Raw genomic sequence first — 70853 nt, forward strand, 5'->3', positions numbered from 1 at the left:
CAGTCAGTTAAGTATTTAACTTCATGTGAAGTCCTGATCTCACTGTTCATGAATTTGAACCCCAGATCAGGCTCTCTGCTGTCAGTGCAGAGCCCACTTTGGAACCTCTGTCTCCCTCTCTCCCTGCGCCTCCCTCCCTCTCTCTCTCTCACTCTCTCTCTCTCTCAAAAATAAATGAACTTTTTTTTTATCAAAAGAACAACTGGTCTTTGACAAAGGCACAAAAGTAATGCCGTGGAGAAAGGATAGCATTTACAACAAATCATGCTGGAGTAATTGGATACATACGTGAAAAATAAAGACTACAAAGAAAGACGAAAAGGGTGTGGGGGAGAGACTTGGAGTCACTCCTTGCACCATTATAAAAATTAACTCAAAATGGATCATAATCCTTAACATAAGAGCCAAAACTACACAACTCCTAGAAAACACAGGAGTACATTTTCATGACTTTGTGTTGATCATTATACCTAGCAGCTTTGTTTATAATAGCCAAAAGTGGGGAGCTTGGGTGGCTCAGTTGGTTGAACTTCTGACTCTTAGTTTCGATTCAGGTCATAATCCCAAAGTTGTGGGATCAAGTCCCGCATTGCAGTCTGCGCTGAACATGGAACCTGCTTGGGATTCTCTCTCCCTTTCTCTCTGCTCCTCCTTCACTTGTTCTCTCTCTCTCTCTCCCTCCCTCCCCTCCCTCTCTCCACAAAATAAATAAATAAACTTATTTTTTTAATGTTTTATTTATTTCTGAGAGAGAGAGAAAGACAGAGTGAGCAGGGGAGGGTCAGAGAGAGAGAGACACAGAATCTGAGGCAGGCTCCAGCCTCTGAACTAGCTGTCAGCACAGAGCCCAACGCAGGGCTCGAACCCACGAACAGTGAGATCATGACCTGAGCCGAAGCCAGACACTTCGCTGACTGAGCCACCCAGGTGCCCCTAAATAAACTTAGAAAAACAAAAATATATAATAACTTGGGGCTCTTATATATATATTATATATATATATATATATATATAATAACTAAAGGCTGGGGGGAAAAAGCAATTGCCCATCAAAAGATGAACAGATGAACAAATTATGGTACATCCATACAATGGAATACTACCTAGAATAAAAGGAAATGAACTACGGACACACACAACAGCATGGATGAATCTCAAAGGAACTATGTTGAGTGAAAGAAGCCAGATAAAAGGAATACATACTGGATGATTCCATTTCTATGAAAGTTTAGAAAAGGCAAACTCATCTACAGGAACAGAAAGCAGATCAGTGGTTACCTAGGGAGGAGGAGGGGTGAAGAGAGGGGCTATAAAGGGACATAGGAAACTTTGGAGGTGGTGGATATCTTCATTGCCTTGATCCTGGTGACACTCTTATGGTGCATATATTAAGTCAAAACTTAACACATTGTTCAGTGTAGTTTCTTATATGCCAATGAGAACTCAATAAAACCATTTTTTAAAAATATCCAAAAGCATGTTGGGGGTCAGCAGAGAGGCCCTTGCCAGATGGCTAGAGCTCAAGAGCAGAACTCACTCCACCGCCACAGGCCACCCCCAGATGGCCAAAGTCTGTTGGCAGGAGCTCTGTGTGTGAAAACTACAGCTGGAATAGCTGGAATTCTTCATATAAATTCCAGGAAATCCAGGGACTTCTGGGCACCATATGAAAACATAAGAGGGAAAAAAATGGCTCATTTTCTGAGAAAAATGAAGCATATTTTATGGGGTCATGGAGCCTCTGAAACACTACCACCAACTCTTTTTCTTGGTGCTTGTTGGGGCTGGGAGTGGATATGAAGAGGAAAGCCCAGTCCTTCCTGCCCTTGCTAGCCAGGGTCTCACACAGAGGCAGTCCGGCACCCATCGAGGCTGGCCGAAGGGGATGGAGAAGATGGAACTCCAACAGGCATCCCGAGGGGAAAGAGGAAGGCTGGTGCAGGAGCCCCGAACTCAGAGGCAGGAGAAGTTGAGGTGTTCGAGTGAGTCAAAGCAAGGGCATCAGTGTGACCCTGAGAGGGGCTGTGTCACCTGCGGCTTTCCCTGGTGTCCAGACTGAGGTGCAGGCTGTTCCCAGCAAGGACAAACTCTTCTCTGCAGGTAAAAGTACACACATACATGGATGCAAGGGCTCTGACTGTGGGCAAAGCAGCAAACCTACTACCCTGGCTTCCGAAGGAAGAGCTCTTTATTAGCTCGGTTTATCACTTTGTAACAAGGCCTCTTCCATTTAATTGACACAGTGTTTTCCTACGTGGCAGGCACTCACCTGGAAATCCCGGCCCTCATGGAGCTTACATTGTGGTGGGAAAAACAGACCATATGCAAGATAAATAAGTAAATACATAAAGTGCCAGACACCTGTAAGTACAGTGAACAGAAATTAAGCCGAGAAAGGAGACAAGGGGAATGAAAGGGGATATGGGTGGAACTAGAAGAGGAAGGGGTGGAGTCACAAGACATTCTAGTGGGACCCTGCCTTTTCTCTATGTAGTGGATGTTTCCCCTGAGAGCAGACCACAGAGAACCCAGGTGAACTTTGCTGTTCCCCTGGCAGCTGTCACCAAAACCCACTTGTGTTCCTCAGCAGCTCTGACAGGAGGAAGACATCATGGCGGCCCTACCACAGATTGCTCCTAGGGGCTATTCAGCCCTGGGTCCAGGGATGAGCCCACAACCCCACAAACTTTAGTACTTTTTTCATTCCCCTTCCAAGAGTACTCTCATTAATCCTACCTCCTAAACTAAGGAAGTTCCTGCCTCTCAGCCTGTCATCATTTTCTGTTGTCACCATGTACATACTTCCATTTATTCAGCCCTATTTGTCTTCTTATGGTCATACTGTACCAATTCTCACTTCTGGGACTTTCTCCTATGCTGCTCCTTGCCTAGAATGCCCTTCTATTCAAACAATTTTCATACTCAGAGGTGAAGCTCTAACCAACCTTATTTCCAGAACGTCTCCCTGCCTGTCAGCCCTATGAATCCCCTCCTCTGGATCTCCAGCAGCATACCACATTGAGGCAATGCTGTTCCTGTGCCTCACTGTGATCTCCCTAATGCTAGCCTGGTCCCTGCAGCCACCTTGGGTATTCCTTCTGTGTCCTTACTTCTTCTCTATCCTTGAGATGCAAGATCGTGCTGAGTGCACAAAAGGTATGCCGCAGATATAACTCATTTCTCCCTCAAAAACAAGACTTTGCTTTGTCCAAATTTCCTCCTCTCCATATGAGAAATGGAAATGGTTTGGAAAATTCCAGCATGGGAGTGTTCGGCCTTATTTGAGTTGTGCAAGTGGGAAAAAATGTGCTTTTCCCCAAATTAACAAATTCCCCAGTCTTTCCTCTGAAAGCAGCTTACAAACCTCTGAGGCTAGTGTGTAAGCCTGCCAATGTCTTCACCTCTCTGAAGATGAATTGTCCTCCTGTCTGTATGTCTCATCCACATGTGCATTTGTGGGAATCAGAGTAGAATTTAACCAATCCTGAAAATGAAGCATGTGACAACTGGAAGAGGGCAAGCCTGTTGATGCCCATGTCCCCTGGCTTTCCAGTGCACTGAGGAAACTATTTCTTAACAGAGGTATGCCCCTACCTGTCTCTATTCTCCCTCTCTGCATGTATCCAAATGCACCCATCCATCCATTCAACAAACACTAACTGAAAGTCAAATGTGGTTGGCAGTTTCTAAAATGGCTCCCATGTTCCCATTTCCCGGTACTTGTATTCTTGTGTAATACCCTTCCCTTCAGTAGGCACTGGACCTAACAACTTGCTTCTACTGACTAGAATACAGTCAAAGTGATGGGAAATAAAATTCAACATTAGTTTACAAAAGACAGTAACTTCCATCTTGGTCACAGTCTGTTGTTCGTCTCATTTACTCACTATGATGAGGTCAGCTGCCATGTTGTGAGACACTCTGTGGAGAAGCCCGAGTGCCAGGAAATGGAGGGCAGACCTTGGCCAACAGCCTGGTGAGGAACGGAGGTCAGTCAGCAAATTGCAAGACACTGAATGCTGTCAACAATGCTGTGAGCTTGAAGCCGGTCCTCGCCACTGAATCTTCAGAGGATAGTGCAGCCATAGCAGCCTTGTGAGAGAGGCCGAGCGGGGATCCAGTCACCTGCATCCACATTCCAGACCCACAGTCACTGCAAGATAATAAATGCTGTTGTTGCAAGCTTCTGCATTTTGGAGTAATTTTTTTTATGAGGCAATAAATAATTCATACACCAACTATGTGCCCAGTACTCTTGTTGGCCCCGGGGCATAGGAGAGGACAAAACATCTTTCCCCTCATGTAGGTGACACTGTAGTGAGGGGAGGCAGATAATGAATAAAGTATGGTGACAGAAAAAGCTAAAGCAGTGAAGGGGAATGGTTTTCAGGTGACTAGTGAGGTGGGAGGTGACACGGGTTGTAGCCTTTTAAATGGGGCACTTGGAGAGGTCTGAGAAGGTGACCTTTGAGCAGAGACCTGCAGTGAGAGCATGAGCCCTGAGCGTCCAAGGGAAAAGTGTTCCAGACGGAAGAACAGTCTAGAATGAGTTTTTGTTTTGCTCGGCAAAATAAAATTTAGAGAAGGAGAAGCTTTCAGCTTCTCTTTTTAGCCTGTAGAAAAATATCTAAACATAGGCAGCCCACCCGAAATGCATTCCAACTTTCTTCCTGCTCCAGAGAGAGAGCTCAGAGTCCAGACAGAGGTAAGCTGTGTTTCTGTTTTGTTTGTTTCCTGTGTCCTTGATAGAGGCAGTTACTCAGCTTGGCAGGTGGGACTTTATGATTTTGAGGGGAGGAAGGAGACCATGCCATGCCTCTCTGTCCTGCCCTCCCCTCTGATGTGGCTTTCCTGCTTGGTGTGGAGTATAGGATGTGCGGGGCTGGGCAGCTTAGACCCCAGCCCAGAGGGATATCATCTGGAGAAGCCTTGAACTTCCCAATTCACTCTGGGCGCCCCGGGGCCATCAATTCACCTTGGGCCTGACCCTCAAGGTCTCAGAAATCCAGCCAGAGCCACTCTGGCTGCCGAGCATTGGTGGGAGCGGGGGCCACTGAAGACTACTCTCCTGCATCTGCACAGGCCATAGGCTTATCTGAGGAATTTATGGGGAGAGCAGTTTATAAAATGTTTTTGAGCTGCCCTATGAAGAAAGTAGGCCTGACAAAGGTCTGTTTGTGGGAAAGTGGAGGTTTGGGAAGACTCAGCGATTCTCCTTCCCCCACCACCTGCACAGTGGGAGGCTGGGCATGGAGGCCTTGACACCAGAGCTGCCTGATGGACAACACTGATTTATCAGAGGGGATGCCAAGAGCAGCTCTCCTTCCAAAATCTGACCAGATCCAGATCTGATTCTCTGGCCTGACTCAGGATTGAATGACTGCCTCTGACTTCTGCAAACACTGGCTTTACTCGATCCCTCACACACCCAAGAAATAGGGTGTGAACTTTCCACCAGGCCCATGTTATCCAGGACAGCCTGACTCTACACAGGCCTTACCTGGGCAGCCAAGAGTGCTCTGCTTCTCCAGACACAGAGGAAGGATGGCATAAAGACATTTCCAACCAATAAAAATGGGGAGCTTTTGTTACCAGCAAGCCCTCATTCAGGGAACACTTCTAGACCAAGAAGAAAATGATCCCACATGGATGCATGGAGATGAGGAAAGGAATGCAGAGCAATGAAAAGGATAAAGCTGTGGGCAAAACTAAATGAATATCAATGACATATAAGAAAATAATAATAATGTCTTGTGAGGTTTAAAATATACATGGAATTAAAATTCAGAACAACAAGAGCATAAAGGTGGGAGGGAGTCATGGAGTTAACATGTTCTGAAATCTTTGCACTGTCCTGGAAGTGGTAGAGGTGGTAATTTATGTTAAACTTTAATAAGTCAGGGGGGGCATATTGTAACCTGTAGGATGACCACTGAAAACAATAATAAAAGATTATACAACTAATAAGCTAAATGGACTGGAATAATAACAAGTACTTATAAGGCAATAAAGGAAAAGGGGGAAATAAAAAAAGTGAAACAAATAAAAGACAAACAGTGACATGGTAGATTTAAACCCAAATATGTTTGTAATTTCATTAAATATAAATAGACTCAATGCTCCAATTAAAATCAAAGCTTGTCAACCTGGATTTTTTTCAAGGATGGTTGACTGATTTAGGGGCCATGCACCCTCTTGCCTGGCTCCTCTTCATCTTAACGCTCTTAATATTTGGGAGACTGACTTGATAGCCAGAGCTGCAGTGGTCATCTTGGAACCATGGGGCAGAGTCTAGAAGCTGTGGCCAAAGGATGAAGGAGCAGAAGGATTAAAAGGAGTCTGGACACAGATGACGCTGGGGGCTACCATACCAGCCCTAGGTGACCCACCTCCAGATTTCATGCTTTGTGAAAGAAAAGTTAATCCCTAACTTCTCCCATTCAGTATACTGTCTTTGCATTTTGTCGATGGTTTCCTTTGCTGTGCAAACCTCCTTACTTGGATGTAGTCTTCAAAGCTTATTTTTGCTTGTTTCCCTTGCCTAAGGACACATGCCTAGAAAAAATGTTGCTAAGGCCGATGTCCAAGAAATTACTACCTATGTTTTCTTCCAGAAGTTATATAGTTTCAGGTCTCATATTTAGGTGTTTAATTCATTTTTAGTTTATTTTTGTGTATGGTGTAAGATAGTGGTCTAGTATCATTCTTTTGCATGTGGCTGTCCAACAAATAGTGTTGAAAAAACTGTCTTTTTCCCCATTGTATATTCTTGCTTCCTTTGCATTAGATTAACTGACCATATATGCATGAGTTTATTTCTGGGGTCTCTATTCTGTTCAGTTGATCTATGTATCTATTTCGCTGCTAGGAAAAGGAACACTCATGCACTGTTTGTTGGTGGGAATGTACATTGGCACAGTCACTGTGGAAAACAGTAGGGAGGTTCCTCAAAAAAATTAAAAGTGCCATGGGATCCAATAATTCCACCACTGGGTATTTCCCTAAAAAAAAAATGAAAACACTAATTTGAAAAGATATATGCACCCCTATGTTTACTGCAGCATTGTTAATAATAGCCAAGTTATAGAAGCAACCCAAGTATCCATCCATAGATGAATGGATAAAGAATATGTGAGTACACACACACACACGCACGCACAATGGAATATTAACAGCCATAAGAAAGAATAAGATCTTGCCATTTGTGACAACATGAATGGACCTAGAAGGTATTATGCTAAGTGAAATAAACCAGAAAGAGAAATACAAATACCATGTGATTCCACTTATCTATGGAATCTAAACAAATAAGCAAAAAACAGAAACAGAATCATAAAACAGACTGGTGGTTGCCAAAGGGGAATGGGTTGGGGGGACAGGTGAAACAAGTAAAGGAGATTAAGAGGTACAAACCTCCAGTTATAAAATAAAGAAGTCACGGGATGAAAAGTACAGCATAGGGGATATAATCAATAATATGGTAATAATGTGTGGTGACAGATGGTGACTACACTTACCACAGCGAGCACAGAACCGTCGAATCACTGTGCATGTCATATACCTGAAATCAGTGTAACATTGTATTCCAACTATACTTAGATAAAAATAAAATAAAATAAATTCCTGACTTGTAAGTTCAAGCCACTCTGTGTGGGGTCTAATACTCATGCCTAAGCACAACCTCTGATACACAAGGTTTAGGACATTACATCTGCCAAACTCACTCAGGGTCACATACTAACCTTGAACCAATTAAGCCCACTGGGTTGTGTACCATGTAAAACCTCTAATGAGCACAGTGTGACTCACTCTAAGAGCAGAGGCCACTTACACCAATTAGACCTCAGGAGAGTTTAATGGATTGAGACCAGTCACGCAAATACCCCTAAGTGCCCATCTCACAACCGAAAGGATATTGCTATAATACTTTCTAAGCAACTTAAATGAGGTGGGAGGGGGATTTCTTGAAGGCAGCCAACAATTATAAAACCATGTGTGTCTTTCCACAGCAAGACCAAGTGTCCATGAGTTTATTCCATTCATTCAACAATAGTTACAGCACTTAATAGGCACCAAACATTGCTCTAGCCATCAGGGAGACAGCAAGGAACAAAACACAGAACTCCCGGCCTAGCACAGTTTATGTCCTATTGAGCGAGACAAAAAATAAGCAAATACATAAGTGAGATAAATTGCATGTAGAATAGTAAAAAGTTGATGGAGGAAAAAAGTGGAAAGAAGAGAACAGAGAATGGAGTAGATTGCAATTTAAATAATGATTATTCAGTACGATCAGGGGAGGTCACACTGGAAGATGATATTTGGTAAGAGAGCTCAAAGGAGTGAGTATGGGATAAATGACAAGGCAAATGTGTTTCAATCAGCTCTTGCCAAGGTAAGAAGAAAAAGTTGGGAAGGATATAACTTGTCCTCGTGAGTGGCTTTGGCTAAGGATGTTGCTTGCTGCAGAACTGCCTCTTAGCGAGGGGGGAAGCTGGCTTGTGGGAGGTCCCGCTGCCGAGTGGTGCTAGGTGAGAATTTAGAGACTGCTCGACGGAGAGGGTAATTATTGTACATGTCCTGGATGCCATTAGATGTAAGGTCCCATTCATGCTCTGTGTGAAGTGGGCTCTGTTATGATGCTCATTTTACACACAAGGAGAGGGAAGCTTGTCTTTCTGCCCAAGGTGGTAAAGCCAGTGAGCATGGAGGGAGGCTTCCTGAGCTGCTGCCATCAGCACCTCACAGGTCTGCTCTTCCATCTTCCGGAAATGCCCATCAGGCTGATGTGCAGGAAGAGCAGGGGCTGAAGATAGTGTGGAAGGAAAGGAAAGAGACAGTGTGGAAGACCTGCCTCCCACTTCCACCTTGGAGGGCCTGGCTGAATCCGTCCCTTATCTTCTGACTGTGGCATTGACAGAGGTTTCATGGGTTCTTGGGGGCAGTGGCAGCATTGGTGTAAGGGGCAGCTGGCCAGGTCTCAGCCTTAGGGCTTCACAGCTACAGAGACCAGGGGCTCTACCCTTACCTCTGCCATACTGGGAGGTATTATCCCTCCACCTCACTCCCCCATCCTTACCACTACCCTGGACCTTCCTCCTTTGGTCAGCTATTCCTCATGGAGATGAAGTGGATTTCTTGGCAGCACTTTTACAGGACCCTGACCCAAAGAGAAGGCTCTGGAACGTAAAAGGCGACATTAGCTCTCTTAGGGAGAATTTATGGGAGGTCTCTGTCCCTCCATCTTCCTACACTTTCCTCCCTGCAGCCAAAGTACCACTGTTTCCTCTGACCTCAGAGGAAACTCTCCTCGTGCCTCTCCAGACTCACTCCTTTGTTCCAGTGCTAAGTTTCATGTCTCCTCCAGCACCAGCTGCTTTGGATATGGGATGGGTTTGGGGAAGGGTTTGCCAAACAGGATCTGAAAAAGCAGGCCAGGTGGCCAAGACCCACTGGGCTTCCGACAGAATTTAGGCAAGGACTTGCCTAAATGTGGGATGGGATGCGTTGTCTCTGTCTCCAACTCTGGAGCTCTCAGATTTTCCATTAGGATGTTAGACTCTACACTCTGACTTGCCCTTACTTCATACCTCCTAAGATCAGTCTACTTTCTTTCAGCCTGTCCTCACTTATGTGGGTGCCTTAAACAAAATATACAGTTCCTTTTCTGCAGGGAATTTTAGTCTCTTCATATAGGTTGATGCCATTATGAACCTCTAATTGAGGAACACTGTTTATGGAGTCTCTCTAGCACGTTCGAATATTTGACCTCAGGTTTTGGGGAACACCTCACAAGGCCAGCACACAGCATACCCTGAGAGCCTCTGCACAAAATAAGCCAGACATTATGTCTTCCAAGTGACTCCAGTGTTCTGCCCAGTCAAACCACAGAACTGTTCAATGATGGTGAAAGGCCAAGCGCTCTGCCCTCAGGAGGCAGTCAAGGTGGACCTGGGAACAGCAGTGTTCTCCCAGCAACCCTCTCCTATGAATGCACCAAGAAGAAACGGCGAGAGTGGAAGCAAGTGGGGCGCCTGGGTGGCTCAGTCGGTTAAGCGTCTGACTTTGGCTCAGGCCATGATCTCACACTCGGTGACTTCGAGCACTGCATCAGGCTCTGTGCTGACAGCTTGGAGTCTGGAGCCTGCTTTGGATTCTGTGTCTCCCTCTCTCTCTGCCCCTCCCCCATGCACATTCGGTCTTCTTTCTCTCTCAAAAATAAACATTAAAAAAAATTTTTTTTAAGTCGAAGCAAGGACAACTTTGGGCCAGCCTTCTCCTTGATACTGGGTTTGGTGAAGGCAAGGTGGCAACTATTTTTTTAAGTTTATTTATTCTTTTATTTATTTTGAGAGAGAGAGAAAGAGAGAGAAAGCGAGCTGGGGAGGGACAGAGACAGAGAGAGAGACAAAATCCCAAGCAGGCTCCGCACTGACAGCTCAAAGCCCAACGCAGGGCTCAAAGTCACGAACTGTGAGATCATGACCTGAGCCGAGATCAAGAGTCAGACACTTAACCAGCTGAGCCACCCAGGCACCCCCAGGCAAGGTGGCATCTACAGGGAGTACCACATGCCTCCTGAAACCACAGCTCAGCCTCTGGGCCTCTAAGTCCCCTCGAGTTTAAAAAGCCTCAAGTCTTCCCTTGCAAGGTCTTGGTGACAGCCCGGCGGTACCAAGGTAGCAGAGTCCCATGTGTCATCCAAACCGTGACAGAAGCACCCCTATCCCAGGCTTATCCTTAGCGGATGTTTGGGAACCCAGCTCCAAGCAGGGAAAGCAGGCCCTGGAGTCGTAGAACCAGCTGAACAACCCCAAGCTTGCCAGCTTCCTGCCCCAAGTGCCCACACCAGTCCTGACAAGGTCTGGAATGAGCCACCTCAGTGAGAAAAATCAAGAGGAGTCTGAGTCCAACCAAATGAGGAGGAGAGAGCAGCACTGTCACCCTGTTTCTGCCCCAAACCTGCCTACTGGGCAGGTAAGAGATGAAAGGAAAAAGCCTAACGTTACCTCAGCAAAAGAAGTTAGGGGAGGAGAGCAAGCAGGAGAGGGATCGCAACACAATTTTGGAAAATGGAATGCAGTCAGATGAGGTTTTAGCTTTCTCCCCACAGCTGAGTGTCTGGGAGGGGGAAGAAGAAACCTCAGCAGAGCCTCAGACAATCATAGCAAATGAAGCCACTGGGCATGCAAGACAGGGGAAAGGGTAAGGCTGAAACCAGGTGGGCTGGCTGACAGCTTTATGAAGAGGGGATCCCCTCTCTTGCCACATGAGAAGATCAGTCCTCATTCTCTACCACTGTCCTTCCACCCCTGCTGCCAAAGTGGAGAGACTGAAGGAGGGAGGAGTCTGGCATAGCCCACTTCTTCCAACCCCTGCTTTCAGTTCTGCTCTCCAAACAATGGCTGCCAGGCTTTCAGCCTCCAGGCAGGAGATATGGAGGGTCCTTCACTGTGAAACTGACTGGCCCAAGGGAAAAGATCTGCATATTCTACTACTATCTGGGGGTCCCCATGAACAGAGCCAGAACCTTATCCCAATCCTTTCTCTGTGAGACCCTCCAAAAACCCAGCTCTGCATACACATAGGGCTTCCATCAGCTGTTAAATGCCTCCTTCTTAAATAGGACCAGACAGCCAAGAATCAAAGTCATTTGGGGAAGCCTTAACTACGAAAAACAGAGACCAAAACAAACAAACAGAAAAAATGAACTCCAAGGAAACAGAGATAATGTGGAGATTGGAATACGAAAACAATTTTCATTGTAATTACCACTCCCAGAGGGATACAATAAGATAATTAATTCATGAAACAAGAAGATGATGTTATAAAAGGGAACACTGGATTAAAACCAGCTCTTGAAAATTAAAAATGATAAAATATAGAAGGGTTGAAATTTCCCAGAAAAATAAAAGATAACAGGGGGAAAAAGTTGCTTAAAATTTACAGAATCATTTTGGGAGCTCTAACATCCAAATAACTGGAGTTTTGAAAAACAGAACAGTTAAATTGGAGAAGAGTAACAACAGAAGCATATGGGAAACTTCTCAGCACTTAGGAACACCAAGTGCCAGATCAATGGGCCCACAAAGCATCCAAAACAAAGGACAAAATCATATCAAGGCACAACACTGGGAAATTTCAGAACATCAGACATGCCGAGAAAAATCTTCAAAACTTTCAAGAGAGAGAAAACAGTTTAAATCCAGAGATCAGCAATCAGAATCACATCATTGTTCTCCATGGCAACAATGGAAGCAAGAAGGCAATGAGGCAACCCTTTCAAATACAGAGGGAAATTATCAAATTATTTGTAACCTAGGGTTTTATACCCAGCCAAGTATCAATCCTGCAGAAGAATAGAATGAAGACATATTAAGACCTGAAAGATTTTTCTCCTCCCACAGATCCATTCTTAGGAAGCTACCAGAAGACAAAGACAAGGAATCCGGGAAACAGGGAAGCAAAATGGGGGAAGGGCCCTCGATGGAGCCAAAGAGAGGTCTCAAGATGAAAGCTGTTTGGTGCGACCAGACGGCAACCCATCCCAACTCCCCGGAAGGGATGCCACTAGATCAAACTAGACCTGAGAGAGCACCAGTGGGCCTACTACATGCATGGAATGGAATTTTTGGATTCTGTCTGTTTGTCTGGGCACAAGTTAATGCTAAATATACAGCACACCTAGAAAATGAAAAATGAGGTAGATATTTAACTGCAGTAAACACAAAAGTTAAATAAGAAACATGGCATAGTATAGGATTCAGCTATTAATACTACATACATAGTCATAATAATATAAACACTGAATAGTAGTTTAACCAAAACATGGCATGTAGACATATCAAGAGAATGAGGGAAGAATGTGTGTGTGTGTGTTATGTAAGAAGGCTCTATCCTAACCTTTTGCAGTAGGAAATAGGTAGATAATACCTAGAACAGAAACACCATGAAATAAAGAAGTCCATTTTTAAAAATATAGGTTTAAATGATTGAACATGTAAGACTTCAAAGTGTTTGTCACTTGGGAATGGAACTTCATGAGGAAAAAGTGGAACAGGGCACTGATTTTTACATTATAGTACTATCTGACTTTTAAATTTTTTCCTGAGGTATAGTTGCAATAACAGACTATTTTTATTTAAAGTACACAATTTGGGGACCCCTGAGTGGCTCAGACGGTTAAGTGTCTGACTTGGTTCCCACTCAGGTCATGATCTCATGGTTTGTGAGTTTGAGCCTGCATCAGGCTCTGCACCGACAGAGCGCCGTCTGCTTGAGATTCTCTCTTGCTGCCCCTCTCACGTCTCTCTCTCTCAAAATAAATGAATAAACTTAAAAAAATATATAGTACATAATTTGATGTTTTATACCAGGAAGTGTCCCTTTGTATCCCTCCCTCTCAGGATTATTACTGGAGAAGGTCATATGGTTGGCTGGAGGTCAGTGGCTCAGCATTTCCCGGTTCTGTTTTAGTGGACCAGAGAATCTGTGCTTCTAGCACAGGTTCCCCATATGCCAGCCTGGAGAAGACACCTCACAATCTACCTTGGTCTTCAGCTTGAGAGGCACCTCCTCCAAGATGCCTGCCATGACATCCTCCCTGTGTGTACTTCCTTCTATAAAGATGGAACTCTCCACTCTCTAGTGTACTACCCTCTTTCTCACTCTATACTCAGTGACCTGGTGAGTTTGCAAGGTTGGACACCTCCATTCAAGGGACTGGCTCAGAGCAGGTGCTCAGGAAATATTTGTTGAATGAAGAAATGAGATACAAAAAAATGCATCGATTGTGAAGAGGTGAGTAAATGCAAAGTATTTTCCCATTGTCCATAATTTAAGGTTGTTTGTGTTAAAGATGGTATCTCTTTAAAGATCACATGAAAGCCCAGGAGAGGCTGAAATAGGAGGAAAGCTCAGAAACACAACTGGAGCCATGAATCCATTTGAGACCCAAGAAACATCTGCCCCGCGTATGAAACCCTGTCCTAAACATCCCCACCTTGACCCTCCTCAGGGATCCAAGACTCCTCTGCAGAGCCCTGGGAGTAGCTAACTCAAGCAGCTGGGGATGAAGATCACTAGGGGGCACTCTTTCATCATATTGGCCCTGCCCCAGTGGCACAGAAGCCTATCCTGGGGTCTTCTACAAGGACCCTGCAGACCCAGGGGCCTCTTCACATGCTCTGCAGCCTCTTGCCAATAACAGAGAGGGTCCTTCCAAGTAGCAGTGGCACGTCCACCAAATCAGTACCCACTCAGTACAAGGTAGCTTTGCAGAAAAGGCGAGGATTTGGGGGCACATTGATATTTCAGACTGACCTTCCTTTCTTTACTGCCTTGAATGTGTCACTTCTTAGATCCAGCCCCAGCCTGGCAGCTGCCCAGGTAAGAATAAACTGAAGGGTACATTCCTGTAATTTATCTGTTTACTCACCAATATCCATTAGACACATTTTCCTTGAAGGACTGGGTACTATGGAGGTTCTGGGTGATTAAAGCCCCCAATGCAGAGGGAAGAAATGGGAGAGGTGTTTATAGCTCCCTCCCCAGAGTGGGACCTTATGACCTGCACAAATCATCCCAGCCTTAGGCCTGCATGAACCTCAGAAGTCAAGTGGCACAGAGGAAGGCTAGGGGCCCAAGTGGTATGTGCAGTCTGGAAAGCCAGGGCTCCCTCATTTCTTAGGACAACACTCTCTTACTTCCACCACTGTGGGACTTAATTTCAAAGACGCTCTGACTCTGGAGGAACTAACCACCCAAAGACACAGACTGTATGAGGCAACCCCATGCCTGATGGAGATTCTGGACCTGGAGCAGAAGGGAAGCGAGTGGTAGGAGAGGATTTGGGGGAAAACCTGGATGGGGAAGGGCACGGAAAAGGGGGAATGCAGAACAAGGAGAAGGCCCTTCGCTCAGCTCTTGGAACTGGAGCATTGGAACTTCCATTCCAAAGTCCAGGTTCTTCCTGTGGATTTACTATCTGCTCCAGATTCTGGTGGGTGTCCTGTTTCCCCTAAGCTATCAAAGGAAGTATCCAGGGGAGTCTGGAAGGGAGAATTTCACAACTAGCAGAGTCTTCCTTTGATGTTGCCACCTGGGCCCTGGAGCCCCTCCTCTACCAATCAACCATTTGGGAAATGAAGTGACCATTCTCTTCCCTCCATATTCCCATTTGGTACAGCAAGACGCAATGCCAGATTGAGGTCCTATCATGGGCATGGAGCCAGCCCCAAGTCCAGGTCTAGGCTAAGGAGGATCCCTTGCGAAGCCCTGTCCACACCTATGATGCAGCCACACCCCTAGAAGCTGAACTCTGCAGAGCAAAAGCATCAAAACTGGTTTACTCTGAGAACTGGGTCATCTCTGCATCTTTCCTGGGCAGGATTCCAGGCCCAGCCAGCCATGCTGTCACCTGGGAAGAATCATTACCTGCAGGGGGAGGGGGTAAGAGAGAAGGGGATGAGATGGGTGGAGAGGGACCAAGCTGGGAGGAAGAAAGCACGGGCTTGCTCACTAGACGAGCCTCTCCTCCTCTCCCGTATGAGAAGATGTATGTGCCAGCAGCTTGGCCAACCTAGTGCCCACCTGTGCACACCAGCCCCTGGTACATCTTTCACCCAACCACCTGCACTGCCAGTGAGCAAACCAGCTCAGGCAGGCTTCCCTGAGGCCCCTGGCTTAGCCCTGCCTGGGAGGCCTTGCCCTCCAACCTTCTTACAGAGAGGAGGAGAGAGGAGAAGGAGAAGAGGAAGAGGAAAAGAAAGAAGAAATGTGTGTAAATTTCGGCCCCCTCTAGGTTTAGGGATCCCTCCCCGCTCCTGTTGCTCTGGGTCACAGAGGTGAGTAGTCACAGGGGCCCATTTAGGTCTATAGCAGGTTAATCTACTCCAGGATGTACTTCTTGGCTCTAGCTGCCTTGAGCGGGCCCTTTCTGTAACCATCTCGAGAATGTTGGTCAAGCATTTTGTCAGGTGGCCCCTCAAACGTCCCTGAAAAGAGAGGACTCTACCATATGACCTTTCCCCTGATTTTGCAACCCCAGAGTGCACATACCCACGCGCCTACTCTCCTGCCTCCACCAAGAGTCTCCAAGAAGAATTCCGTCCACAGGGTAAGGCCACCTAGGGACCCCTTCTTCTCTCTTCCTTTTTACCAAGTATATCTAGTTGGGACAGTGACATACTGGCCTTAGCTTCTCTGTGAAATGGTCCTTGGATGGCCAAATATCCCTTAGCTTGGCACAAAGGACTTATTTTCTCATTTGTCTCAGAGCCAATCATTATTTGTAATGCAATATTTGGCTTCCAACTAAATCACACACACATACACATATCTTTGGGGAGGACTTAATTAAAAATTAACAATGTCCCTGGCTAGTAAATAGCTCTTTGAACTTAACAATGTTTTCTTGTCTCGGGTCTCTCCAGCAGATTTGGGGCTTGTAAACTCCATGGTGAGGGGTGGAGAGGACCCTACGAGGGGTAGGACTCAGTCTTCACTCTCCCAGGGGATAGGGGCCTGAGCCCCCAACACGCAGATGTTGGGAGGCCCAGTGTGGTCAGGGCTCAGGAATGGCACACAGAACTGTGGGAGTAGAGAAGAAAGGCAGCTGGGGAGAGGGTGAGGACAGGTGGGGAGGGTGTGTCTGAAGAAAAGGTGTAGGCCAGCATCGATGGACCAGCCTAGCGGGGGGGAGGGGGGGGAGTGGGGGAGTGAGTATCCTAGGGGCCGAGGAAAGAACTTCATCCAGATAAAGAATAGCAGAAGCAGGTGCCCTCTGGACACCACAGAGGGCCCCTGACTGGCAGGGGTCTACGGGGAAATGAAGAGGAGACTGGAACAGACAGAGCAGATGGAGAGAGGAGGGCTCCCAGAGTCCGTCTCAGACCTCTAGGGAGCCTGGGTTCTGGTGGCAACTGGAAGGTTCTGGGAAAAAAAAAACCCGAGCAGCCCAGTGGCCGCCTGGCTTCATCACTCGCGCTCTGTGTGACCCTGGGGCAAGCTAATTAACCTCCCTGAGCCTTGGTTTCCTCATTTATAACTCAGGGATGATAACAGAACTCCCCGGGAGGATGACTGGGAGGGCTTAGTAGGATGACCAGGCGAAAAGCGGGTGGTGGCATACCGCGCTCTCTGCGTAAATTTAGGGGTGCCAATTACTACCTTTTTCCGGAAGAGTTGGACAGAGCGCCTGGCGGCGGGTGATTCAGTTGGTTAGGTGGATCCAATTAACCAGAAGATTTTCAACCCAGATTCACACTTCCTGCGGAGACAGGCCCTAAAAGGGCTGGCGAAGGTGTTTGTAAACAATAACAGGGCAATTCAAAGGTTGCCGCTGGCGGCGAAAGCAGTGGGGGGTCAAGGAAGAGGCTCAAGGGGAAGCAGTCTTCTCTACACCGGGGGAGGGGTGGTGGTAGCATTCCAGCCAAGCCAAGCCGGTAAGGACATCTTTGCGGTCTTCCTTCCCTTGTACACACACACACACACACACACACGCACACACACACGCACACACACACACACACACACACGCTCGCACGCGCGCGCGCGCGCGCGCGCCAACCGCAGCCGTCTCCCGCCGCAGCACCCAGAACCCCTCAGCGACACGCGATTGCCCATCTCCCGGCGTCGTCCCGCCGACAGGGAAGGAGTGAGTGGAAGGCCCGACGCACTTGGGGGGGAGGTAATGGCCGAGGGGATTAATTCTTCCCCGGCAGCCCCGAAGGCAAAGAGTGGCGGTGGCGGTGGCGGTGGCGTGGGGAGGCGGGAGAGGTGCAGAGCGTCCTGGAGGGCCCTGGGCCGCCGGGAGCGGAGCTCTGGGGCCAGGCGCCGGGCCCGCAGCGCCGCCTCCTGGGAGGAAGGCGGGGGCCGGGAGGAGGGAGCCGGAGGAGGCGGAGGGCGGAGGAGGGCGGCGCACTGAGGTTATTTGTGGTTCGCTTTGATCCCGAGGGGGAACCTGAAACTCTCACATTCCAGGCATAGCAGCCGCCTCCGGCGCGGGCCGACCCTGGGGCTGCGCGCTGGGGCCCGAGCGGCCAGAGCGTCGGCGCCACCGCCTAGTGCACACCTCCGCCGCCGAGCTGAGCTGAGGCGAACCGAGCCGGGCCGGGTCGTCGGGTCTGACTGCGCCAAGCACCCGGGGGCCGCAGCGGTAAGGAAGGCCGCTCGGCGCTTCGGGGAGCGGTCGGGTCGGGAGAGCTGCGTCCAGCCGAAGCCAGAGCCCCGGCTCAGCCCGCTCTTTTCTGGGAGCGGGAGCCCGGCGCTGTAAGCGTCCTCGGGATGCAGTGCTCCCTTTCCAGGAAGCCGCGAAGGCGGCCAGGGGCAATTCCTCTCTGAGGGCCACCCGCAGTGCGCCTGGGTCGGGGGCTCTAGCAGGCGCGCCGGTCCCCTGGGGCTGGGGGAGGGAGCAGCCTCTGGGGAGAGCGGTGTCCAGTGTTTTGGGTCGTGGGTTGGAGAGAGCGGCGCAAAACTGGGCAGGAGACGCCTCTTCGGGTTCAAGTTGTAGGGCTCTGGGGCTGATATGGTTAGCTGGGGATTACAGGTGTCTTTGCCCCCAACTAGTCCAAGAATTCCTCTTTGTCTTCCTTGGAAAATCCTCTCTGGAGCCACTGACTGGCTCTCACTTAGAAAGAATGCAGCCGGCCGTCCAGCCCGGTGACGTCAGCGTTGGAGCATTTGGAAAACAAAGAGGGCTCGGGAGGCTGGGAGGGAGGCGGGCCCGCGACGCTTAAAGAACTCCGTGCGCCACCGGCTACCTTCCCCTGCTCGCTCTGGACGCACCGGCGGCCTCCAGGTGTTCGTGGTCGGCTTGGAGCCGGGTAGGGCGGGATCCCTGGCTGGGGTGCAGTCTGATTTAGGGACAGTCGTTTGGGTTCCTTAGGCGAGCGTGAGCCCCGGCAAGAGCCAGAGTTGGGGGCTTAACTTAGGAAGGGGGTGGGGGTTCAGAGAACAAGGCGCACTGGTGCAGTAAAAGGGCGTGGCTTGGGTCGTGGTCGCAGATTTTAGTAACGGCTCAGCCGAAAGAATATGCATCTGAGGGGGCTGACAGGGACAAATTCGGATAAGAGGCCCCGGAGGTGTTCCCTGCTCCCAGGCACACTGCTGTGGGGAGGAGGCCAGGAATCTGTCCAGAAAGCTCTGCATTCCCCGGGTGTTTTCAGCAGGGCTCAGCCCGGACTGATTACTTTAGGAAATGCCCCGCAGATGAAACTCTAGGGCGAATTGATTCCAGTTTGTTTTGCCCCTGGTAACTCTGGAGTCTTGCATCTCCAGCCTCCTGGGTGTAGGGAGAAGGGATGATGGGTGCCTAGAAGGATGGGTACAGAGATGCTTTCCAGACTCTACTCCTTCTCATTTCTGGGCAGCCAAGAGGAATGAGTGGATGGGAATGGCTGCTCTGCCAACCTACCAAGTCCAAACAGCAGCAGGGTACTGCGGCTAGTTCTGTGGCAGAGGAGGGGCCACATTCTTCCTGCTCCCCTCCTCCCATACAGAAGGACCTAAGGAGATGTAGGTTTTGTTTGGTTTTCCCTGAATCTAGTTTGGAGGTTTGTGTTGGAGGAGGCTGTGGGAAGGAAGCCAGGTAAGGTGGGCAGTCTTCCAGGACATGAGCCACTGAGAGCCCAAGCTCAGAAGACAATACCTTCCTCAGGGGATATGATCTCCCTGCACCTTTAGGCTTCCAGCCCCCAGCCCCAGGTCTCTGCAGCCAAGAGCCTCTCCCTTGCTCTTGTAGCAAGTGTGTGTGTTTGGGGGGGGGGGGGAAGGGTCATAAAATCAAAGACATGGTGCTACCCTTTCTTTTTCCTGGAGCACCCATGCAGTTGCTGTCAGCACACAGACTATGTGGCTGACCCACAAAACTGGATGGGTGGCACCTTTTTGCCTCTGTTTACAAAACCATGGTCGTATTGTAGCTCTCTTCTTTCTTCCCTTATTCACCAAACCAGATGCATTTTTTTCCTTCTTCCTGTTCACCTTGCAGAGTGACTGCCAAGGTCATCCCATGACGGGGAGGGCTCAGCATGGTAAAGGGTGGCAAGTTAACTGTGCTAAGGCTAGGGCTCAGGCATGCAGCATTCTAGAGGGAGCTAGGGGCAGTATGCCCAAGGGTAATACTAGGCTGGACTCATTCTTTAGCACCTGCCAATAAACTGGGCCCCTGTCCACCCCTAGACTGGCCTGCTCAGTGGTTATGGCTGAACTACCTCTGCTCTGGAGACTCTTTTCAGCCTTTTCAATGGGAAGCCGACTGTAGGAGGCTGGGGTTCCTGGGTGATTGATTACCTACTAGGTTACTGTCTTTTTCTTTAGACATAGTAAAGCCGCAGAGATGCCTCTGTACTAAGTCTCTGTGATTGTGATGGTATGGCAGTCCTTTGCTAAGGACTTAAAGTGCCCCAGGAGCTCAACAGCCATTGCCTCATGTGATTTCCAACTCCATGAGCAAGCATTGTTCATTAATTTTTCTGATGGAGAAACGAAGGCTCAGAGGTTAGGTAACTTACCTTAATCAGTAGGCAGCAGCATTGGCGTTGAACCCAGGCTTGCGTGACCCTCTATAGTCTTGCTCTTTACCATTATGCTTTGAACCAGAGTGTAATGGAAAGTCCCCCGTCCCCCCCCCCCCCCACTGATTGCTCTTCTTTCTCTTCTCCCAGGTGCCCTAGGGCCAGGTGCCACTGGCCACTGTTCAGGCAGGGGTGTGCAAGCCAAGGAAGGATGAGGACCCTGGAAGACTCCTCGGGGACAGTCCTGCACCGCCTCATCCAGGAGCAGCTGCGCTATGGCAACCTGACTGAGACACGCACACTGCTGGCCATCCAGCAGCAAGCCCTGCGGGGTGGGGCTGGGGCTGGGAGCACAGGGAGCCCCCAAGCCTCCGTGGAAATCTTGGCACCCGAGGACACTCAGGTGCTACAGCAGGCCACAAGGCAGGAGCCCCAGGGCCAGGAGCACCAGGGCGGTGAGACCCACCTGGCAGAGAACACCCTCTACCGGCTGTGCCCACAGCCCAGCAAGGGTGAGGAGCTGCCCACCTATGAAGAAGCTAAAGCCCATTCACAGTACTATGCAGCCCATCAGGCAGGGCCCCGGCCACATGCGGGGGAACGGGATCCCCGAGGGGCCTCAGGCGGCAATCGGAGTCAGGATGAGGCGCTGCGGGAGCTGAGGCATGGGCATGTACGCTCCCTGAGTGAACGGCTCCTGCAGCTGTCCCTGGAGAGGAACGGTGCCCGGGCTCCCAGCCACATGAGCTCCTCCCACAGCTTCCCGCAGCTGGCCCGCAATCAGCTAGGCCCCCCACTCAGGGGCCCCCCTGCCGAGGGCCCAGAGCCCCGCGGACCTCCGCCTCAGTACCCACACGTTGTGCTAGCTCATGAGACTGCCACTGCTGTCACCGACCCACGGTACCGCACCCGCGGGAGCCCACACTTCCAGCATGCTGAAGTCAGGTAAATGCCCACCCTGCTCTTTCAAGCTCTCAACTTTCTTCCAGTATAGTTCTCCCCAAGGTGGAGAGCCTCCAGACGACACCTTTTGTGAGGGCAGGCCAGCCCCATAGGAAAGCTGTTCATACCTGCCTCCTTTCCAAGAAGGAGGGGCTAATGCCTGGAGGAAAGTAGGACCTAGCCAAGGTCACATGAGAACTCAGTGGCATCTTTTGTGTTAATTCGGAGATGAATACCATTGTGTAATTAGCTGTAGCAGTCCAGTAACTAAGGTTCCCAGAGGGTACAAGTTACAGCAGGGGGTTAAAGGTTAGGTTTTCAAAAGAACGTGCTAAAGACAAGGGCTGGGAGTCATTGCCAAACTGTTTCCAAGCTAAGTGGCAAGGTGGGACCTCCTCCTCCTCTGCAGACTTTTCAGACCAAGTGGACCGTTTGCTTTCTGTGATTAATGGAGGGCATTCCTAGCTGGAGGCAGGAAGACCAGATGGCCTCCTTAAAGACCTCTCCCTGTCCTACACCAGGGCAGCTACCATTCATTTCCTTTCATGTTTTCCCATGTGCTTCAGGTGGCTGGAGCCTGTAGCGGGAGAGGACACGGGGTCCAGGCAAGCCCCTTTCCTGTGGAGCCTTGGAAAAGGCTGCTGGCAGATATAGAGCTTGATCATGAAGCCTTTAGAGGATGTGATTTGGCTTACTTCTTTAAGAAGGTCCCTCGGGCTGCATGTAGAGAATGGGTTCTAAGGGGGAAGAATGGAAGCAGGAGACCAGGAGGAGGCAGAAAGCCCAGCTTGCAGAAATACTGGTTCCTAGAAATGAGGTTCTGCCCCAGTCTTCTCACTTGGCCCTGCACCTTCTGAGAAGCTGACACAACTCCTTCATGTCACACACACTGCATCTCCCCTGCCCATGGTGGTCCAGGAAACCCCTTGATTTGCAGACTCCTTTCATCTGGAGGCTCAAGGTCGAAGTCTGGTTCTCTTCATTCTTGCTGAGTCTTCATTTAGTCACTCACTTTCCCACCACTTGGTCTTTTCCTGGGATAGATGCCTTTCCTTGCTCTCGAGAAATGAGTGACGCCATAGTGTTGGTATGGGGGAAGTAGCAGACAGAATCCTATGGGTTTTCTCCAACCTCCACCTCTCGCATCCCCACCTTATCTCCTTTCTCAGGGCTTGGTCAGGGAGAGTTTCGGAAGCTGAGTCGTGGGTTTCTTCTTTTGGAGCAGCCTTATTGAGCCCTGTCAGGAAAAGATAATATCGTGGAAAGGAAGTAGACTGCAGGAGAACAAAAAAGGGAGGGAGGGGGAGGGGGAAACCGGAGTGGGGGGGCAGAGAGTAAGTGTGAAGGGAAGGGAGACTCCATTCTTCCTCAGAGCTAAGTCATCCTCAAAGAATGCCAGTTGTGTCTGCCTGGCCCAGTGCAGGGGGGAGAAAGTTCATGAAGCAACCCTGAGAATGCCGCATTTAGCAGTGCAGGGAGAGTTTGGACATTCCATTGGAGACCCTCAGCTCAGCTCTCACTAGAGGCTCTACCTTAGTCAATAAAAGAAATAGATCTGCCCATCGTTTCCTTTCAGCTGATCAGGGAAGGATTATTCCTTAGGAACTAGGGGCAGGGACTTTTCTTTTAGCCTAGGGTCCTAAGAGGAGCAGGGGAGGGAGGACATGAGTGCTGATGTGATGAACCCAGAAGTGGAATTCAACTCTCATGGAGCTTCTGGGGCCTGGAAAATTCCTGGTGTCACTGAGGAAGTCTATTCTTTTATACCTGGAGTCTCAAGGCCCCAGCAAGGCTCTGACACCAGCCTCTACCCCCATGCCTCTTGCTCTTTGCTCCTTCCCTTAACGGGGTTCTGACCCCACCATTGCTAGGATCCAGTAGAACATTGTCCTTAAACTCAGGCTATTGCAGAAGTCCAGAGGTGGCCCCAACGCCCAAGAATATCTAGTGCATGGGTTACATTTACTCTTTAAAAAGACAAGAGGCTGTAGTTACCAGTAGGAGAGGTAGATGATGGGCCGCCATTGTGGCTTCATATGCTGCAGGCCCAGCACTGGCCAGGCTTTGTGTTGCCCTGGCGAGCCCCTTGAGGCTGGAGATCTTCGCCCTCATGATTTAGCAGAGGCATGCTGGCACCCTGGGGATTTGGGGTGCCTATTTGGTCAGACTTTGGACCAAAGACATCTATCTCACTACTCTGCCCTTAGCCACAGTATTCTAAAAATGTTTCTGTGACGGGTGATGGGACCTGTAATAGGAGGGAGAAAACGTGGGTGTGCTACACTGGCAGGTGCTAGTGTAAGAGGCTTATAACAGACACAGGGGTAGCTGCTGGGGCCCAGCCACCCAAGTGGCCAGAGGCCTGGAAGACTGTGTGCTCAAGTTATGACTGACACGGCCTCCAAACCCAGAAAGAATCTTCTGTGGATTAGAACGGTCAAGTGTGCCTTGTTTAAGATGCCTTATTTAAGTACTAGTTACAAGGACCAGGACTACTCAGGCTGACCCCCAGGGCCTCGGCCACAGTGAGGCTGGGCATGAAATATGCTTCCTGATGTTAACCCCCTCAGGCCCCATTCCCTTGGTCCTCGAGGGTCTTAGGTAGACACTCTGCTGAAAAGGCCTTCCACACTGGTCACTACCTAATGTTGTGGGGAGATTCCCCATTATGCCAGGAGGGAATCTCAGGGTTGCTCAGGGGTGGGAGTCATGGTGGTCTATATAGTCTCTGAACACAGTCTGTTGTTCCCCAGGATCCTGCAGGCGCAGGTGCCCCCTGTGTTCCTCCAGCAGCAACAGCAGTACCAGTACCTGCAGCAGGCCCAGGAGCACCCCCTGCCACCACACCCAGCGGCCCTCAGCCATGGCGCCCTAGGCTCCCTCGGTCCACCGGAGGTGGAGGGGCCGGCAGGCAGCCAGGCCTCCTCAGCCCCCTCGGGCAGCGCCCACCTGGCCCAGATGGAGGCCGTGCTGAGGGAGAATGCCAGGCTGCAGAGGGACAACGAGAGGCTGCAGAGGGAGCTGGAGAGCTCAGCAGAGAAGGCGGGCCGCATTGAGAAGGTAGGCCCTGCTGGGGCCTCAGAGGGGCAATGGGGAGCTGGCCCCCACTCCCTCGTGCTTCATATCCCCTCCCTCGCTGACTCTAGACAGCTGGGGAGCAGCCGCAAGGCTGGCAGAGCAGGCCCAGAGTGTGAGCAGTTGCTGGCCAGTGGTGATTAGAAAGAGCCCATTCACCAGCTCCCTGCACACCCTTCCCCTGCACACACCCCCTCCTGCGGACACCTCCCACAGAGAGCCCTTTGTGTCCCCCACACAACAGTAAGTCTGTTCTAGGCCAGCCCTGGCCGAAGAGAAAGCCCCTCCTTTTGGAAAAAACGAGCTACTTATTGGAATCACAGGCCAGCTCAGAGCACGTGCGGAACCTGCCAGCAGCCAAGTGGGAGGGGCAGCGGGGGTAGGCTGGCCCTCTGCAGTGGATGGTGATGGCTGGAGGAGGAACTACTCCAGGCAGAGGCAGCTCAGGCTGGGGTCTGGCGCCCAGTTCTTTAGTGAAGGTTTACCAGCCGTGCGTTCAGCTTTGACAGGTGGACTCAGGCCTCCTGTGACTGTCCGGTGGTGTCCAAGATAGCTCAAACCCTGGAACATGGCTGGAGTCTTTTTGTGCCCCCTCCTGGCCCCTGTGCTCAGATTCTCAGTAGAAACTGGACAGAAGTAAAATGCATTTTTCTGGACATTGGGTGCAGGAAAGCTGGGTTAAGCCCTCGGTCACTCAGCATCTGGACCTTAGCACAATGGGTGGGACCTTGCTTGCTGGTTCTAGTATTCTGATTCATATCTGGAGGCCACAAGCTTCTGACCATCCCATCATAGCCACCTGGATTTTTTGCTGTTGCTTTTAATTCTCTTCTCTCTCATCTTTCCAGATGGAGGGTAACAGCCTGGGCCTGTGGAGGGGACCTTGACTGCTACTCACCTGCAGGGATCTCTCTCCTCCTTCAGCTCTTTCTGCCTCTTTCTTGCAGCTGGAAAGTGAAATCCAGCGGCTCTCTGAGGCCCATGAGAGCCTGACGAGAGCCTCTAACAAGCGGGAGGCCCTGGAGAAGACCATGCGGAACAAAATGGACAGTGAAATGAGGAGGCTACAGGACTTCAACAGGGATCTCCGAGGTGAGGGAGGTCACCCAGTTAGAGGGGGTGGAGAGTGTCTGTGGAGGGTCTGATCCCTCTCTTCCAGGGAGAAATTCAGAATTTCTGCCCTCTGCAAAAATTAGTGTAAATTGGCTCAGAAGTGGCCACTTTGACAGAAGGATGCTTGTTTCTGTGCTATGCCTTGGAGCCTCGGTGGAGCCCTCACCTGTATGGCCCAGAGTGCTCCCTCCTCATTAAGCCCTCGGCACATCTGGGGGTTCCCTATCAGCCCATCGCCAGTTTGGAGGGTGCAGCCCCGCAGACAGGACCCTAAGGGACACCCGGGCAGGCAGCTTCACCTGATACTCAAACATCTTTCCTGAAAACATGTTTTCCTTCATTTGAAACAGAGAGATTGGAATCCGCAAACCGCCGCCTGGCAACCAAGACACAGGAGGCCCAGGCAGGCAGTCAGGACATGGTGGCCAAGCTGCTTGCTCAGAGTGAGTAGGGGTCACACGCAGGTGCCTGGACAGATGTGTGGGTGGTGAGACCATGGCAGTGACTGTGGACAGGGAGGATTGGCTCTCCCGCTTATCAAAGCAGTGCTTTGAGCACAGGATTACTGAATGCCTACTGTGCACCCAGGACTGGCTGGGAGGGGTGGCTTCCAAAGAATAAGATCTGGTTCCATATTTATTGGAGAGATCAGTGGATCCAAGAGGGACAGCTGGGGTGCAGTGATTTGCTGAGCTGTGGTGCTGTGTCAGTACAGTATCCTTCAGAATTGAAGGTGTGGTGAGCGGGGGGGGGGGGGGGGGGGGGGGGGGGGGGGGGGGGGGGGGGGGGGGGGGGGGGGGGGGGGGGAGTACAGACAGCCCTGGAGGCAAGTGAGAGGAGAGAGAAGGAATGTGAGTTCCCCAGGGAGTTCCAGGAAGAAAGGTTGGGGGTGCCTGGTTGGAATGTGAGAAGCTGGGGTACATGGTGCCAACTGGGCCACAGCAAGGTAGCCAAGTGGAGGTACCTGCAGATGACCAAAAATGGGTTCCTGGAACCTTAACCAAGAGATGCAGTCTAAAGAAGAGGTTTGGGAAGCTACTCTAACGGGTGTTGGAAGGCTTCTTGAAGAAAGTGGATGAGTTCACCATAGACTAGCCCTATGCAATCATTTATTTGTTGGTTAGGAGAACCATACTAAGCACCTATCATGTATCTGGCAGAGGGTGGGAGCAGGCCTTGAAGGCTCATTGGCAGGAAAGTCAAGGCAGAGAGGTTAAGCTTGAGAAAGGAGCAGGGTCTTCTAATCACAGATTCAAGGAACAAGGGTGTCCCTGGCCCTGGAGATTAGTGATTAAGAAGTCTCCACTGGCCTGAGAGAGAGGCTCTGTGGGAATGGCAGGAGGATGGCTCAAGTGAAGGTGCGTGGAGTGGGAGAGACAAAGGAAGCCCTGAGGGTAGCCCCAGAAAGAAGCTCCAGCAATCAGAAGTTCCTATTGTGCTATTGTGGTGTTTGGGCATTTGCAGAGAAATGGAATGGGGGTGGTTGGTGTCCTGGCAAGGATGGCTTTGATAAGCCTACTGTGTGTGAATGGCTGGGATAGTAGGGGGTGTCCAGAAGTGGGGACTTGAAGACTGAGCTCTGGCTGGCAGCACCTCCCTTCTCAAGGAAAGCTCAGAGCCCTCCTGGGGCTGCCCTGGACAGTGAATGGGGGAACAAGACAGACACTGACGGGATTGCGGCTGGGGGGTTGGGCAGGAGGTAGGCTAGGCTGTACTGAGCAGATTGAGGTGGCAATGGAGGTGTTGATGCTGGGGGAGGGCGAAAAGGGGGCAACCTTTGGTGTAATAGCCCTTAGGAGCCTGGGCAGAGGGGTCGCTGGTAGTAGGGGGCCTCCTGTAGGAGGGCAGGCCTTGGGGGCGTGGCGCCTCATAAAGGAAGTAGCAAGGCTGGTTTCTGGGAGCCAGTAGAGGAGGGGCGAGGGGGGAGGCCGGCCTGGAGGCGTTTCCGCTCCCCGGGGAGCAAGCGCCAGGCTGTTCTTGGCTCCTCGCTGGAGCCATTAATCTCGAAGCCGCGGGTGACCTGGATGCTTGGCATTCCAGAGCCTCTGGGCTGTTCCGCTCTGGACCCGCCCCCCGCTGCTCCCTCCCGGTGCGGCTGGACAGACTGGGACAAAGGGAAAGGGAGAAGGGCCGAACTCATGGGGCCCCCAAGCCTGTCGCTTTCTGCGGTGGGGGGTTGGGGGGGAGGTGTATCCCCCTTCCCCCTGTGCAGCTTGCTCTGCCTTCCTGTGTGCACTTGGCACCCTCCCGTTCTCCTGGCTCCTCTCTCTTCCCCAACAGTTTAATCCTGGTGGCTGAGCATGGCCAAGGCTGAGGCCTCCCAGCCCCTGTCTGGGCCTTCCAGGTTGTGCAAGGCAGCAGGAAGCTTCGAGAAACAGACTAGGTCCCTCCACTTCTCCCCAAGGGCTGAGGAAAGCCAAGCAGCTTTTCCTTGTTCCTTAATACCTATGGAGAAAACACAAAACTCCCAGGGAAAAGGTCTCTAGTTGACTTCACTTTTTTTTCTGGGGTCAGTCAACAACTAGGAGGAAAGTGTGATTATTTTCACCAATGCCACCTGCTTTTCATGCAGACAGCTCCGGCTGCTCTGGTCTGTCTCTCCCTGGGGATCTGGCCTTGAGTCCTGAGGCCTCCTCGCTTTCCAAGCTCTGTCCCTGTTGGACATTTTCTCCTTGCTGGACTCAGGTTCTGGGGTTATAAGATGGGGCGGCCATGGTCAGACTGGGATGAGTGGCTGCTGCCTGCAAGCTCCGTAAACTGTGCGCTCTGAGCACACGCAAGAGGGGGTCATTGTCTCTAGTCCCAAGTCCCCAGTCTACTCTCTCTGCCAGCCCCTGCACCACGCTCAGTAGATGCCAAGTCAACCCACTGTGGATGCCTCAACTTCAGTATTGTTGAGCTTCCTCATCTTTTCCCTCCACACCAAAGAGTGAGGCCAGTCTGGGCCCAGTCTTCAAAACTCCGGAGGAAGTCAGAGCTGACCTCAGTTGCTTGTGCCCTTCTCTTGCCCCAGGGCCCTGAGTAAATCAATTCTCCCTCTGCCTACCCAGGCCCCTAGGCTTCACTCTAATATTCCAGAACCTATATTATCCTATGTGATAGGAACTTAGCCACATGTGGCCCAAAGATTAGAGTTAATTAAAATTAAATAAAAACAAAAATTTCAGTTCCTTCCCCATATTAGTCACATTTTAAGTGCTCAATAGCCATGAGTGCCCAGTAGTGATTGTACAGGTTGGCACAGTATAGAACAGTTTTATTGCAACAGAAAATTCCACTGTACAGTGATGGTGCAGCTCTGGGGACAGTGCCTTTGAGTTCATCAGGCAGGCCCTGGAGCCTGCCCCCTTCTCCCATGCAGTAAGGCAGGCAGCCCACCCACTCTTTGGGGGACTAGCCTGGACTCCCAACGGGCAAGTGCATGGGAGGTAGATTTAAGCCTAGAGCACCACCTGGAAGACTGTGTGCAGTCTGGCTGAGGCTTTGCTTGGCAGAGTAGGTCTCTGAGCCGAGTTCTTCTGGGCAAGGAACAAAGATGATTTAAAAGTCAGCTTAGCTAGGACTTCAGGCAAAAATCTTTGGATCATAGTCATTTTTATTGTGCCTCAAAGTTTGCATTTCTTTATAAGCCTGGTTGCCTACCTCTCAGTGGTTCCCCAGACCAGAGAAGGAAACATAGCCCTATTCTGGGGAGCCCTGGGTCCACAGAATGCATCCCAGAGCTCACTCTGGGAGGCCTGTGGGTCTGAGGGGCACCCCACCACAGTCTCTAAAGGACCAGGCTGCCTTGGGTCTCCACTTGAACAGCACCATTCACCTTTGTTTCTTCCCCAGTATGTTGGGGGGTCACACATCCTGCCTCGAGGGGCCATTATCAGAGGCTTCACGAGAGTAAGATGCATAAGTGCCTGGCTCATGGTGCAGCCAGTGATACTTCTCTTCCCCATTCCTTCATTCTATCGCTTGAACGATGGTTATGTCATAGTCCACCTGAGCCTTCTCATCTGGAAGGGCATCACAGTTCCCATCTGGCCAGTCTCTAGCATCACTGTGAGAAACTGTGAAGGTGGTTTGGAAATTGTGAAACCTGGCACAAGTGGACAGTGTTTGGGGCTGCCCATGTCCCAGCAAAGAGGCAGCATAGCCCAGTTATTCCTGCAAAGGTGGAATTTATTTGTGCGGCTATTTATTTGTGACTTAACCTGCTCCTCCTCCATAAAATGGTAATGGAAATACTAGCACCTAACTCCGAGGGTTGTGGAGAGGCCCAGCATCTGGTAGGTGTCCAGTGGGACGAGCTAGGGTGGTTGCCATCACGGACTGAGCCCCGCATCTCCCTGCAGGCTATGAGCAGCAGCAGGAGCAGGAGAAGCTGGAGCGGGAGATGGCCCTGCTGCGCGGCGCCATCGAGGACCAGCGGCGGCGGGCGGAGCTGCTGGAGCAGGCTCTGAGCAATGCACAGGGCCGGGCTGCACGAGCCGAGGAGGAGCTGCGCAAGAAGCAGGCCTACGTGGAGAAGGTGGAGCGGCTGCAGCAGGCCCTCGGGCAGCTGCAGGCCGCCTGTGAGAAGCGGGAGCTGCTGGAGCTACGTCTGCGGACACGCCTAGAGCAGGAACTTAAGGCCCTGCGTGCACAGCAGGTGAGCTCAGAGACCTGCGGTGGCAGCAGAGGGAGGCCAGTTCTGAAGTCTCAGGAGCCCCTGCCAACGTCCAGGTGGAGGCCCCCCCTTGGAAAATGGGTGATCTGGGTTCCAGCCTTGCCCCAGTTCCTCCCAGCCACCTTAGCAGAGGCTTTGCCTCTTGGCTGGCTGGCGACCTGAAGGACTCAAGACCTGGGCTTCCGTGCTCCACAGAGTCTGGGGTTGGCATCTTTGTTCTCTAGAGAAAGTAGCTTAGGAGCCTTGATGCAGAAGACAAGCCAGCTCTTCCGTGTCTCCCCAAGATGAAGAAGGCCAATGGTAACCCGCATCCTGAGTCTTTATGCTCACTTTGGGCTGTGTTACTAAACCTGGTGTTTACAAACCAGATAGAGTTCTGTCTCCACTCTCAACCTTACCCCTCCCACAGAGGTAGGGTGACCAAATGTCCCAGACTGCCCAGGTGGGTCCTAGTTTACATCAGTTGTCACAGTGTAATTATCAAGAGTACCCCTTTCCCAGTTTGGAGGATACTTTCCATGGTCCCCTATGCAAGAGCACTCCTGATCTTTCCTATACCCTTGGCCACAGGGGTGTGGAGAACTGTAGCACCTACTTCATCTTTGGTGGCAGCAGGGTGCCAGGGTGGGTGTGTCAGGAAGGGCAGAGCGAACCCGTGCATAGGTGAGAGTCATGGTGTGGGGTGAGGACCAGTGGCTGCCACACCCCAGCCTCCACCCTTGACCACAGTGCTCCCTTCTCCGCAGAGACAGGCAGGCACCCCCACTGGTGGCAGTGGCAGTAGTGGGTCCCCGGAGCTCAGTGCCCTGCGGCTGTCAGAACAACTGCGGGAGAAAGAGGAGCAGATCCTGGCACTGGAGGCTGATATGACCAAGTGGGAGCAGAAGTATTTGGAGGAGCGTGCCATGAGGCAGTTTGCCATGGATGCTGCCGCCACAGCTGCCGCCCAGCGCGACACCACTCTCATCCGGCACTCCCCCCAGCCTTCGCCCAGCAGCAGCTTCAATGAGGGCCTGCTCACCGGTGGCCACCGGCATCAGGAGATGGAAAGCAGGTTGGGCACTGCAGACCACCTGAGGTGGGGGTGGGGGTGGCCCCGTCCAACCCCTGCCATGCCCTTAATCCCTGATAAACACCCCTCTCCCTACAAGGCTTAGAAGTCCCTCGTGCTTCTGGGCTGATTCCTGTGTGTTTGGCACACCTGGCATCACACACGTTTTTTCCCAGAGACTCCTTGGTCTGCCCAGGAGACCTTGGCTGTGGAGGTATTGGATGCTGTCCAAGGCCCTGGCCTCTACCTACTCCCCCCACCCCCAGTAAGCCAGAGAATAAGACTTTTCCAAGTAAGTCCACACCATATACCACCCCAGAAGGAATGTGGACTAGGTCCCTGCCTTGGGGATGACTAGTATTTTCCCTCCAAAAACGATCTCAGAGGTCCAATAAGATTTCTATTCAACCTATGTCTGACTTGAAAGCACCAGCACATCAACTGAGCGCATTTGATGGGCAGCAGCTCTGGGGTACTGCCCCATGGGAGAGGGGTTGTGCCACTGCTATCATCAGAGGAATGCAACCCACCCCTTGACCTGCCTTTGCTGGTGTAGGAAGGGCTCAGTGTCTCGTGCTGGAGGTTTTCAGTCTTCAGATTTCAGAACCATTTCTAAAGCCCCCTACTCCTGTTACAAGGACAAGAGAATACAGCCTGGTTCCTCAGTGGAGGAGGGCTTTTTGTCCTTTTCCGAGGTGGGAAGGGTGGAGGCCACTGGGTCTATAGGTCTGACCATGTGAGTGTGGCCTCTCACCCCTCAGGCTGAAGGTGCTCCATGCCCAGATCCTGGAGAAGGATGCAGTGATCAAGGTCCTTCAGCAGCGCTCCAGGAAAGACCCTGGAAAGGCCACCCAGGGCTCCCTGAGGCCCGCCAAGTCCGTGCCATCTGTCTTCGTGGCTGCAGCGGCAGGGAACCAGGGCTGGCAAGGTCCCTCTTCTAGTGAGCGGCAGGTGGATGCCCCTGCCCGGCTGGCTGCAGGTGAGATGAAGCAGGAGGGAAGCACAGGTAGAGGAGTAGGTTGTTTTGGGGCCTTTGCTCCCAGAACTGAGGCTCAGAGGAACCGGGGTTTCCTGACCCCTTGGCCAGGGGAGCCAGCTTACCATCTGGCTCCAGGGACCATATAGCCTCAGCGATCCTGCTGGTGTGAGGAGGCATGCTGTAGTCCCCCTCCCCATAAATTCCACCACCCTGGATCCTGGCCACTTGCCGTCTAAGCAAAAATAGAGCTTCCTGTGTAGATGTACCTTCCAGGCAAGCTCTTCCACTCCGTCTGAGTGGGTGCCACAGAAATTCAGGAGTCCCTGCTGGTTCTAAGATTACATCTGCAAAGAAGGGGTCTGCCACTTAAAACATTTGGAAGCCAATCCAACCTGATAGTTATCCCCATTTGGAAATGGTAGCATTTAACCTTAATCTAAGTTCTTGCAAATCAAGAGCAACCCATACCACCTCGTGCCACCAGTTGGTACAGTTAACTTGAGGTGTTCTTCGTGGGGCTACAACTCGTGGGCGAGGCAGTAACTGTCAGCCTCCTTCCTCTCCAGCAGACAGGGTCCCTGAGGAGGAGCCAGTGGCCGCAGCTCCCCTCCCTGCCCATGCCAAACACGGGAGCAGAGATGGGAGCACCCAGACCGATGCGCCCCCCGACAGCACTGCCGCTTGCTTGGGACTGGAGCCCGACAGCCTCCTGGGGTACAGCGGTGGCCAGAGGACAGCCTCACTGGGTAAGTCCCTCTTTCTGGGGCTTCTGTGCCAGGCAGGGCTGAGGGCATGCTGGGGTGTGAACCGGAGCACCAGGCCCTTATTTCCCAGATCCCTCCGGCTCATGGCCTGCTTTCCAGGGGGAGCAGTGCACAGACATAGGCCAGCAGGGTGAATGTGAGGGCTGGTTGGATGAGTGAATAGAGGAACCAAAAAAACCCTGATCACAGACAGATCCTGAGTTCAGAAAGAAAGTGCCTGTATGGGGGGCACTTTGTCTCCTCTTTTGTAGTCTTTCTTACATATTTCATTACCAATCTAAATATCTAAGGTCATGGAGCTTGGCTAGTTACCTGACAGCAATCTCAGGGTAGAAGAGTTTGTTTAAAAAGAGTCCAAGAGAGAGACATTTGAGAGGATGCCTTTTCAATTTTTTGCTTCCCTTTCACATTAGCCCCTGCATGCTTGCCTTTGCCTTGCCATCTCAGAAAACCACAGGCACAGAAAGAATGCTGCAGCCTCCTTCCCTGGGCCCCTCTCCCTCTGAGCCTCCAGGCAGTTTAAAGTTAGAAACAAATGTATTCTTCCACATTGGACACTGATGGTTTGGATGGAGAGCTGAGCGGGGAGTGGAAAGGGGGCAGAGCCTTGTGCTTGTTTGGCCAAGTCACCTGGGCAGTTGGCGTTGGGGAGGGGCAGGGGGAGTTGGTGAAGAAAGATCCTATCTAAAAAATGGGTCAGGATTTAGGGGCACCTGGGTGGCTCAGTTGGTTAAGCATCTGACTCTTGGTTTTGGCTCAGGTCATGATCTCACAGTTTGTGAGTTTGAGCCCCGTACTGGGCTCTGTGCTAACAGGTGGAGCCTGCTTGTGATTCTCTGTCTCCCTCTCTCTTTGTCCCTCCTTGGCTTGCTCACTCTCCCTCTCTCTCTCAAAATAAAATAAAATAAATTAAATTATTAAAATAAATAAATAAGTAAGTAAGTAAATAATGTAAAAATGGTTCAGGATTTAAAAGAACAATCTTGTAACGTTTGCTGGCATTTGCCTGTGCTCTTATCTCTCTTCAGACTCTGTTGCTACCTCCAGAGTCCAGGACTTGTCAGACATGGTGGAGATACTGATCTGAAGGAGGTCGTGCTTGGGGACTCCAAACCAATCCCTGTCTCCTGCCCTCTCGGCCATTCCAGCAGCCCCTCCAACTGCTGCTGCCCCACTTTCCCCAACCAGGCACTCATTCCCATTGACTATCTGGTGCCGGGGGCTTAGGAAGGAAGCTGCAGGGGTGAGGGGAGCACCTGCACCCAGAAGACCCTGCTTCTCTCAGCCCCACTTCCCTCCTGGGCCCACGCAGAATGAGGATTCCCAGGCTTACTGTTGGGGTAGCAACTGGAAGCCCAGAAGGGAGCTGAGCCCTCTTTGGACCTTGGCACTGAGGCAGGAGGGAAGACATCTCTTGGTCTGAAGGGCTGATTTCCAAGGATGGTTGCCCTGGACACCAGTAAGAAGTCAGCTGTGCTGTCCCCCTGCAGCTAGGTGTGGCCCCTGCCAACCTCCTCGGCTCATCAGCTCCTCGCTGCCTCCTTGAGATCACCGAGACTTCGCATCTTTTGGGGACTGTTGAGGGTGTTAGTCCTGCAGAAGCCACAGCCTTGCCCCCTCAGTTGGAGTGGGTAGGGGCCATTTAAGTGGACTGGGATAAGCTGTGCAGTATGTATATAATCCCCTTTCTTGTGGAACAGAAGACTGAAGCGTGCCACTTCAGATTTGTCCCCTCTCTGTTCCCCTGTCCCTGCTGCCATGGTTCTTGTAACTGTCAACCGGCCTCCCAGCTCTCTCCCCTTCTCAAGTTCTTGGCCCACGGATTTTGATACTGGTTGATCCACATGACATTGGCTGTCTTTTTTCCACCTTGAGCCCTGTTTTAAATGCCCATGGAATCCTATCACCAGCCTCCTGAAACGGCTCCACCGCTCCTGTCCCTAGGACATCTTATCAGTTTGGTTATGAGCCCTGAGCCAGATGAGATGAGCCACCACACACACACACAGACATCTGCCATGGGGGGCTTTCCAGCTCCAATTCTCTTGAAGGGAACTGGAGAAGCTGCCTTGTTCTCATCAGTCTTTGTTCCCTCCTGGAGGGAGTGGAAGTGGGAGTATGCTGGTGCAAACGAGTCTGTGTGCTACAAGATGTGACTCAGATGGTCTTCTGAATGGAGCCCCCATCACAAAATGGCACCCGTGAGGCTGGCTCCTCAAGCTACCAGCGAGCAGCGCCCTGAAAAGTAGGGCTAGTGCTTTGGAATTAGAGTGAAGCATCCACATGACAGCCTGCTGGCAGCAGTGACTTTGACCTCTGGTCTTACAGAATCCCCCAGCTCAGCCCCAGGACCCCTCAGTGGGTTTTAGTAGTTTGTCTTGACTGTTTTTAGTTTCCTTGAATCTTTGTTTTTTTCCTTTACTGTTTTTAGGTTCGGTATGTGTTCTTTTATTCCCGTGATTCCTCAAGTTTCCTTTTTAAACATTTGCATTTGCTGGACAATTGCATATTTTTTTACATCCCCCTACCCTTTAAAGCTGAAAATTACATTTGGTTCATGTGCATTGTTTACAAAGCAAAAAGGAAAAAAGAAAAAAAAAAGGCAAAAAAATATTGTGAAAGAAAAAAAAACAACTTAATATATTTTGGATTAATATTTGGTATTTCTTTTAAAGTATTTTTTGTGCTGTGAACATTTTCTGCCAAAGACCATGATGTGTGTCTGTATGTTTAAGTTATCGTAAATATTTAAAATGTAAACATGGCTGTTTTGTTATGCCACCCTGTACTGGGATTGCTGCTGCATTCCACTGGGTATAACAGTATTTTAATAAAAAAATAATAATAATTAAAAGTGGTGTCTGTGCCCAGGTGAGAGGCTACAGTGGGATGGGAAGAGGGAAAGGAAAGGGGTGAAGATTTAGTGGGCCACCATGCACTCTTGGCAATGAACGGAACCCCCACACCCTCCTCCCCATATTCTTCAGTGTCTTGGTTCTTAAATATTTGACCATATACACAAATGGCAGCTCAGGCTTGCTGCTGTTTCTCGAACATAGGAATGAAGGGTAGTTTGCATTTTCAGACTGAGATACCAGGTGGCCAAGGCAGGTGCATCCTTTGCAAAGCTAGGATGATCCATAGTATCTGTTCAAGGATCCATGAGAAGTCCTGGGAATTCTGTGAGGCTGCTTTAAGGAGAAAGTTGGAATAAAGACATGGTTGGTTTCCTTTCCACTTGTACAGAGAAAGTTTCAGGCTAGGAGAGTCTGGTAGGTGGGCATCCTCCCCATGGGTAGCTTTGTCCTAGCTTGTTTTGTTGAGCCACATGCTATAGTTACTCCACATTAGGATTAGGTGTCCAAAGGTGGCTTTATCCTTCCGCCAGCTCCATCCAGCACAAGAAGTCCAAGAGACCAGTCACCATGCTTGCCCTCCGCCTGGGCACAATCAGAGGGTATTTGTGTGTGTGGCACATTCTAGGGCCCTGACTCCCTCCCCTGCTGTGGTGGTATCACCACTCTTTCCCTGTACCCAAGAAGCCTTATTACTCCAATCCATAAAACAGAAAACCATCTCCAGTCCCAGATGTATCAGAAACAAAGTGTCTGTCTCCATGGGCCAGTCAGCACATCAGGCCCCAGTCAGGATGTGGGCGAGCAGTGGGGCTGACCACGAGGCAGCAGGCAGCCATACAGCCTGTGGGCACTTGAAGGAAACAGTTAGCTACCACAGCTGTGGGTGAAGTATTTTCAGGGCAGGTGTAGGGACTCTGTAGCCGTGTTGATGAGTAACCCAGTAGTATATTAGAGAAAATGTCTTCCTGAGCCAGCCTGCCTGCCTATAAGAAAGGGAGTCAAACAAGTGGAAGGACTGGGAATATCCAAGGTCTTTTTCCAGCAACTTGCATCCCCAGCTCTGATGGGCCCCAGCAGAGGGGGAGCACTCCATGCAGGATATCCCACCCAACACAATGCCCACGCAACAGTCCCCACCCTGTGGCCACACCTCCACCTCAGCCCTCTCCAGCCTGCCTCCCATCACCTGGCAGCATGGATGCCTGTCTTCCTCCTACCAGGCCCTGGCTTATGTTTGCTGTGTGGATAGGTTGCTCTCTGAGGATGCAGACCCCAGAGCTCCTACTTCCACAACTCTTCCCTCAACCACATCAACGCACAGCTACATTTGCTAAGATGTGGTGTCCAAACAAAATGGTGGTGGCTTTGATAAGAGCATTCCAAAGAATACCCTTGATGAAGACATTACTGTACACCTCCACCTGCCCCCAAAATAGCTCTGGGCGGGCAGCTCAGACCTGGGGACGATAACCCGACAAGAGTGCCATGCCATCCCCAGCAACTTTGGCCAGGGACTCTCAAAGTATCTGTGCTTTTTGAGGGAGGTAGTCTGGTAACAGTCATTTTAATATTTTCTTGGCATAAACCGGGGGGGATGAAGAAACCATCCCTGATGCCTAGCACATGTGCATGCATGTGTATTTGTGTATGTGCTTGTGCACATGTGTGCCTGTGCATGTGTTACAGAAGAAGATGTGAAGGGCACCAATATCTTCTGGCTGGTACATTTGCAGGGCAATTGGGGCCCTCTAGCCACAGGGTCACCAGTGGGTCTAGGGAGCCATTTCCTCTCAGGAAAAAGGTTGAGTAAGCTTCTCAGTGCACTTTGAAATTCAGCCTAACAAAGTTCTGGAACTGGTAGAGCTGCAGGCTATGCTGGGATTGGGCAGGCCCCTGGGAATAGGAGTATTTGCCCATGTGCCTAGACACCTGCGATGAGGGGGCTTCAGTCCCACAGGGACTGAGCTTTCCTGGGCTCTTTGGAAACCAAGTTCCAATTTGAGGGACAGAAGAAGTTCCTGTGCTCTGCCTGTCCTGTCAATGCCTCCACTAACAGGGCTGAGGGTGTGGCTCAGCGGGGCCCCACACTGCCTGCTCTTGAGGGCTAGAAGGCCACCTGTCTCAGCCATCTCTTACCTCCTGGTTAATCATTAACTCTTCCCCTGGCCCGGGCATGTATCAGGCTCAGAGGGCTTGGAAAAATGTGCCAAGATAGGTGCTGTAAATTGGGGCCCAGTCACCCAGAAATGGCGGAAGCCACTCCACTACCCCCAAGGACTCCAGCTGGACAGGAAACTTGTTTGCACTGCCACCATTTTGTTTTGTACTCAGCAAGGATGCAGTCAAGACATAGCCACAGTCCCTGAACAGCCCTTGCTGTGTGTGACTGACATCTCAGGAGACAGCCCCAAACCCTGGCACCAAGTAGTACCTTGATGCACCCACCATGCTTGGATCCAATGTCTGAGAAAAGCACCACAGCAACAAGGGGTAAACAGGCTCTCCGGATCCTTATCTATCTATCTATCTATCTATCTATCTATCTATCTATCTATCTATCATCTATCTATCTATCTTATTTTGGGATACAATTCACATATCATAAAATCCACCCTTTTATTTGTTTAAGTGTATTTTGAGGTAGCACACATGTCCTTGATTGGGGGAGGGGCAGAGGGAGAGGGAGAGAAAATCCTAAGAAGACTCCAAGCTGTCAGCACAGAACCAACACAGGGGTCAGTCCCATGAACTGTTAAGATCATGACCTGAGTTGAAGTCAAGAGTCAGACTCTGGGGGCACCTGGGTGGCTTAGTCAGTTAAGTGTCCAACTCTTGATTTTGACTCAGGTCATGCTCTCACAGTTCGTAGGTTTGAGCACCAAGTCAGGCTCTGCACTGACAGCGTGGAGCCTGCTTGGGATTCTCTTCTCTCTCTCTCTCTCTCTCTCTCTCCCTAAAAAATAAATAAACGTTTTTTTTGAGAGACAGAGAGAGGGTGCAAGTGAGCAAGGAGCAGAGACAGAGGGAAAGAAAGAGAGAATCCCAAACAAAGAGCCCAAAGCAGGGCTCAATGTGCTTGTCTGATGCAGGTATTGAACTCACAAACCCTGAGATCGTGACCTGAGCTGAATGAAGTCAGATGCTTAACTGACTGAGCCACCCAGGCACCCCAAGTAAATAAACATTAAAAAAAATTTTTAAAGAGTCAGACATTCAACTGACTGAGCCACCCAGGCGCCCCTAAAATCCACCCTTTTAAAGTGTACAATTCTGTGGTATTTTATGTCACAGCATTCATTTTAAGCCAGCAGTCAAACATGGGTCATCAGCAAATGCCCCACCACGGGCCATATGGACAGAATTAGAAGTGCTATTTGATCTGGCACACTCACACTTGTCATCTCCTGTTTCTCAGGATGACACTTTGACCTTTCTAGAGCTGACAATCTGCTCCCACCTGGCTCAGCTCAGCTGCTCCAGTTCACCCCTCTGGGCCGCAGAGAGGACGCTGTCTGCTCTGTGCTAGAGCCCTCCACCATCTTACCGGGCTGCCAGGCTGGAGGTCCTGGATAGAAATTTGGGAAGGAGGCCTGTGAGTTCTTGAGCCCTGACCCCTCAGACACTCACTGTTTACTCAATATTTTCCAGAGTCAAGTAGCATAGGCAAGGATAGGTTTGGTTTTATGAGACCTGGACCTTATATGATCTGGGAGCCCTTTTTAAGACAATGCATGCAAAATAGCAAATGCAAAATTAGGTCTAGGGTCGTGGGAGGAGCTTTTTCAAGTGAGCATCTCGAGACTTAAGCTCCATGAACTTCACAGTACATGTGCATCCAGCATGGGCATCGTGTCTCCCCAGAGGAAAGATTCTCTGCAAGGCACCCGTGACAGGCTCAACATTGTTCTCACTGGTGAAGCTCGGGGCTGCAGATCAATGAAGCTGCAGTTTTTCCCCATCCAGGACAGATGGAGTGGTGCTTCTAACCCCCTTCCCAGGGGCAGCAGTGCCCCCACAGGGGGGCCTGGAGTCCAGCAGGGAGATATCACCACAGAGGCTGGAAATTGGGCCAATCAGCCTGCCAGGGGCCAGAGCTGTGGCTGGCTGTGTGCGACCCCTGTTCTCGCCAGCCAAACCATCTCCAGCCCCCAGCCAGAGTCTGGCAGGGTGGAGATACCTGTCAGTCAGCATTCTGGGTGCCTGTGGAGCCATGCCACTCAATGGCGGCGCTGACATTTTCTACACATTCTCTATTCTGAGGGCCTGTCAGCTTTTGATGCTGACCTGCCAAATGTCACAAACTGTCCTCAGAGAAATGCCTCTTGCAGATCCAAAGGTTCCTATCTGGGGCCGCATTCCAGGTGGTTGGGCAACCATGTGGACACCACCCTGCACAGGTTTGCCTCTTCTTGCATTAATTTGGCTTCCTCTCTAGCTCCAGGAGGCCCTGCCCAGTCTCAACTCGGCAGCCCTTACTGCTCAACAAAATGTGCTGTGGAAATCATCTCAGCATGTTGCATCAGTGGCAAAAATGCCAAAATCTCAACCAGAGAATGACTAACTGCACAAGGCACAGCTGAAGTTTGCCTTGAAAATTACAGCAACTTTCTTTCATTGAACATGAAGGAAAAACAGCCCTCCTTCCCAGAGGCTTGTGTCTAAGTTTGGGTTCTCAGCTTCAGCAAGACTAACTCCTCTTTTTTTTTTTTAGCTTTTTAAAATATTCATTATTTTTTAGAGAGAGTGAGATAGAGTGTGAGCAGGGAGTGGGTAGACACGGAGACACAGAATTGGATGCAGGCTCCAGGCTCTGGGCTATCGGCACAGAGCCTGACCTGGGGCTTGAACTCACAAACTGCAAGATCATGACCTGACCTGAAGTTGGACTCTTAACCGACTGAGCCACCCAGGTGCTCTAAGAGTGACTCCTTTTTACTCCAACTACTCTCTCTGTAAATAGGTGCCATGGCTTCATTCATCCATTCACTCATTCATCTGTTCTTTGCTGTCACAGATGTTTCCTGAGTGCCCACCATGTTCTCAGCACTGTGGCGGAAACGGTGGTATGGAGTTGATTAAAGCAAATTGTGTGTCCAAACATCTTTATGCTCCTGCCGTGTGTTTTATCTTTTCACTCCATGTGAGCCAAGAACAGGGATGTTCTATAAGCACTGGCTAGAAGAACATTCTGGACAAGAAACGTCTACTTTTCTGGCACTGATTCCGTCACCAGCCTGTGTGCACTCAGCCATGCAAACGATGGAAAAATGGCTCTGGGTGCAATGTTGTCTGTCTTACCTCCAGGCCTTTGCCCATTACACCCCTTTTCTCTGGAGAGCCTTTCTCAGCTCTTGTCCCCTCTCTTGGTCTGTTTAATTTAAAACTCATCCATTAAAATCCAGCTTGAGTATCACTTCCTCCTGGCAGCCTCCCCTCCCGAATTCCTTTATGTTCCCCAGGACCAGGGGGCGGGGAGGGGGAGACTTGAGCAGACATTAGTCTGTGGCTCTGCTTGCCTGAAAGGGAGCAGGTGAGTAGATGTAACTGACCTTTTTGATTATATAGAGGTTACCCCTTGTCCCTGTGCCAGGATCACAAGTGACCCTGAACATTGCTTGGAAAGTAGCCCCTTAATATGTTTTGGCTGGAGAGCCCACTCCCCTCCTCAGCCAAATCTCCACCATTCATTGGAGGTAGGGGAGGATGAAAAGGCCTCTGTGGGTGGAGTCTTGGGGTCAGGGAAGGAGAAGCTGAGCCTGAGGGCTTGGGCCAAGATGGAAAGGAGGGGCTGAGCAGGCAGCTGTGGGTGTGTGAGCCCAAAACCGGCCCTGCAGGATGGCTGGCTCATGAGGCAGGCCCTGGTGCTGCCAACCACGTGGGCCCCAGGCAGCCCCAGCCGTGGGAATGGCTGGTGGAACCAAACTCCCTCCCTTCACTTCCAAGAGAGCTGCTCCTGCCCGGCTCTGCCGGCTCTGGGCTCCCTCTGGGAAGAGGCCAGGGGCAGAGGTAGAGGCAGAATGGAACACTTTTTACCAGGACACGGTTCCCAGGCATGCTCCATGACACTTGAGTCCCAGGGTTCAAACCAAGAGCACTGTACTCACAGCCCGGTTAGGATGGGGGACAGGGAGCATTCGCTACCTTCCCACCCCATGTCCAGTGGATGATGTTCATCTTCTCAGGCTATCTCTTCCACATTCACCAATTTAACAAATGTCCATTAAGCATCCACTGTGCACCGGACATTGTTCAAGGTGCTAAGGTGATCATAAAGCAGACAATCCCTGCTCTTTGGAACCTGCATTCAAGCAGTGGTGGGGGATGGGGGGAAGGCAACCAGGAAACTGAATACGTTTTACAGACTATGTGAGAACAGTGGTTCTTAAACCCATTGTGACACAAAGACAGTTTTTTTTTCTAATCTACATTTGGATTTCTGGGCAGTACAAATTGCTATAGATTCTATAGTATCTCTAGATGCCACACTACAGAAGTTCTGAATGCTTGCTGCTAATGTCTGCGCTCATGTCCTCCTGCCCTGCTGGTGCCCGCTGTGTGAGGTGACAAGAGCTTTGGGGCATAGGGGCACCTGTGTGGCTCAGTCAGTTAAGCTTCTGACTACAGCTCAGGTCATGATCTCACAGTCTGTGGGTTCGAGCCTCACATCGGGCTCTGTGCTAACAGCTCAGAGCCTGGAGCCTGCTTTGGATTCTGTGTCTCCCTCTCTCTGCCCCTCCCCCACTCATGCTTTGTCTCTCTCTGTCTCAAAAATAAAATTAAAAAAAATTTTTTTAAAAATAAAAAAAAGAGCTTTGGGGCATAGCAGAGGGGGCAAGGGAGATGAGGAGTTTAAAGCAAGGTGGAAGGGCTAGGAGGAGAGTTGCAATTTTAAGGGGAGGTTATTGAGAAGCTGATGTTTGGGGCGCCTTGGTGGCTCACTTGGTTAAGCGTCCAACTTCAGCTCAGGTCATGATCTCATGGTTCGTGGGTTTGAGCCCCGCGTTGGGCTCTGTGCTGACAGCTAGCTCAGAGCCTGGAGCCTGTTTCAGATTCTGGGTCTCCCTCTCTCTCTGACCCTCCCCTGCTCACGCTGCCTCTCTCTCTCTCTCAGAAATAAATAAAACATTTAAAAAATAAAAAAAAAAAGAGAGAGAAGGTGACGTTTGAGCAAAAGATCTGAAGATAAGGGAGAATGCCTCATGTGAGTCTGAAGAAGTCGCATTCCAAGGGTTAATAAAAAGTCGAGTCTTCGAAGTGTGGATTTTTGACGAGTTGAAGCCTTGTTGAAAGGCAAGGGGCAGGAAGTGAAGGAGCCCTGTAAGGGGTGGGGGGATTAAATGGGGATCTCTGGGCAGGGGAGGCCCCAAGGACAACCTCCCGGAATTCTGCAGAGACTGAAGCTCCCCGAGGCTGCTCCTGTGCCCAGGGTGCGCCTTGAATGATCCACAAACCCACAGAGATCCACAGGGCCTCTCAGGCCCAAGCAGGGCGTCCGTGGAGCCACAGTGATCTGAATGGGCACACAGTTTCCCTGAGCCTGGTCTCCTCCCTCCTTTCAGAACCTTCTTCCTTCATGAGTCAGTTCTCAATGTCTGATATGAGGGTCACCCAGAATACCAGACACGGGGCATTTAAAAAAGGCATTTTTTGCCATGCTTTTGCCATGCATCTACCTCCACCTTTGAACAGAAGAGGTGCGTCTAGCCCAGGAGGGGTTTGAGCCCTGTGCTTGTGTCCACATAATAAGAACAGGGCCATGACTGTAGGGAAAGTTCCATCCATCTGATTTGTTTCTGCATCTCATCCCAAGGCATGTGGCACACCGGACCTGTAGAGATTCCTTTCTCTTGGTGAACACACTTTCACACCCTCAAATGTATACCCAGTCGTATATACACATTATCGTATCAAACACACACCCAGATTCAAAATATACTCACGGGCTTGGCCACATGACGCCCTCCTACAAACATCCATCATAAACCTTCAGATACACTAAAGTTGCCATGAACACTTACACACACATATGCACACACACACATACACTCACATATTCCTGTGGGCCCACACCCACAACCAGCAAACACATAACCCCAGAAATCTGCACGTGCTCCCCACACATGAAGACACCCCCTCCAGGTGAGTTTCTACTTGGAACAAGCACACAGCATCCACAGTGAGTAGCAGACAGACGGGACAAAGTTCACTTATGCATCCAGGTGGTCCTGCCAACGCAGCCATGAAGGAACCAGCAGCCTGGCCTGGCCCCTCACCGCTAGGAGGGCAAGGCTGGGGTGGGGTCAGATTTGGGCAGGAGAATGGCAGAGCTCCTAGCTGCTGACTCAAGGCCGAGAGCAGACAGCCCTGTGCATTCCCGACAAGTAGGTCACCATGACGAGAAGTGCTGGCCTACATGTCAGACCTAAGGTCAACTGGAAAAGGCTTGGGGAAAACCCAGCCCTTGTGAGGCAGCAGGTGTTAAATGGGTGCTGCCTTCCATTGCAGCCCTTCAGTTAGGTGTATGCAGCACCGGGGAACAGATGCCCAGGGCAAGTGCTCTTGCTGGGGGCAGCATCTATTGAGGGGAAGTGGACAATGGCTGCAGTATGGGATGAACGGAAGAGGCAGGTGGACATGTCCCTAATGTTGTTATATTGACTGCTACTGTGTGCAAGGCACTGTGTGGGTGTTCCCATGGATTATCTTGCAGGATACAGACCTGCACATTAGATATCACTGCCTTCATTTCACAGATGAGGACACTAAGGCTCAGAGGGCTTAAATAAATGACTGGAGGGGCACCTGGGTGGCTTAGTCGGTTAAGCGTCCGACTTTCACTTAGGTCATGATCTCGTGGTTCGTGGGTTTGAGCCCCGCGTCAGGCTCTGTGCTGACTGCCAGCTCAGAGCCTGGAGCCTATTTCAGAGTCTGTATCTCCCTCTCTCTCTGACCCTCCCCTGCTCACGCTGTCTCTCTTTCTCCTAGAAATAAATAAAAATGTTAAAAATAAATAAATAAATAAATGACTGGATCCCCAGCCAGTAAGGGCAGAACTAAGATTTGAGTCCAGGTCTGACTCCAGAGCTCAGACTCTTTATACATTCCATGGTGAAGCCAAGATTTCCACTTTAAACAGTCACAAGCAAAAAGAACCTCAGGAGACATGATAACTAAATGTACTACAGTATCTTATACAGGAACCTGGAACAGAAAAAGGACTCCAGGGAAAAACTGAGGCTCTATGAATAAAGCATGGACTTTAGTTCATGATGATATGACAATATTGGTTCATCAATTGTAACAAACGTACCCTGATAATTGAGATGTCAAAAAACAGACAAAACTGAGTGCAAGTACATAGGAATTTTTTGTATTTTGTTTATAATAATTGCACAAATCTAAAACTGTTCTAAAATAAAAAGTTAACTACAAAAGAAAAAAAATTTTTTTACTTGCCAGAAACAGGAGGCCACAGGTAACTTCCCTCCAACGTGCAGCCTGTACTCAAGGCCTAAAGAAGCAGGGCCTCTGGAAAGTGTTTCATCCCCTTGTCTCTCTTTCCAGTAAAAGGCCATGTTGGACTTTGTACCAATGAGTTCCCATCCATCACCTGCACCACCAGAAATACAGACATTAATTACAGGGCTGTTCTGGCCATGGCCACCTGGATCCCCTTCCTAAATGGGACAAAAGGGCACTGCAGGCAGGTAGAGTGGGGCAGAACGGCACAGAGCTCTGGGGCTCTGCAAACTGGCACAAATCACAGGGAGGCCTTCCTGGGTCTGCCTGCACCCTGCTTGCAGTGTGGCCTGGCCAAGCCCATGTCCCCATCTTCTCAACTGTTCCCCTTGGAATATAGCTTTTGAGGTGTACATCTTGCACTTCTTTGGTTAAATGTATTTGTAGGCATCTTATTCATTTGATACTATTGTAAATGTAATTGTTTTCTAGATTTTATTTTAGGGCTGTTTATTGTCACTGTACAGAAATAAAATTGATTGTTATAGGTTGATGTCGTGTCTTGCCACTTTGTTGAACTTGTTCGTTAGTCCTAATGATTTTTTAGCGGGTTCCTTAGGATTTCCTGTATATGAGACTTTGCCATCTACAAATAGAGTTTCACTCCTCCTTTCCAATCTGGATGCCTTGTGTTTCATTTTCTTGCCTAACTGCTCTGACTGCAACTCAAGTACATATGTTGAGTGGAAGTGGTAAGAGCAGATATCCTTGCCTTGGTCCTGATCTTACACGGAAAGCACTGAGGTTTTCACCATTAAGTGTGAGGTTAGCTGTGGGATTTTTGGAGATACCCTTAATCAAGTTGAGGAAGTTCTCTTCTACCCCTGGTTTGTTGGTTGTTTTCACATCATGAAAGAGTATTGGACTTTATCAAATGCTTTTTCTGTGAACATCAGAATGATCATGTGGTTTTGGTCATTAAATTTATTAAAATGGAGAATTACATTGATTTGTAGGTGTTAAACTAACTTTGCGTTCTTAGGATAAATCTCACTTGGTCGTGGTATATAATCTTTTTTATATGGATTCGTTCTCCTAGTATTTCATTGAAGGTTTTACCACAGGAATATGAGCCCAGGAAGCCTGTGTCTGTTCTGCTTACTGCACGATTCTTAATCCCTGTGGCAGCATTGGGTGCAGAGAGTACTCAGTGAGCCTTAACAAATGAATGGAAAAATGAATTTGTAAAATCCAGGCTCTCAATAGCTTCCAAGGAGCTCACATTTAGAAATAGTGACCATTACATTATCACAAATGTCTGAGTGTGCTGATCCTTGTAAACCACAGAGGCAGAGGAGATTATGAAAAATCCAAACATAGAATGAAGCCCTTCCCAGGTAAGGGGACATTGGGCAGCTTGGTCCACAGTCCAGGGTGTCTTGCCTGGGGCCCAGATTCCAGAAGGAGAAGCTTATGGGGACTTGGAGTCTTCCCTCCACATGCAGTTCCCCCTAGGCTGGGGAAACACTGCAAGGTCTCAGGGTGGTGACATGTGCTCTGGGAATCCTGAGAGCAAACACAAGACAGATAAGTACGTGTGTTGTAGACAGCAGGATCTTGACTGCTGTGGTCTGGGGGCGAGGCGGGGGCGGGGGGGGAGGTGGTGGATTTCTAGACACTGGCAGTCAAGCCTGTCCCCACTGATAGGCCTGCCCTTCATGCATCTCCCTGGGTAGGAGCTTTAGGAGAAAGGAAAGCTGACCTTCCCTTTGTCCCCTCCGTCCCCCACTCCATGTGTCCGCCTGACATCTGACTCACACCATAAGAGCAATCCAGTCACAACACAAAAGCCATGGCACAAGAGGGCACCAATGAAAGAAAGCTGGGCATGACCAGAGATCTGAGGCCATGCCCCTGCATGCCTGCTCTAAGAGTGGATTCCAGATTCTTCTTTCTCCATATGGTGGGAATTCTCTGGATTTTGGCATCAGGCCTGAGCTCCTTATCTCCTCCATACTGGCCTTATCAGAGCAATTCAGTGAATCTACGAAGAATGTATTTGAGCAGAGTGCTTGCAGAGCAGGCCTTGGGCCCTTCTTTTCCGGGAAGCAGATCAGCAGAGTAAGCCAGGTTAGGGATCTGGCTGAAATGCCCCCAAGAAGGACTAACTGTGTCCCCCTCAACCTAGGGGAGAGGAGCTGAAAACCTTCTGTGGCACTGCATTCCAGCCCACTGCATAAAATCTGCTAATGGCGTGGGGTGCAGTGTGGTTTGGGTCAGAGTTCAATGAGACTATGAAGGAAATGGAAAATGAACAGTAGGAAAAATAGAGGGAGAACTGAGGTATTAGGGGATATGACACAGAGGGTGGTGGAGAGCAGGACCTGGCGCTGAGGAGGTCACGAGGGACTTTGGAGCAAACTTTCCTGGCTAGAAAAGGTGTCAAGGTTGTCTGTACAAGAATGTTCTTTACAGCATTGTTTAGAACACTGAATACTTGAAAATAAGTTCAAGGTTCGGCCACAGGAGATAGATAAATAAATATGACTCAGCCATGTACAGGTGAAAAACTGACAGCTGGCGGTAAGAGGGTAGGGAGGAGGGCAGGGATCCATTGACAGACTACATAGGATATTTAGGGCAGTGAAACTACTCTGTATGATACTGTAATTGTACATATGTGTCATTATGTGTCTATCAAAACCCACAGAATATACATCACCTAGATTGAACCCTAATGTAAATTTAGGGTGCTTGTGATATATTAGTATACATTCACTAATTATAACAAATGTACCACTGTGGAGAGGGACTATGCAGGTGATGGGGCCAGGATCTCAATTTTGCTATGAACCTAAAACACCTGTAAAATAATAAAGTCTTAAAAAAAAACAAATCCCTGCAAGTTCACAGGTTTCGTATGGCTTTAAAGGAGAATGGGATTATTTGCCAACATTAAAAAAATGGAGAGATTTTATGGGGAAAAAAATCCAGATGTCCAGCTTCTCCTGAGCACCAGAAACCCTGGCAATTCTAGGCCTTCTCGTCCACTTGATAAAACTTTGGCCAGAGTAAGAAGCAGCTGCTTGCTCCCTTTAAATGAGAGAGCCCTGCAGGTGACTAAGGTATCTACCTGGCTAAAGCCAACTGTGCAGTTTCATATAGTCTGCCTCGGATTTGGGTGCAGATCACTTGTTCATGCTGTTCTCTATACCTGGAACATTCTCCCCATAACCCCAAACCCTATGCCAGGCTAATTGGTTTTGATCCTGCAGGAATTGTGTTAAATGTCACTTCTTCAGGGAAGACTTCCTGGACTACTCCAGACTGGGTTAGGGCACTCTGTTTTATGTTCTCAGTGCATCTCTGTAAAACTCCTCACTGATGTCACAGAAGTTTTCTGTGACTAGTCTCTCTTATGGAAGAATTCCACTGAGTAAATTTAGAAGAAATGAGGAAATACAAAATGACAATTAGAACCAGATCTCTGCAGACAAGATCCACCCATGCATATTAAATTTACTGGGCAAATGTTTAAAAGAAAACAGGATATTTGCATAATCTCAAAGTATTCTCCCCAAAACAAATTTTTATTAATGACAAAGGGGAAAATAGTAACTTTAGAGTGGGAGAACCTGGCAGATTTCATCTTAGGCTAAGTGGCCAAGATTAACACCTGCAGTAATAAAACATATTGACATCATATACCTCCTGATATCATGCACTGGGAAGGGTGTGCCACCTCTGTGACATCCTTTCTGATAATGCATAACTTCAGTCTAATCATGAGAAAACATGAGGCAAACCCAAATTAGGGGAACCTTTGCAAAACCACTGACCAGTATTTTTAAAAAATCTCAAGGTATGGGATGCCTGATAGGCTCAGTCAATCAAGTGTCCAACTTAATTTCAGCTCAGGTCATGATCTTGTGGTTTGTGAGATCGAACTCCCCCCTCCCCCCCCATCAAGCTCTGCACTGATAGCAGGGAGCCGGCTTGGGATTCTCTCCCTCCATCTCTCTCTGCCCCTCCCCCTCGTTCCCCTTGCACATGCACTGGCGCGCACTCTCTCTCTCCAAATAAATAAACTTAAATTAAAAAAAAAACTCAATGTCATGAAAGACTGAAAACTGTCACAGATTGGAGAAGACTAGGGAAACATGACAACTAAATGTAATATGAGACACTAGACTAGATCCTGGAACAGTAAAAAATGTATACAAGGGAAAAAGGAAGTTGTACTGAGTGGTATTGCAACAATGTTCATTTCTTGGTTTTCAGAATTGTAATACAATTGTGGGAAATGATAATGTCCAGGGGAGCTGGGTGAAGGTATATGAGAACTCTGGGTCATTTTTGCAACGCCTCAGTAAGTCAAAGACAGCTGCAAAATAGAAAATCAAAAACGCGTTTGTGTAATTATTTGCCCACTCTAACCCAGTATGACCTCATCTTAACTTGATTATATCAGCAAAGTCCCTATTTCCAAATAAGGTCACATTCACAGTACAGAGGAATCAAGACTTGGTCATAAATTTCTGGGATACACAATTCAACTAGGAACTGCCCTGTGCCCATTATCTATTACTGTGCAACACACTATTCAAAACTTAGCCACTTAAAACAGCAACAATTCCATCAGCTCAAGGTTCTGAGAGTCAGCAATTTAGGCTGGGCTCAGCAGGAGATTCTTCTGCTGGTTGCACCTGAGTCATTAGTGTGGCTACAGTCTTCTAGTGGCTCTCCTGGGGCTGGAAGGTCCAAGATGACCTTATCCAAGGCTTGTTCTTGGTGCTGGCAGTAGTCTAATGAACCCAAGGGGGATGGCACTTATCTATCCATGTGGTCTCCTGAGCATGTTCACACGCAGCTTGGCAGATTCTAAGAGGACAAGGTTAAAAGCTGCAGGGCCTCTTGAGGTCTAGGCTACTGCATCCTAGTGGTCAAAGCCCATCACAGGCGAGCCCAGGTTCAGGGGTGGGGAAACAAACTTCGCCTCTTCATGGAAAAAGCAGCAAAGGGGCATGCACACAGGGACAGGGGGAGTTACTGAACCCGTTTTGCAAACAGTCTACCACAGGTCCCAAGTTCTGGGAGGAGAAGGTAAACAGATTTAGGATTTGCCCTTAAGAAACAAGTGTAACCCTGATGAGAATGCACTGGACAAATTCCCTGTGTTAGAACAAAGGCAGGGCATCCCCTGATGCAAGTGTGGGGAGGGAGTAGGAGGTGAAAATTGAGCAGGCCCCTTGCCCTCCAAATCCCAGGCCAAGGGCCCTCTCACCTTTGCCTGCTTCTGAACTGTGACCACCATGTGCTGGGCCCTATGGCTCACTACAAGCTCAGATGATCAGTCCTGGGAATCATAGTCTAACCCTACATCAAGGCATGATCTCAAATCCCCAAAGCAGCAGCTATGTCCTCCTGTGCAATGCTGACAGGTAAGAGAAGACTGTCCAGCAAGAGAGTTGATGCAGAAGTGGGCCTGGAGTCGAGTCTTGACAGAGTTGTCTCTTCCCTTTCTCACAGGCAAACACTTGCCCTTTCCTCCAGAGACTGCCCAGGAGAGGTCTAGCTGCCCACATTCATGTGGGAGGAAAGCCTCCAAGGGCACACATATCATAAGCCAGATGGAGGTGGAATCTTGGCTGCTTTTATTTACTGAGTGACTTTGAGCTTCTTTCTTCATCTGTGAAATGTGGGGTGATGGGTGATAAGGGTTTTGTAAGAGTGGATGAGAATGATTTACAAATACCTCAGAAGCTGTACCATCATCTATAAGGATGTGTTGCTCTTGGCTCACTCATTTATTCATTCATTCACTCATGCAATGTTTAACTTTGTTTCATTTGCTCAGAGAGGCATGCTCCTCCTAGGATCTGCTCTTTACTTTTTTTCCAACCATGTGCTCTGAATGGTAACTGCCTTCTTCCTAGATGCCTTCCTCCTAGAGGATGGTTCATGGATGGGTGACTGGCTAAAGCTGGCCCACTCAGCATTCTTCCCTGGGACGGGAGGGGAGGGGGTTAATGTGAGAATGTAGAGGTGACCTAGTTCCCCCAAAAGTTTGGAGCCAGAAAGTTCTGGAGTCATTGCTGGGCATGTCCCTCATCACAGGGAAGAAGTAGGAGAGGGACAGGAAATGCAAGTGAATCCCGGAGCTGTGTCCATTGTTCGTTTCCAGTTCTGAGGGCCACCTACAACCTCCTCTTACTGCAGTTATGAGAATTTTCCCCAAAAGATTTATTTTTGTCTAAGCTTGTAGCCAAAAGAATCTTGATTAAGACAGTTGATTTATCCAATGTTTATTGAGCAATTCCATTTGTCAAGCCCTGGAGATACAACAGAGAAGACCTGGACCCTCTCCTCTGGGAGACCACAGTCTGGGAGTTGGGGGGTACAGGAGACAACAGGCTGTGTGATGAATGCTGCCACAGAGCAGGCCTGCTCCCTTTTGCTTGGGAGGGATGCCTACCCTGAGCCTTAGGCCTGTGGGTGAGTCTCCCTGGTTATGGAGAAGGGTGAGGAGAATATAGGGGACATTTTAGACAAAGCCTTAACAGCATGTATAACAGCACGTAGGATGTGAATCGATACAGCTCCTCTGCCCACACACAGGGAAACAGAAGTGTTTCCTGGGACTGGGGCTCAGTTAGAGGAGGCGGCATCAGACGAGAAGGGCCTGGTGGACCAGGCTTGAGAGCATGACAGGACCGGGCAGTTGCTGAGGAACTGGGTGCCTCCAGGTAAGTCATCCTTAGCTGATGTGAGATGCACCAGGTGAGGCCAGGGGCTGGCAGGACCACTCACAGGGTGTTAGGGTGGTAGCCCAGTTTCCACTTAGAGCCTCCCACCCTGTAGCCTGGAGGTGGCCAGGAGGTGAGGATGAAGTTCAGCTGTGCAGACAAGCTCAACCTCCTCCAGAACTCTCATGCCTGGGCCCTGTTACCAGGATGACCCGGGCCAGCCCCTCTGTACATGCTGACCCACACAGCAGCAGGCACTGACCAGCAGTCACATCATGGTGGGCTAGCTTTGCTGTAAGTACCATGCCCTCTGTTTCCACAAAAGCCTAGAGCACACTATCCTGGCAACAAACATATCTGCTTGCAACTTCAACCACAATAAGTGAGCCCTTTGGTTCCCATGGAAGAGAGGCAGAGAATCTAGAGGGGAGGGCCGTTCTGAAGCTGCCTCTTCTGCACAGGACCAGAGCGGTGGTCTCCTTCTGGGGACCAGAGCCTTTCCTTGCCCAAGAAGTCATTAAGTACAACTCAGCATACCAAGCAAAAAAGCCTTCACTCCAGGGGCAACCAAGAGGTCAGCCCACATGGAGCCCATGATGGTGTCACAAGAATAGGTGGTCAGCTCAAGGCAATGAGACTGTCCAGACACATGCACCCAAAGCTGTGATCAGAGATCAGTGAACGTCAATGGGAGGAGACCGTATGAGCGGGTGGAGCGCATAGGTCAAATGGCCAGAGCCTGTGAGGACTCAAACACATCTTCTGACCCTCTGTCACACCAAACCCCGTTTGGCCACCCAGCTCCCACAGCACCCCATACAGTATCCTGCAATAACAGGTATGTCTGATTCTGATTCTGGTCATGGCAGGAAGCTGTTGCCCAGCAGGCTTTGGGAGCCCTGAAGACAGAGCCTGTTGCTCATAATGTAGCCCCGGCTCTTGGCTAGCGAGGCTTGGCATGGGGCAGAGGCGGGGAGCAGGAGTTCCCAATGAATATGGGACACCTCAGAAGCTCTTACAAGAAACCTAGGATAAGAGAGACATGCAGCGGATTCAGACCCAAAGAGGTTGATGGAGATATGCTCTGGGAGGGAGAAAGTGGTGAATGAGGCCAGGATGCTGCCCAGCAGTGTCCCATCAGAAGACACCCAGAGAAGGGAGGAAAGTGATGCAGGGAGGTGATCCTGTGAGAGGGAGCCTGTGAGGGCAGAGGGAATCCACAGGTGAGTGGGCTCAGGGCAGAAAATAGGGACCCAGGGGCCTGGGCCCCCACAGAAGAGCCGTAATGTGACACATGAAAGATGTCAGTCCTGGCTGGGACATCTCCCTAATACCCATGATGATCAAGGCCCCACATCTGGGCTCAGCAAACCCTAGGAGCAGGGGAGGCTGGAACCCATACTTACAAAGCCCAAGGAAGCTGGCTCCTCATCAAGCCGGGTGGCCCTGATGCTCAGACAGGTGGGTGGGCATGCTGTGGGGAGCCTGCAGGCTGAGAAGGGAATCACTGGGGAGCGGTGATACCACGGGATCCTCAGGGACCTGGTTAAGAGTGTGACATCTTTGCAATGCCTGGGTAGCTCAGTAAGTTGAGTGTCCAACTTTCGCCCAGGTCATGATCTCACTTTGTTTTATTTTTAAATGTTTTTTATTTATTTCTGAGAGAGACAGTGTGAACAGGGGAGGGTCAGAGAGAGAGGGAGGCACAGAATCCAAGACAGGCTCCAGGCTCTGAGATAGCTGTCAGCACAGAGCCCAACGTGGGGCTCAAACCCACGAACCGTGAGATCATGACCTGAGCTGAAGTTGGACGCTTAACCAAGTGAGCCAAATAGGCGCCCCTCACTTCATGAGTTCAAGCCTTACATCAGGCTCTCTGATGTCAGCAGAGCCCACTTGAGATACTCTGTCCACCTCTCTCTGCCCCTCCCTTGTTTGTTCCCTCTCTCTCTCACAAAAATAAACATAAAAAAAAAAAAAGAGTGTGACATCTAAGCCCACTCGGCAGTGCCTGGAGTTGGTGTGGGGAGGAGGAGGCAGGAGGTGTGGGGCTGCAGGAAGGAACCAGATGAGAGCCCCTGCTCTTGGAGCAGCAAGTAGAGGATAAGCAGAACTTACCCGGTGCTGGGTGGCCTCCAAGTACCAAGCACTGGAGCAGACAGAAACAGAAAGTGATTCACCAGAATGGAAGAGTGAGAGGGAGGATGGAGAAGGGGGACTGGGACCAAATCCCAGAGGGCCTTCCAGGCCAAGGCCAGAGACCAATGCTGTCCTGCTTGCCTGGAGAGTACCAGGGAAGGACTGGAAGCAGGAGTGGCAAAAGCAGTTGTGCATTTTAGGAGGAGCTGGAGACCCAACCTATCAGCCTCCAAGGCCCACAACACTATACACCATGGTATTTCTTAGGTAGTCTGGCCTCAACCTTCCAACAGTGACCTAGGGGAGGGCACAGGGAGGTAGCCATGGCCCGGCAGGCAAGTCACCGATGGACAGGTTCACACTTGGGGGCACCCACCCCAGCAGACTCCATGGGTGGGATCAGGCCCAGGCTCACCCAGACTCTGGGGCATGGGAGGAAGCATGACCATCAGGCCATGGGCCTCACCCAGAATGGAATCGCCTTTAGCAGCCCATTCGCTTCTTGAGGCACTGGGCCTGGTCTGCACGCCATCCCCATGCTGCCCAGCCTTCCCAGCCCTGGCTTCCTGTTGGGCTGGTCTGGCTGAGCTAGAGGGCCCTAAGGCCCCATCTTGGGCCCTGCCCTCACCTGTACCTGCGTCAGTACTGCTGCCTGCCTTCTACCTCAGGCTTAAGGAGGGGTCTTGAATTACCCACCAGCTACCCAGGGCTCTCTGATCTCATCATCTGTCAGGCGATGTGGGCTGGGCTGTGCCTCTGAGCTTTATACTCTCCCATCTCTGCCACTGCTCAGCATCTGTGGGAATGCCAGGTTCCCAGGACCCAACTCAGCTGAGGGCCATACCACTGCCCCATTGCACAGCCCCAGCTGACAGAAACCAAGAAACAGCTCGGGACAATGTTGGAGGGATCCCCAACCTCTCCCCCTTACACAGGCACTCACCTCCCACTCCCACTTGCTCCCTATGACAGGGCCAAGCCATAGTCTGAGGCATTTCCTTCATGCTCCTGGGAAGGGGATTTTCACCACATGGGGCTGACGTGGGGACAGGTGATTCATCACTTTCAACAGCAGAAGGATGACATAGTTTTCAGCTCCCTGCAAGAGGATGGAAGGAAGGGAGGAAGGGAGGAAGGGAGGAAGGGAGGGACACCAGGAAAGAGCCTGGGGGTAGTGAGAGGGAACAGGGAATCACATAGCCAAACATCATTTTCGGTACGTCCTCTAATGCTGAGCCAGGCATGGATGGTGTGGCTGGAAGCAGATGATAAAAAATGCACAGTATGTGGAACAGGTGTTTCTGAAGTAGGATGAGGAGGTTCTACAAGAACCCAGAGTAGGGACCCTGACCTGGGAGGAGCCAGAAAACCTCACAGAGGAAAAGCATCTCAGCTGCGCCCTGCAGGTTGGACTAGCCAGTTAAAAAGGGGGAGTGAGAACGGAAGGCAGATGGCCAGGGGAAAGGCAGAGAGAACAAGACATAGGGAAGAATCTTGACATTCCATGTGCTAGAGAGCGAAGGGCCAACAGGTACAAGATGGGCCTGGAGGGAAAATGGCTAGGACAGCATGAGCCTCAGGAAATGCCTATTGTCTGGAAAGGGGCTCTTTGGTCAGATCACCATTAGATGATTTGGAGGGGGGGTCTGGTTTCTGCTAGGGCTCTTAGCCGTGCTCCCCAGGATCACACCATTCAGAGTACTCACTTCTGCTTCTGCCCATGAACCCTAGACCATAACCCCAAGGCTAATATCACAGGAGCCTCATGTTACACCTTCCTGGGACCCCCAGCCAAACCTGCATTTGCTTTCCTAGACCACATAGGGGACTAATTTTGCAAACAGGCACCCTGAGGTTCAGAACATCCAAGGAACTTGCCTGACGTTACAGGGCATATCAGGCATAGAGGCATTCCAAGCCTGTCCACTGCCAAGCTGCAGGCAGCATTAATAGGTGTCACATTTGTGTCACACACATACACAACTGGTTCCCTGGTCATGTAAACTTGGGAAGCTGGGTTAAACTCAAACAAGGACTTTCCCACAGGACTTTTCAGGGTTTTTAATGTACTAACCAGTGATAGGGGATGTACAGCATGGAGAGATTCCCAAATGCATTTGGCCATGGAATCCTTCTGTCCCTGATGGAGCTGTTGTCTCCAAGGATCCCACCCAGAAGCCTGCTGGTCTGGATGGTAGAGTCAGAGACTGAACTTTGGAAGCCTCCCTGCTTACACTGCTTACACTTTGTGTATGCAAACATGGTGCTGTCCTTGCATTTGGGAGGGTTGGTTCACTGGGGGGTTTACATGAGCTTGGATAGAGCAGAATGGGGAAGCCAGGCTCCCCGGACCCCAGCCTTCATAGGAGCCCTCTCCACTCTGTGCACATTGCCTGTGACTCAGGAAGGGACAACCTCAGACAAAAGAGCCATTCTGGGTCACCAAGGGCACCAGCATGTTTGGGGAATGCTTCCAGGAAGTGGTGACATTTTATCCATGAGGGGTGAGTGGGAAAAGAGCAAAGGCACAAGGAAAGAAGCCACAAAGGCAGCACCAGGGCCATTGGGGCTAAGGCTGGGAGAGGCCAGGGAAGGGTACACATGCTGGTGGTGGAGTCTTTGAAAGCTATCCAAAAGGGATTTGGTCTTGAATCTAGGAGTATCAGAACCACAGAAGGTACTTGAAAAGGAGTGAGTTGATCAATCCACAAATAATTCCAGCCTGGAATCATTCCCAGTCATTTCTTCCTCCCTGTGAACTCCCAGGATGTGTTCCCAGCCTCCCCATCACATGACTTCAGTCACTGCCTGTGAACTCCCAACTCAAGCCTGCTGGAGTGTGCCGACTCTGATCCAGCCCATGCCACTTCTTACCTCGTCCTCCTTCCCTGCTGCCTCCTTGACCTGGTCTCCCCTTGGTCCTGCAATGGCCTCACATTGCCCTAACAGAGAACACTGCACCAGGCTGTTTCCAAGATTCTTCCCTTCAGTGAAGACTCCTCAGGGGAGCCATTGGCAACCACCATCTCTGCCCTCAGTAGGCACTGCCCTCAACACATTTAAAGAAGGGTAGTGACTCTGAGGTACGAAGCAATGTCTAGGCATCAAGAAAATGCTGGCGGTGGCTCCCCTGCTCCAGACAATATAGGATGATACTCTCTCCTCGGCCCAGCCTGCTTTCCATCTCAGCTTTCCTGGAGCCCAACTCTGGCTGTCTGGAAAAGGGGTAAATCAACCAGGCCAAAGACTCACCCTTGCGGTCACCTGACCAGGATTCTGGACACTGTTTCACGTGTAATCGGCAGATGCCAAAAGCCACCAAGGGGGATGAGGGTGGAGATAGAAGAGAGGGGACTGATTGGGGCATCAGACTGCAGTGACCAGCTGCCCCTCCCTATCCTTAGCACCGTTAAGGGTCCAGATGGCTAGGCTAACTGTCCCCTCTGCCCTTGGGGGAGGACTGGGACAAGGCTGTCTGACTCCAGGGCTCTGAACGACACACCTTTTCTTCCATGGGTTACTCCTTTGATGTAGTGTCCTTCTATTTCAGAGAGGTGGCTTTTCCAATCCCTACTGGGATCCTGGGGACAGGATCACTGGCATCAACTCCTTTTGCACAAGTCATGCTCACACACACACCCAATACCTGATGCCCGGAGGCACTCTTTCCTTGGGATTCTCTATCCCTTGGTTTCCATGAAGGGGCAGAAGCCTTACAATCTCTTGAATCTGCTGGCATGTTAGGTATTTGTACAATTGTTCTAAAATCCCATTATCTCAGCCTTCTGCAGGCTCTGACTCATCCTGGCTGAAAATATGACTGGCCAACAACAGGTCCCCTGCTGCCCTCACTCACAGGTGTGACAGAGAGCCTGAGGGCAATGGAAGAGATTTCTGGGTCTTCCACATACTCTCCCCTCCTGAGGCCCAGGCCATGGGAAAAACACAATGATAACAAAATTAGAAAGGAACGGTCTTGACCACGTAGGATAATTGTAAACACTGAATGGTGTTTCAAAGAAAAACAAAAGTAAAATTATAGGGTTGACGAGCTGGAAGGAGCCCAGAGATAATCTTGCTCATTCTCTAGAGCCAGCACTTACCACATTAGTAATTTTGCACTTATCTGTGTTATTATTTGCCTAATTCACTCAGCAAATATTTTCTGAGCACTCACTACATGCCAGGCACTATTCTAGATGCAGCTTGGGCTCTATCAGTGACAAAGCAAAGACACTGCTCTCGGGGTGCCTACACTCCAGGGGAAGAGAGGGAGAGAAAGACAACAGCAAGTGATATTCATATTAAACAAAATGACAGAAAATGCTAGAAGGTGTAAGTGCTAGGGAAAACAGATATAAAAGAGCATGGCAAGCAGTGCTGGACTGGGAGCAAATTGTAGGTTTCAATAAAATTAGCAGAGGGGCCCTCTGGGGGAGCGCAGCTATAGAAGGGGAAGCTGGGGTGAGGACCTATGGAAGGAAGAGGAGGAGGCCAGTTGGCTAGAGCAGAGGGAGCAGAGGGGAGGGGGTGGACAGCAGATCAGGTGGATATCAGGGAAGAGATCATGTAGGGGCTGGTTCACTGTAAAGACTTTGGTTTGTTGGGTTTTTTGTGTTTATTCATTTATTTGAGAGAGAGAGAGAGCGCGCGAGCGAGCAGGGGAAGGGCAGAGAGAGAGAGAGGGAGAGAGAATCCTAAGCAGGCTTTGCACTGCCAGTGCAGAGCCCGATGTGGGGCTCAAACCCATGAATGGTGAGATCATGACCTGAGCCGAAATCAAGAGTCAGACCCTTAACTGATTGAGCCACCCAGGCGCCCCAGCACTTTGGTATTTATAAGGATAAAATGCAGAGCACTGCAGAGGAGGGTAGTGCATGATGGGACTTCACACCTGTAAGAGCCCCAGAAAGGCAGGGTCAGTCTACAACCCCATGCCTGGGGCAGGGCATGGTACTTGATAAGGACTCAATAAGTACTAAATATCAGTGGAATGAATGAATGAATGAATCCAAGACAGAGATTAGGCCCACATCTTCCCAGAGAGATAGTACTGAGAATACTTCTATAAAAATACGTTTTCAATCTGGTCATTATATTTGGACCAGAAATTCATGTCTATGTGCCTCAGGGAGTTTTTCAAAGTCTTTGTACCCAGGACCCATCCTACCCCAAAATTCTGATTCCCAGGCTGCGTGGGGCCCAGCATGAGTATGTGATTCTTCCAAAAACCCACCCCCCAAGTGCAAAACATCAATGTAGACATTCCCAGATACTTCCAAATACTCAGCACCTGGCATCATATCCAGCCCTAGGGCACCCATTAAATGAATGAATAAATGTTTGTTGACTGAACTCCTGGATGTCTAAGTGCATTAAGAGAGCTAATTAATTGCCTTTTTCCATTTTCAACTCAGATGTTTGGAATCATGTAAATAAACAGCTTTCCAGAGAAGGAGAAGCCAAAGGCTAGTGCTGTCTGCTGTGCCCCCACCAGCCCCCAAAACGTGCCATGCTGCTACTTCTTATCGGGGTCTCTTCCCCTTCATCAGCTTCCACTTGATATGCCCTAACAGAGGGAGAGCGTGGCTAGCCCTACCCTTAGAGGGTCACAGGGATTCTGAAAGCACATTGCTTTTCACAACCCAATATGTATCTGCAGAGCTTGGAGCCGGCGGGGCCTCTCCTTGAATGAGAGGGCTGCTGTGGAATGAAACTTTACTAGATAGCCCCGTGCTCTCAAAGGAAAAGTGTGCTGAGCCTGGGGAGCAGAGGTGTAGGGCCTGGCAGAGGCTTGGGGACAGGCAGCCAGTCATTCACTTCCCTTTCCACACATGAAGAGTCCACCCACATTCCAGGGGCAGGCACAGATTCTTCCTGCAGGAAATGCTAGGGCTCGGAGGACAGTCCCGTCTGCCCCTTCCCTTCTTGCTTCTCCCCGTGTTGGCCAGCTGCCTCCCTCTGGAGCCTGGGGCCTCATCTCAGGGCGTCTGGGTCTCACAGATTCCTGGCCTCTTACTTGCAGGTGTTGGCTGCCAGAGATTTTTGCATGTAAACAGTAAAGAGCCCCTTATTATCTTGACATACTTGGAATAAGTATGGCCATTTTTTTTCTCTTCCCAGAATTCAAAAAAGGCCAGAAATTCCACACGGCTCTGACTCAACTCTATTTTCTCTTTCCTCTTCCTTTCCCGCCCCTACCCTTCTGACCTTGAAAGAGCAGCCCCAGGAGCCTGCACTCTGCAGCTAGGTCTGAGGTTACTGCCACATCTGGTGGCCAGAAGGCATCCCCTCACTCAAGCACCCAGTTTGCCCCACTGAGGGAGCAACTCTGACCTACAGAAGAGTGGGTAGTGGTTAGCTCAAGGCCTAGCACAAAAGTCAGGCAGCATGGCTTTGAACCTGACCCCTCCACTTATCAGCTGTGTAGAAAATGAGTTATGTCTCGGCACCCCAGTTTCCTTGTGTCTAAGATGGGTGTGTCAATAGTTTCTTTCTCTGAGGCAGATTGCGAGGATTAAGTGAGATAATACACAGAGAACAATTCACAAAGAATAGGTATAACTACTGTATTTTCACTGGCATTGAGTACTTGTCATATACCTACTACTGTACAAGTTTCCAGGACCTTGAACTAAATGTTCCAGGCCATCAGAGACCACCTCATCCAGGAGATACTCAAGAAAACAGAAGCTTTGGGATACAGATGATAAAATGGTGTTCAAGACTAAAGGAAAGGCAGAAGTAAGTAACCCTTTACAAAGAGATCCATTTCACAGAGAAAAGAGACCCATGCAAAGGTTTTGAAGGTTGAAAAGGAGTCCTTTAGACAGATGAAGGGGAAAGGACATCAAATGTAGAGAAGACAGCACACCCCCAGACCCAGAGGCAGAGCCAGCAAGCTGAGCTTGAAGGCCAGGGTGTTGGGAGTCTAAAGGGGGAAGAGGACAGGGTGACAGGGAAATTCTCAAGATAGCAGAATCCTATTCTAGAAGGCCCTGGAGGCCTTGCCAAGGAGAGGTCTAGACTCTTCCCCAAAGGCACTGCCCTAGAGTGAAAGGTTTCCTCTTAGGAAACTCTCCAGCTGTAGTTAGAGGAGTCAGGGGGCAGACACCGGAAGAGACGGAGGCTGGGGCAGAGCTGACAGATGGATGCAGAGGGTAGGGCAGTGGCCCCCAAGCTGTAGTCATTTCCAGCCCCAACTATTATTTATGGAATACTTCCCCTTATGTTAGCTCATTCTTTAACTCTTTATATCTCTTCTGTTGTGCCATTATAGCTACTGCTTCGTTTTTTCCCAACACATATGTAAGTGGTACACTCTTAAAATGAAAAATGTATGTTTACTTGCCCCTGGAAATCACCTCTTTGCCCACCAGAGACACCTGCCTAGGGCTTTGGTCGCCATCTATGCTGCTGGAGGTCCTGCTAGAGGTAAAAAGACCTGAGGCTTGGCTGTGGCAGCAGGCGTGGGAGAAGGGTCTGCTCTGTGTGCTGCCAGCCAGGTCAACTTCCCAAACTTCTACTTTATGACCTTTGCAACTTTCTTGGGGGCTGGAAGGTATGCACCATGGTTGCTGCTCTGAAAACGAAGACCAGACAAGCCTCCCCTGCCCGTGGTAGCCCATGGACTATGGTCATTAGCTTCCCTCCTCATGGGCCGCAGCTCAACTTGGAGCACAAACAGGCAAAGGGGCTTCCCTGAGAGTGATAGAGATTTAAGGAGATCCAAGGATGACTCACTTGTGGAATCCTTTGTGGGCAACTGATTTGTGCTGTATTCGTGCAAAAATATGCAGGAGGAGGGAGAGAGAGAGGAGGATAATAGGAAGACGAGAAGGAATACATCATCTGATTTATCCTTACAAGAATCTTGTAAGACAGGAATCATTGTACCCATTTTACAGATGAGGAACCAATCTTAGAGACATTAAGCTACGTGCCAAGATCATTCCTAGTAAGAAATATGACTAAGCTACTAGTCCAGATCTGTCTGACTTTAAACCCACCGCTTTCTTTGTGAAGGATAACGTCTAGAATCAAACCACTGTAGCATAGCAACTGTTATTTTTCAAAATCCCTGTTCAGCGTCTCTTGTTCATGTGCAAATAATATGCATACTTTCTTTTGCTCACCTGGCATTATATCATAAACAGTTGTAATGTTGCTGAACAGTCTTTACAATAATCACTTTTACATAATATTCCACCCTGTGCACATATCATGATTCATTAAGCCATCACTGAACATTTAGGTGGTTTCAACGTCTTAGGATTATAAATCTTCCCCACCCCCACCCTTCCCAAGTCAGGCTCCCTGGGATGAGTCAGGGCTCCCTCCTGCCCTATGTCTAGAAGGTTATGTAGGTCACCGGGGCCTAATCATACCTGCAGTGGCACAGAAAAGCATTCTATTGTCTCTCAGAAGGTGAGATCTCAGAAAGTTATGTCCTCTGCCCACCCCTGCACTTTGCCAAACCTGACATGGCCTTGCCATCTGCTCAGCTGACTGAGTGAGAGGTGCTGTGGACTAAGGGGAAGGGCAAAGGCTGATTAGAAGGAGTTCTTGCTACCAGTTAAGGCAGCCTCATGCCCAGACATCTCGGGAGCCAAAAGGCACCCCAATGACCCCAGAATGGTCAGCAATGAACTTAGCACTGGGATAGGAGCCAGACCCCTGCTAAGGGCCTGGGGCATTGCTTGGTCCCCGTTCTCTTGAGAGGTTCCTTCCAGAGAATTCTCTGCTCTTTGCCTCTCAGGGAACACAGCCACAACTCAAGCTGGCTTCCGAGCAGTTCTAAGATAGACTCCAGAAGCAGAAACACTCTAGCAAGCAGACATGCACAACCGCCTAAGGTGAATGGCCGAAGATCACATTTTCAGGATGCTTCTCTGTTTTATCTGTTTGTAAAGCAGATATTTGGGGAGGTTGGGCTCAGTATTGCTTGGCGGTTGCCAGTCCCAGGGGAAATGGTTGGAATTCTTAGCATAGTTGGAGGGCTGTGAGGCAACAGAGAGGACTGCTCAGAGGCCTCTCTCGACCCAGGAAGATGAGCCACCGCCTCGGTATCTTCTCTCCTTCTGGTTCTGGTGTGGGGTGCACTGGACGTTCTTTCCAAGAAGGCAGGGTGGTGGGAAGTCTCTAGGGGGGCTCTTTGGAGGAGATTCATCACATTACTTATGCAAACCCAGGACTGAGAGTGCTTCCAGAGGTCAGGTTCTCCATGCCCCTGCTCAGCCCAGCACACCCAGTGCCTGCAGAACTTAGGAGATGTTCACAAAGTGTTAGTGAGAGTGGCTTTCTTGAGCCATTGGAATTTCGGTTTCTACTGATTATGTTGCTGTTTGCATTTTTTAATTAAAAATTGTTTTTTAATGTTTATTTTTGAGAGAGAGAGGGAGCAAGTAAGTGAGCATGAGCAGGGAAAGGATGGGGAGAGAGGGGGACAGAGGATCTGAAGCAGGCTGTGCACTGACAGCACAGAGCCCAATGCAGGGCTCAAACCTATGAACCCATGAACAGTGAGATCATGGCCTGAGCTGAAGTTGGATGCTTAACCAACTGAGCCACCCAGGTGCCCCACTGTTTGCATTTTTTTCCTTTTTTTTTTTTTTTAATTTTTTAATTTTTTAATTTTTTTTTTTTTTAGATTTATTTCTAGGAGAGAGAGAAAGAGACAGCGTGAGCAGGGGAGGGTCAGAGAGAGAGGGAGTCACAGACTCTGAAACAGGCTCCAGGCTCTGAGCTGGCAGTCAGCACAGAGCCCGACGCGGGGCTCGAACCCACGAACCGCGAGATCATGACCTAAGCGGAAGTCGGACGCTTAACCGACTAAGCCAGCCAGGCGCCCCGCATTTTTTTCCTTTTAATAAATAACATGTATCATTTTAAAGTTTATTTATTTATTCTGAGAGACAGAGTGGGAGCTGGGTTGGAGGGCAGAGAGAGAGAGAGAGGTAGAGAGAGAGAGAGAGAGAGAGAGAGAGAATCCAAAGCAGGCTCCTCACTGTCAGCATGGAGCAGGGTTCAAACCCATCAACTGGGTGATTGTGACCTGAGCCAAAATCAAGAGTCAGAAGTTCAACTAACCAAGCCACCCAGGTGCCCCAGAACATGTGTCATTTTAAAACAGAATCAATAAAGTTATTTTTAAATAAATAACTAAATTAAAAGGCCTCAGAGTCAGGGCATTTCATCTCTTGCCTTGATTGTAAGCCCCAGGGTGTAGCAATCTCTCTTGTCAGAAAACCACGTCACCCCTATGTACCCTCTCCTGCAGCTGTTTGGGTACCCTGCCATGCTGCAGAGGGAGGTGGAGGTAGTAGCCTCCTTGGGTCAAACCTGTGGCTGGTGCACACTCTTCACTGGGCACTCTGGCCACCGGCCAACAGCCACACTTTCAGAATTCTCTGAGTCCTCAGGAACAGCATTTCTGAGACCACTCAATGGAGACAGCTTCAGAGGCAAACTGGACTTTATACAGGCGCTGCTCCCTGCCAGGAAACGCAGGGAGAGAAAATCCCCTTCCGGCACCACCTCCTCTGTGGCCTGCTCACAGGTCCCTAGCCAGCTAGTATGTGTAGATGTGTCCTCAGGAAGTTCAGCCCGAGGCCCACTACAAATGGCGCTGTCCTGGTTTATGGGCCCTTTGAATGGCCATAACTTTCACTGCTTCCTTCAGAGCTTCGGGAAAACACCAGAAGAGAGGCATTGATGGTAGAGGGAAGGCCAAGCAGCATGTGGCCTGGTTTGAACACCCTGTGACTGCTTGACGTGAGCCTGGCAGAGAAATCGTCCTGGGAGCCTGATGCCAGGTGTGTGGGTGGGATTTAAGAGAGGCCCGGGGGCCCCTCCCTGAGGTGGCCACCATCCAGGAGGAGAGAATGAAAGGCATGCCTCAGAAGTGTCAGAACCAAACAGGTGTGTGTGCCTGAGGGGTGACAGGCTGAAGGCTCTCACGCTGCCTGCACTTCCTGTAAAGCAGAGGCTCTCAGCCCTGGCCACATGTCACATATCACCTGGAGACCTTTTTAAATCCCCAGTGTATTCCAGACCAAGTCAATCAAACTTTCTGGAGGTAGGACTCAAGTATCAATATATATATATATATATTTAAGCTTCTGGGTTAACTAAAATATTCAGCCAGGGTTGAGAACCAGTGCTTGAAAGAGATATCTCATGCATTCCAGGCTCATCAAACTAAACACGGCCCCTCCAGAGTGATTCATCTAGCCGCCTGCTCCCTTGAGGCCCTCCTCGCTCTCTAGTCTCTCAAATTGCTGCCATTCTTCAAAACCCACCCCAGTCCCCACCTCCTGAGGCAAGTCCTTCTGGCCATGGCAGCTGCAGTGAGCACGACCTCTGAGATCCCCTGTCCCCTAGTCTCCTGTCCCCTAGGACCTCTGTCACTTAACACACATAGCCATTGGTTGACCAGGATTTGCCTTGTTTACAAATTAGGTAACTTGTGCCCATAGGGGCAGGTTGTGTTTCCTTGTAACCCACTGACCTATCACCTACAACCACTCATTGCCTGTCTTAGGTACATATTTTCAGGCTGATTTACACTCTATTGCATTTCAACATTTCAGGAAATCTTTGTGAGAGAATTGTAAGAATGCCTGATACAAAGTAGTGGTTTTAATGTTGATCAGCGATGATGGCCATGGAGGTGAGTACGGTGGGCAGCAGAGGGTGGGAATGGCTGTAGGAAGAAGGGACAACGAATGCCTCTTAGGCTGTCTTCCAGGAATGTACATGTTACCCATATTACCCAACCCTCACACAGCCCAGTCTCTGCACTGAGCATCTTCAAAGACACTGCCGGCCCACTGGGTGGTGGGCGGGACAGGATGTTTTCTAATTAAGAGTGATCTGAATATTTACTGTGGTTTCTTAAGGAAATTTGAAGTGGGAAATTGAACCCACACTTTTAAATCTGCTCTCTGCCTCTCTTTCCCTGAACATCATATCCGAGGAGCTAATATACCATCTAGGCCTTGAGGAGTAGAGAGAAATAGGAAGGGTGTTTCAGGCAGACAGATGACAAAAGGACACAGTGCCTACTGGGTTTTCAGAATGGTCAGCGGTCCTGTGAGTGTGGAGGGAAGAGAGTAAAGGATGGAAGTGGATAAAAAGAGGCTGAAACGGAGGACCAGGGCCAGAGTATGAAGGGCCTTAATCACAGACTAGGGGAGTGGACTCCACGATCTACCACTCAAAGCATAAGACTGTGAGGTAGTATGATGGGGTCACTCTGGTAACACGTAAGGGTAGAGGTCAGTCAGGGCTGACGGCAGATGATTGGGCCGAAGGAAGGTTGTAGGCAAGGGCTCAGTCAGGTCCCTGTGTGGCTGCCAGCAAAGATCTCTCTGAGCGCCAAGCCCTGAGGTGTGTTCTTGAGGCTGGGGCTAGCACTGGAGGTGTTCCATCATACCATACCCTTCCAGAGGTCCCAGCCTGCCTGGCCAGTCAGTCACCCTCAGCCTCACACTGGCCACTCCACATGGCTCCTCCAACCTCTGAGCTGAGATCAGAATTCTGCCAGATGTTGGTAGGGCCATCCTCAGCTGCCTTCGCTCCAAGGCCAACATTCCTACTTCTGTCCAACACCAAGAGCATTTACAGTCACCACTAAATAGAAAACAAACAAGTAAATCTTTAGACTCAGACAAAAAGAAATATATTTCAGTGAATGTTTAAAATTTTTTTTAATGTTTTATGTATTTCTGAGAGAGAGAGACAGCATGAGCAGGGGGAGGGTCTGAGAGCGAGCGAGATACAGAATCTGAAACAGGCTCCAGGCTCTGAGCTGGCTGCCAGCACAGAGCCCAACGCAGGGCTCGAAACCATGAACCATGAGATCATGACCGGACCTGAAGTTGGACGCTTAACTGACTGAGCCACCCAGGAACCCTATTTCAGTGAATGTTTAAAACAGGAATGGTAGGAACGTCTGGGTGGCTAAGTTAGTTAGGCATCCAACTTTGGCTCCAGTCATGATCTCATGGTTTGTGAGTTCAGGCCCCATGTCAGGCTCTGTGCTGACAGCTCAGAGCCTGGAGCCTGCTTCAGATTATGTCTCTCTCTGTCCCTCCCTGACTCATGCTCTGTTTCTCTCTATCAAAAATAAATTAACATTAAAATAATTTTTAAACAGAGGAATGGTTCCTTAACCATCAAGTTAAGTTTTACCAAAAGATTTTAGGAGTCTGGGCTTGCATTTTCCAGGATGCTGGTGCTGCGATGGAGTTGGGAATTAAAGTTGACTTATGGTGGCAGGAGGTAACCCCTGCTAAAGAAGAGGGATAAACAGAACGGGGTTGGAGTCTAGAGACTGCGATGAGGCCTGATGTCTCTGCCAGTCCACCAGGGACTGCCATAGGAGTCAGTGTGTGGTGGAAATGCGGAAACTGCTAGGCCCTTGCACCACCACTTTACTCAGCCATTGGCCAACACCACCCCAAGAAGAGCATAAACTTGGTCTGAAAACTAAGAGGATCCTGCAGGACCCAACAGCTGTAGGCTCTCAGCTAACCATAGCTTTGCAGCTGGGCGGTCCTTGCTTGGAGAGAAATCTTCCTGTCTGCAATGGAGCCCCTCCTTTCCCAGCCTCCAGTCTGAGTGGCCCATACCTGGTATGTTTGAACCCTGTGCCTCATGTCCATAAGGGGTCCCCTTCACTCTCTCCATCCATTGCCTTCCTATCCTCCTTCATCACTGGACAAAGGACACCTCTCTCCAGGGATCCAGTCTGCCTTATTCCTTCTTAGACTTTCCAACACTGAAGCCTTTCCCTTATCTCCTCACAGTACTTTGTTCAAAACTCACTGCTACCTAGGAAAAGATGTGTATAACTTGAATCACCAACACTCACCTTCCTAAGATAGGAAAAGCTTGACGTAAGTTACAGATGTAACCAAACAGAAAAATGAGCAAATGGTATGAATGGATGGTTTATGGAACAGGAAATATGAATGGCCCTTGGGTGAAGGGATGCTCAACCTGACTCACTGTAAAAGAAATTCAAGTTAAGACTACACAGAGATATCATTTTTCACCTATCAGATTGGCAAATATCAAAAAGTTTGATTCAGCACAGTTGGCAGGGAAACAAGCACACTCATGGGTGGGACTGTGGATTGGTAAAGCTGGATGGAAGACAACTTAGCGACATCCCTCTCAGTTACAAATTCCCATGACCTTCAAAAGGCAGTAGAGGGTAATGGTTAAGGGAACAGACTAGAGCCAAAGCACCACGGTCCAAAGCCCAGCTGTCCAGGTCATGTAACTTCTCTGTGTCTCAGTTTTTCTCATCGGTAATGTGGGATAATAGTACCTACCTCTGGAGATTCTTTTGAGGATTAACATACAATAATTATTGTGAAGCACTTATGGCAGTTCCCAGCTCTTAGTAAATGCCATGCAAATGTTAACTATCATTATTATTAATTGACCCAGCAATGCCACTGCCAGGAATTTATCCTACAGATACACTTGCACAGGTACTAAATGAGTGTACCATGTTATTCATACAGCATTGATGCAACTGGGGGCAAAACTGGGAATAACCCAAATATCCGTAAACAGGCTAAATTAATTATGGTTCATATGGATAATGCAATACTATGTGGATGTGAAAAAATAACCAAGACATCCTTTAGTACTGATCCAGCGTGTACAGAATATTACTATAAGTTTTTAAATACGGAATAGTATAAACATAAGTCCACATTGCCTTATCCACATTATGAAATTCAAAAATCTCTAAAAAAACATGTGTTTTTTTTAAAAATAAATTTGGTACAAACACATCTGGTAGCAAAACCTGAACTGAACTGAACTCACTTAAGGCTGACTATGGCTTTATTTAACCTACTTGGTGCAGAAATATTAGCATGTGTTATTACAGACTCTGCTGGGGTTTGACCTAATATACACACATACTTGACTTCTCAATTCCCCAGAACAACTGACCCCAAGGGCATACTAAGGAAGTATGGGCCTTTATTCATCTTTTTTGTCTTTTTCCCATTAAAGTATTTCTTGAAGCATAAGAAATGAGTGCCAGTCGCCTCTAATAAAAGGAGTTGCACGGCTGTGCCACAGGAATGCGAGGATCAATTTCACTGTATTTGAATCCAAGAGTCTGTGGATATCTTACTTATTCAGCAAATAAATAAATACCATGAAGACCTCTCCAGCCCAGGCTGGCGGGTCATCTTAAAGCCTGAACACCCTCTTACTGGCATCTCTGTGTCCAGCTTCCTGGGAACTTGGACCTGGGAACCAGGGCTTGAGGGTGGGGGCAGGTGGGACCAGAGCCTTCTCTCTGACTCACGGTGCTGCCCTGGGCACAGTGGCAAGGTCTCCTCCCTACAAAAGTGGAGATAATGAGAGTGACTCAGTGATGGGCACCCTGATGGGCCGATTTGCAGGGAAGCCAGGCCCTCTCACTGGTATCTTCCTGCACACTTTTCCTTCTGGAAGGGTGGGAGCCACCCTCCAGACTTTTCCTTGGGCACACCTCCCAACAGAGACCCCATGTGAGGGTGTCTGATCCAGTAGGAGTGGCAGGGTCCACATGGATGGAGGGTCAGGGTGGTGAGCAGGGTGCATGAAATGTCAGTCCCCTGAAGGGTGCACAAGAAGTTCCCAGCAATCCTGTTTGCAAGGGTGAAAATTCAAACAAACCCCAGGTCAAAGTGATGGGGGTAGTGAACTAAGTTCAGGGGGTGTACAGACCTGAATGTGCTGGTACGAAACATGTCCATGACCTAGTATTGAGTAAAGAAAGCAAATGGCAGAATTATGTATATATACTATATATACAGTGCAAAAATATAAATATATATCTAGTGCAAAATGTAAATATATATATAGTGCAAAAATATACATTTTTGTGCAAAAATATAAACACAGTCTGAAAAGTACCCTTAGCTGGAAGGGGGAGGGAGGAGAAACTAACAGATGAAAGGTATTTGTGTGTAATAGAAGATGAGAAGTAAGTGGCAGATGGGCAAGTTGAATGCCAAATGTCTGTCCAGTGGGGCTGCCCACAAGAAGCCCACCTGTCACACCCAGGAGACTCAGGAATCAGGACCCAGGCACTGTGGGAAGGCTTAGAGGGGAAAGCAGGAGCAGTTACACCCTGATTCCTTCCCCAGCTGGGTAGTAGGCTAGCTTACTTTGGTCATCCAGAGGAGACTGTAGAGAAGTTAAACCCAAGGGATGATGGGTACAGGAGCACCAGGCACAGAAGGGTGAGGAGTTGGATGACTCAGTGCTGAAAACGGGATTGAGTGAGAGTTGACATGTGAAGGGCAAACCTACCAACCCCTTTTCCTCATACCTCCAACCACTGCCAGCCAGCAACCCACTTACTACTGCTCTATGCAATGGACCAGTGGACCACACCATTCTCAAAAGAAATTGTATGGACTCAGAGAAAAGACCCAGGGAAACAGGCCCCCCTCCCCCCACCCCCAGCCCGAACTAATCCCTTGGTCTTCCTACCACCCCCCAATGAAGCACAGCTCTACCTAAGCACACAGA

General features: G+C 49.8%; 1 protein-coding gene across 6 annotated transcripts; it reads left to right on the forward strand.

The window, feature by feature from the left end:
* Window positions 1–18001: 18001 nt before the first annotated feature.
* On the forward strand, window positions 18002–35951 carry AMOTL2 (angiomotin like 2). 6 transcript variants are annotated; one of them, XM_039243866.1, is made up of 10 exons: window positions 18002–18157; window positions 20667–21461; window positions 24212–24518; window positions 25481–25625; window positions 25997–26089; window positions 29990–30285; window positions 31050–31357; window positions 32116–32333; window positions 32900–33079; window positions 34126–35951. In XM_039243866.1, the coding sequence occupies exons 2-10, from the start codon at window positions 20728–20730 to the stop codon at window positions 34182–34184; spliced, it is 2340 nt and encodes a 779-aa protein (XP_039099797.1). In that variant the 5' UTR covers window positions 18002–18157; window positions 20667–20727; the 3' UTR covers window positions 34185–35951. The 6 variants fall into 6 exon arrangements, with proteins under 6 accessions (XP_039099797.1, XP_039099801.1, XP_039099798.1 ...); XM_039243870.1 differs by having other exon boundaries at window positions 32903–33079; XM_039243867.1 differs by having other exon boundaries at window positions 20682–21461.
* Window positions 35952–70853: the final 34902 nt, after the last annotated feature.

This window comes from Hyaena hyaena, unplaced genomic scaffold, assembly GCF_003009895.1.
Source record: "Hyaena hyaena isolate Hyena2069 unplaced genomic scaffold, ASM300989v1 scaffold_234, whole genome shotgun sequence".
Lineage (NCBI taxonomy): Eukaryota > Metazoa > Chordata > Mammalia > Carnivora > Hyaenidae > Hyaena > Hyaena hyaena.

Excerpts from the sequence above, each read along its gene's own strand:
- AMOTL2 (XM_039243866.1), top strand. The coding sequence starts at position 20,728 with ATGAGGACCCTGGAAGACTCCTCGGGGACAGTCCTGCACCGCCTCATC. Across the intron at positions 21,462-24,211 it reads TTCCAGCATGCTGAAGTCAG|GATCCTGCAGGCGCAGGTGC; the intron begins GTAAATGCCCAC and ends GTTGTTCCCCAG. Across the intron at positions 33,080-34,125 it reads CCAGAGGACAGCCTCACTGG|ACTCTGTTGCTACCTCCAGA; the intron begins GTAAGTCCCTCT and ends ATCTCTCTTCAG.